General features: G+C 46.3%; 2 protein-coding genes and 1 pseudogene across 12 annotated transcripts in view; 2 read left to right on the plus strand and 1 right to left on the minus strand.

Annotated features, from left to right (window-relative positions):
* The first annotated feature begins 18,503 nt into the window (after positions 1-18,503).
* Positions 18,504-21,957, plus strand: LOC141373277 (CBY1-interacting BAR domain-containing protein 1 pseudogene; annotated as a pseudogene).
* A 3,147-nt stretch (positions 21,958-25,104) lies between these two features.
* Positions 25,105-47,940, plus strand: DCAF4 (DDB1 and CUL4 associated factor 4). Of its 4 annotated transcripts, none has more exons than XM_073895473.1 (14): positions 25,105-30,318; positions 30,556-30,652; positions 32,786-32,889; positions 33,302-33,459; positions 34,158-34,240; positions 35,435-35,537; positions 37,435-37,578; positions 38,498-38,547; positions 42,230-42,309; positions 43,532-43,630; positions 43,740-43,837; positions 44,702-44,932; positions 45,316-45,430; positions 46,861-47,940. In XM_073895473.1, the coding sequence occupies exons 2-14, from the start codon at positions 30,564-30,566 to the stop codon at positions 47,052-47,054; spliced, it is 1,548 nt and encodes a 515-aa protein (XP_073751574.1). In that variant the 5' UTR covers positions 25,105-30,318; positions 30,556-30,563; the 3' UTR covers positions 47,055-47,940. The 4 variants fall into 4 exon arrangements, with proteins under 4 accessions (XP_073751574.1, XP_073751576.1, XP_025725513.1 ...); XM_073895475.1 differs by having other exon boundaries at positions 25,106-30,318; positions 43,535-43,630; XM_025869728.2 differs by having other exon boundaries at positions 25,114-30,318; positions 44,702-44,875.
* A 5,338-nt stretch (positions 47,941-53,278) lies between these two features.
* Positions 53,279-55,646, minus strand: part of ZFYVE1 (zinc finger FYVE-type containing 1) — a 57,300-nt gene continuing 54,932 nt past the window's right edge. For all 8 annotated transcript variants that reach the window (XM_073895477.1, XM_025869722.2, XM_073895476.1 and 5 more), the window contains one exon: positions 53,279-54,889. In XM_073895477.1, coding sequence (XP_073751578.1) covers positions 54,657-54,889 — 233 coding nt within the window. In that variant the 3' untranslated portion in view covers positions 53,279-54,656. The remainder of the gene's footprint in view (positions 54,890-55,646) is intronic.

A 55,646-nucleotide genomic window follows, 5' to 3' on the forward strand; every position in this document is an offset into this window, starting at 1 on the left:
AAATTTTTTTAAAGTATTTCATCCTCTAGCTACTGAATTCGAATGCCTCCTTTGTGAATACTAATCTCTAATGTGCCAGTTCTGGATTCTCAGTGTTCCACTGCTCTAGCTAATGATTCCTAGACCAACACCAATGCCTATACTAATAAGTTCTGATAGCTGATATTCTTTTTTCCCATGGCATATCAGTTATTCTTTGTATAAAGTTGGAGATTATTTTATCTGGTTCAGAAAAAAACCTATGAGTATCCTAAGTGGAATTGCATTAAATGTATATATTATTTTGTGGAGAAATAACATTTTAAATTTTGTCTTCATGTCCAAGGATATGATAGACCTTTGCATTTATTCAGATCTTCATTTGTGTTTTTATCATAATATTTTGTAGCTTTCTTTATAAGTCCTCTGTCTTGTTAGATTTATATCTTAGTATTTCATTATTTTTGTTGTTGTTGTAAATGTAAAACTTTTTTCCATTTCCACTTTTTTTTAAAGATTTTATTTTTAAGTAATCTCTACACCCAATGTGGGACTTGAACTCATAACCCTGAGATCCAGAGTCACATAATCTACCTACTGAGCCAGCCAGGTGCCCTGATCTTTATAAGTATTTAAATTCCATTCCCATTACCAGATTACCTTATTAATTCTTGTACCTTTTTTTTTTTGACTAGAGTCTGTCACTTTTTTCTAGGTATGTAATCATATCAGGGAAAAAAAAGATAGTTTGTCTATTTTTTCCAATTTGCCAGTCAAATTATAATAATGATTTTAATGGAAATTATTTTCATGTTTCACCACGTAGGACATTATTTGCTTTTAGTTTTTGGTAAATAGCTTTTGTCATATTTGTTTCATTCTGTTAATATTTCCTTAGAGTTCTTATTAGGAATGACATGAATTTTATCAAACACCTTTTCAGCATCTATTATATGATCATATAGTTTTTCTTATTATGAATTTCATCAGAAAGTTTCCTGATATTGAATCATCTCAAGAAAGCCTTCCTGATCCTGGTATATCAGGCAGGGATGTTATTTTTTTTGTTTTGTTGTTTTGTTTATTTTGTGTGTGTGTGTGTGTGCACGTGTGTGCGCGTGCCCGCGCGCACGCATTTAATAAACAAGGCTCCTTTTGCTAGATTCAATTTACTGATATTTTGAGTTTCTGCAAATATATATTCATTAGTGAGATTGTTCTAGAAATCTCTTTTGTACTACCTTTATCCGGTTTGGGCTGTAAAATTATGCTGGCTTTGTAAAACAAGTTGGGGGGGTTAATTTTTTCCTGTAGCTTGGAATATATTAAATAACTTCAGAATCATCCATTCTTTAAAGATTAGATAAAACTCAGCTTTAAATCTACCTGGTCCCCATTTTTAATGGTAGATTTTGAAACATCTTTCTGATTTCTTCTCTGGTTAGTAATCTATTCTGCTTTTTCATTTATTTTTGGGTCAAATTTGGTAGTTTGTATTTTGATAAGATACAGCCCATTTTCTCTGGGACTTCAAATTTGCTGCCATAGAGTTGTATGTTGCAGTCTATCAAAATTCCTTTAGTCTTTTTCTATTTTGTACTATGATTATGTCTCCCTTCTCATTCCTAAACTAGTCTGTTTTTGCTTTTGCTTTTTCCTTTCAAGCCCCTCAAACCAAATGTATGTAAGAAACGGATGCATTATAAGCCATATTCAATACTGTATTTTCCTAAAGATAAATAAGTGCATATGATATGAAACTTAAAAGGTTAAAAAAAAAAAGACAGTGGAAAGTAATTATTTCTGCTCATGTCCTCCAGCCACTCAGCACCCTCCTGAGACACAGCCACTGCAGGGTGGCTCTTTTCTCACTTCTGGAGATGAATGCTTATCCCACTAATTGCCCGTCTTTCTTCATTTTTAGCATAGGTATTTAAGTATGAATTTTCCTATAAAAACTGCTTTAACTACATCCTAGGATTGTAATGTGTTGGGGTTTTTTCATTATTAATTCAATTTTTTAATCTCATGTCCACTATAATTTCTTCCTTGGGACGCCTGGGTGGCTCAGTCAGTTAAGCAAGCATCTGCCTTCGACTCAGGTCATGGTCCCACGGTCCTGGGATGGAGTCCCACATCAGGCTCCCTGCTCAGCAGGGAGCCTGCTTCTTCCTTTGCCTGCCACTCCCCTTGCTTGAGCTCTCTCTCTCGTTCTGACAAATAAATAAAAATCTTTAAAAAAAAAATCTTCCTCAACCCATGGGTTATTTAGAATTTCTTCATTTAAGTTATAGATATATTATTTTTCTCAATTATTTACTACTCCCTCCTCACCCGTAGTAGGATAATAAATGCCCGCTGAGTTTAGATTTGACCATGTGGCTTTCTTGGGCCAATGGACTACTGAGCAGATGGTACAGATGGTCCCTGACTTAGGATGGTTAGACTTACAATTTTTTTTACTTTACAATGGTGCAAAAGTCATACTCATTCAGTAGAAACTGTACTTTGAATTTTGAATTTTTATCTTTTCCCAGGTTAGTGATATATGTAGGATCCTCTCTCAGGGTGTGGGGCAATGGCTGCCAGCGCAGCTTCCAACCATGATCAGGAGGGTAAATAACCCATACACTGACAACCATTCTGCACCCATATGACCATTCTGTTTGTCACTTTCAGTACAGCATCCAGTAAATTACATGAGATATCCAACACTTAATTGTAAAGTTGGTTTTGCATTGGATGAGTTTGCCCAACTGTAAGCTAAGTAAGTGTTCTGAGCCCATTTAAGGTAGGCTATGCTGAGCTCTGATGTTTGGTAGGTTAGGTGTATTAAATGTTTTCAACTTAACAATGTTTTCAACTTACAATGAGTATGTCGGGACATAACCCCACCATAAGTCCAGGGAGATCTGTACGCTATATTACACAGAGTTTTAAGTTTGCTTCTGTGGCTTGGCTAGGGCTTTTGCACTCCAGTGACTTCTGCCAGGAGAAAGACATGTCCCACATGGAGGTTGCTCCTTCCTTCCTGGATCCTAGAATAAAAAGATACAGAAAAGAGACTTGAAGCTAGCCTATGGCTTGGAGCAGAGCTGCAATAGGGACATGAACATGAATGAGAAATGTGTTGTAAGTCAAGGAGAGACTGACGTTGTTTGCATGATAACCTAACTAAAGCTAACTAAAACAATTTGCAGGTGCAAGGGGATTTATTTTCTATTATCTTTTTGTTATTGATTTCTGGTATAATTGCATTGTGGTCACAAAACACACAACTTGTTATTCCAATCATTTGAAGTTTGTCAAGAATTCCTTGATAGCCAAATATATATCCAGGTTTTACAAATATTATCTGGCCTTAAAAAGAGTATGTATTCTGCAGTCATTGGATGTGGTTTTATCTACTAATATGTCCATTAAGTTTGCTCATCATGTTGTTCAAATCTTCCCTGTGCTTACCGTTTGTCCCCTTATCCTATCAGTTATTGAGACCCATATGCTAAAACAGCCAGTTACTAAGATTTTGCCCATTTCTCTTTGTAGTTCTGTCAATTTTTGTTTTATACATCGTAAGCCTTCATTATCAGGTGATTCAAAGGTAGATTCTTGAGGCGCCTGGGTGGCTCAGTTGGTTAAGCAGCCGGCTCTGGATATCGGCTCAGGTCATGATCTCAGGGTCGTGGTATCGAGTCCTGTGTCAGGCTCCGTGCTTAGCGGGAAGTCTGCTTGAGATTCTCTCTCTCCCTCTGCCCTTCCCCCTGCTCACACCCACACTCTCTCTCAAATAAATAAATAAAACCTTCTAAAAAAAAGAACAAAGGTAGATTCTTCACATCACTCCAGTAAATTGAACATGTAATCATTACAAAGTGACTAGTTTATTTCTAGTTATGGTTTTTGTCTTAAAATCCATGCTGTTTAATGCAAACACAGCCACGGGCGCCTGGGTAGCTCAATTGGTTAAGCGACTGCCTTCGGCTCAGGTCATGATCCTGGAGTCCCGGGATCGAGTCCCGCATCGGGCTCCCTGCTCAGCAGGGGGTCTGCTTCTCCCTCTGACCTTCTTCCCTCTCATGCTCTCTACCATTCTCTCTCTCTCTCAATAAATAAATAAAAATCTTTTTAAAAAAATGCAAACACAGCCACACAACTGTCTGTCCTAGCTCACATGAGGTTTTTACTCTCCTTTGACTCAAAATTTTTTGTATCTTTATGTTTTTGGATGTGTCTCTTATAAGTAACAGATAGTTAGGTTTTGTTTTGTTTTTTATCCAGTCTAATAATCACTGTCTTTAACTGAAGCACTTAGTTTAGATACAGTTAATGTAAATTCTGATATATTTGGATTAAAAAATATTATGTGCTTTGTTCTTTTTTTAACTCTAGTATAATTAACATATAGGGTTATATTAATTTTAGGTGTAAAATATAGTGATTTGACAATTCTATATATTAGTCAGTGCTCCTCACAATATGTGTACTCCCAATTCCTATCACCTATTTCACCCATTTCCCCACCCACCTCCCCTCTGGTAACCACCAGTTCTCTATAATTAAGAGTCTGTTTTTTGGTTTTTCTTTTTTTTCTTTGCTTATTTGTTTTGTTTCTTAAACTCCACATATGAGTGAAATCATATGGTTTTGTATTTCTCTAATTTATTTCACTTAGCATTATACTTCCTAGATCCCTCCATGGTGTTGCAAATGGCAAGATTTCATTTTTTATCATGGCTGAATAATATTCCATCATTTATATACACCACATCTTCTGTATCCATTCACCTATCCATGGACACTTGGGCACCTTCTATAATTTGGCTATTGTAAATAATGCTGCAATGAACATAGGGGTGGGAGCGCCTGGGTGGCTCAGTCAGTTAAGTGTCTGCCTTCAGCTCAGGTCATGATCCAGGAGTCCCGGGATGGAGCCCCCCATCAGGCCCCCTGCTCAGCAGGGAGCCTGCCTCTCCCTCTCCCTCTGCCCCTCTCCCCACTCATGCACTCTCTCACTCTCGCTCACTCTCTCAAATAAATAAAATATTTTTTTAAATAATAAATAAATAAATAAATAAACACAGGGGTGCATGTATCCCTTTCAATTAGTGTTTTTGTATATTTTTAGTAAATACCCAGTAGTACAATTCCTCGATTGTAGGTTAGTTCTATTTTTAATTTTTTTTTTAAGATTTTATTTATTTATTTGACAGAGAGAGACATAGCGAGAGAGGGAGCACAAGCAGGGGGAGAGGGAGAAGCAGGCTTCCCATGGAGCGGGGAGCCCGAAGCGGGGCTCGATCCCATCACCCAAGCGGAAGGCAGACGCTTACTAACTGAGCCACCCAGGTGCGCCCTATTTTTAGTTTTCTGAGGAACCTCTATATTGTTTTCCCACAGTGGCTGCGTCAGTTTGCATTTTCGCCAACAGTTATGTGCTTTACTCTTGTCCCTATGTTTTATGTTCCTTTTTCTCTCCTTTTTGCCTTCTTCTGGATTGACTGACCTTTTTTTATCATTTCATTTTATTTTTTTAATTGTATTTTTTTCCATGCAGAACGTGTCCTCTTTAATACCCATCACCAGAGTAACCCATCCCCCCACCCCCTCCCATTTTATTTTCTTACTTTCTTTGAAGTTATATTATCTTCTTCTTTTACTCTTAGCGTGCTGCACATTAAAAATTACAAAGATACGGGCGCCTGGGTGGCTCAGTTGGTTAAGCGACTGCCTTCGGCTCAGGTCATAGATCCTGGAGTCCCGGAATCGAGTCCCCACATCGGGCTCCCTGCTCAGCAGGGAGTCTGCTTCTCCCTCTGACCCTCTTCCCTCTCGTGCTTTCTATCTCTCATTCTCTCTCTGAAATAAATAAATAAAATCTTTAAAAAAAAATTACAAAGATGCGTTACAAAAATGCATCTTTGACTTATCAAAATCTAATTCAATCAGTACTACATTCTTCCCGGAAAATTCAATATATCCCCCTCCCAATTTACATGTCATTATTGACATGTATTTTATTTTAAAACTCTACAGTTTCTATTCTTCTAGATTACCGATTTATTTGCCCCTCTCTTTATTCCTTCCTTTATTTCTAACCTTCCACATGAGATCATTTTCATTTTGACTGGGGAAAAAAAATGTGCTTTAGAATTTCCTTTAGTGAGTCTACTGATAGAAAAACTCTCTCAGTTTTTGTCAAAAAAAAAAGATCTGTTTTAATTTTATCCCCATTTTTTGTGTAGATAATTTTGTAACTTAGAAATAACCATGAGAGGGCACCTGGGTGGCTCAGATGGTTAAGCGTCTGCCTTCGGCTTGGGTCATGATCCCAGGGTCGTGGGATCAAGGCCCACATCGGGCTCCCTGTTCGGTGGGGAGCCTGCTTCTCCCCCTCCCTCTGCTTCTCCCCCTGCTCATGCTCTCTCTCTCTCTCTCTCTGTAACTCTGTGTCTCGAATGAATAAATAAAACAAAAAACTACATTTAAAAAAAGAAAGAAATAACCATGAGAGACTATGGACTCTGAGAAACAAATAAGGTTTTAGAGGAGAGGGGGAGGGGGATGGGTTAACCCGGTGATGCATATTAAGGAGGGCACGTACTGCATGGAGCACTAGGTGTTATATGAAAACAATGGATTCTGGATCACCACATCAAAAACTAATGATGTATTGTATGGTGACTAACATAATAAAATTTTTAAATTTTTAAATAAATAAATAAATAAATAAAATTGGTAGAGAAGGAAAAAAGAAAAAAGAAATAATTGTAGGGGCACCTGGGTGGCTCAGTCGGTTAAGCTCTGACTTTGGCTCAGGTCATGTTTCAGGGTCCTGGGGTCAAGCCCCACAGCTAGCTCTACGCTCAGCAAGGAGTCTGCTTGTCCCTCTGCCTCTGCCCCTGCCCCTGCTCATGCTCTCTCTCTCAAATAAATAAATAAAATCTTTTTTAAAAAAGAAAGAAAGAATTGTGAACATAACCTCTTTTTTTCCTGAACCGTTTGGAAATAAGCAGCCAACGTAATGCCCCATCACATTTAAACACTTTAATGTATAATCCTTACCAACAGGACATTCTCCTATATAATCAAAATACAAACATCAAAATCAGAAAATTAACATTATACACGACTACTATCGAATCTAGAGACCCACTCAAGTTTTGCCAATTGTTCCAATAATATCCTCTGGAAAACTAGAAGATCCAAATCAGATGACATGTTGCATTCAATTGTCATGTCTCTTTACTCTTCTTCAATCTGGAATAGCTCCTCAGACTTTCCTTGTCTTTCATGACCCTAAAATTTTTTCAGATTACAGGATAGTTATTTTGGAGATATGGGTTTGCCTAATGTTCCCTCATGGTTAGATTCAGGTTCTGTGTTTTTGGCAAGAATATAACAAAAGTGATGCTGTGTTCTTTTCACTGCATCTATCAGATGGTATCCAATCAAGATATGTGCCATTACTCGTGATATTAACTTGGTCACTTGATCAAGATGGTATCTGCCAGACTTCTCCACTGTGTAATTACTCTTTCCCTCCTTGTCATTAATAAGCATTTTTAGGAGCTCTTTTGAAATTTTGTCTATGTCCTTAACTCATCAAACACTTGCCCCCTAGTTTCATCATCCATTGGCGTTTCTTTGCTGAATTAATTATGATGATGATGGTTGCCAAATCATGATTTTCTAACTCTGTCATCTCTATTCATTGGCATTCTGCTGGAAGAAAAACTTTTCTTCTCTCTTCATTTGTTTATTCATTTAGTTTGTTATATCAGTATGGACACAAAGACTCCTACTTATTCAGTGGGCTAGAATCCATTAATTCCATCATTCATTTAGGTGCTCAGATAGTCCCAGATTGGGCCAACAGGAGTCCCTTCAAACTGGATATTCCAGATTCATCTTGGACTTTCTCTGCCCTAACCCTGAAGTCAGACACTTCTAAAAAAATTAAATTAAAAAAATGGTTCCTTTTACTAAAAAATAGTGTTTAGGGGCCAAGATCTGAACTTTAGGTATGCTTATTGTCATTACGGTGTTGCTGCTCCTGGACCCTCTCAGGGGCCAAAGGGAGGGAATCCGTGCATGTGGACACATGCACATTTATATCTGTATTTGTTTTCTTTCTATGGAAAATCATGATTCACTTTAGTACCTCAATTCCAATATAGCTTACTATCTTTCTGTATTGCTAGCTCCCTTCTTTGACAGTGAGAACCCTGTCTCCTATTAGTCTCAATATATTTATTTACTGGGTCATGTTACGGACTAATTTGTCTCCCCAGAATCCATATGTTAAAGCCCTAAGCTCTCCCCCCCCCGACCACTACCACCACCATAGCTCAGAATGTGGCTGTATTTGGAGACAGAGAGCCTTTAAAGAGGTGATTAAGTTAAAATGAGGCCATTAGAATGGGCTCCAATCCAATCTGACTGGGGTCCCTATAAGAAGAGGAAATTTGGACACATGGAGAAACCCCAGGAATGCGCACACAGAGGAAAGACCATGTGAGCACACAGTGAGCCAGCAGCCATCTGCAAGCTAAGGAGAGAGGCCTCAGGAGAAACTAACCCTGCCAACACTTGATCTTGGACTTACAGACCCTGAAACTGTGAGAAATAAATTTCTATCGTTTATTTTTTTTTTAAGATTTTATTTCTTTATTTGGCAGAAGAGAGAGACACCGAGAGAGGGAACACAAGTAGGGGGAGTGGGAGAGGGAGAAGCAGGCTTCCCGCGGAGCAGGGAGCCCGATGCGGGGCTCGATCCCAGGACCCTGGGATCATGACCTGAGCTGAAGGCAGACACTTAACAACTGAGCCACCCAGGTGCCCCAAAATTTCTATTGTTTAAAGCCCTCCCTGTCTGTATCATTTTGTTATGGCAGCCGTAGTAAACTAATACAAATCAACCTCCCTTCCTCCCTCCCTCCCCCACCCAATATGTAACCAGTCTCTTATCATGGTCCCTCACATCCTCCCAACCCACCCCTCAGCTGAGTGGGTACCCTCCTTACCCCATTCAGGCTCCAACACCCTGTACTGGGCTGACCCTGCTGCTACTAACATCATTAACATCACTCCCCCATGTATTTGCCCACCTCACCCAACCTAGGCTCTGATTCCCCATAATGGACCACCACAGCCCCTGATGCACTCCCTCCCCTGTACCAGCAACCCCCCTTGCCCCACTCAGGCCTTGACACCTTGCGCCACACCACAGACGTCATCACGTGGATGTTTACCTTGCTTATTAGCCTTACTCACTGACTTTTGGTCTAAACCCCACCTTCATTCGTCCAAGATACTCTCACCTTTTCCAGGCCAGCTTTCTCTGGGCATCAGTGCCAACTAGAAAACCGATGAGGCTGCAGGGATGTGTCCAATCTATTACACACATTGCTTAGACCTGAATCAGCAGGACTGACCTGCAGAAATCAAAAGGTTCTCAAGCACACAGACCTGGTTTGATATTTATATAATGTAAAAGCCTCTCTTCCTTCTGTTCTGTCTCCTGACTCAACCCAGGTTCCTACCTGGTAATCACTCAGGGTGGTCTGACAGTGCTGGTCCCCTCCACTGTGGTGTTAGTAGAATCGGGGGACCTGGATGTTTCCTCTCTCTGAGGTGCTGGTGATGCCAACTGGAGATCTGAATCTTTTTTCATTTTCCTTAAACTCTGGGATTTACTTGTTTTGGGCAGAGGTCTCCTTTCCTTAGATTTTTTTTAATTATATCTACTCATTTCTAAAACATTATTATACCTTTTCTATTTTATTTTACAGCTCATCAGAGTGGGCACGAGGCTGCAGAGATTTGTGTCAAGAACAACCAGGTTGCAGGGGTGCCTGGGTAGCTCAGTGGATTGGGTGACCATCTCTTGACTTCGGCTGGGGTCATCTCGGGGTCATGGGATCAAGCCAGGCATTGGGCTCCACGCTCAGCAGGGAGTCTGCTTGAGATTCTCTCTCTCTCTTCCTTTCCCTCTGGCCCTCCTGGCCCCCACGCGCTCTCTCCCTCTCTCTCTCTTTCTCGATAAGATAAATATATCAATCTTGGGAGGGGGGAGAACAAGAACCATCAGATTAGAGTGAGTAGCAGAGCTAAAAGATGACGTAGCTCTCAGGGGGCAGAGAAAAAAATCACCTGGGTTCCTGACATTCCAGTTTCTAATTCCAGTGCTTCCTTATAGATAGGACATACCTGCAGAATCCTTCCACTAATTCTCCTTTGGCTTGTGCTAGCCTGATTGGGATTCTGGAGCTTTGCACAGAGAGGTGTGTCTTAGACATTCATTGATCTGCAAATCTCAGTCCATCCAGCCAAAAATATCATCTAAAACCAGAGCCTACAAATGCTTCATGCTGGATGGTCCAGCCTGCCTTCAGTGAATTCTAAGAAGCACCTATTTCTGTAGCGATCTCTCGTTCGTATAAGTTCAGTATTCACTGCCAACCAACTAGCCATGCGCAATCTCAGTGTTTGTAGAGCCTGGTTTAGTGAAGGAACCGATGGATTTTGTCACAACATATATTCTGTGTATATTGCACTGCGATAGACCCTATTCATTCTGAAGATCTCCCCAACGGCTCAGCCAATCCACAGCACCTACGATGCATATTTACTGAGCACTGGAGAGTGCAATCTCTAACAAGGAAACCAACTCAGAGCTTGTACATTAATAGGGCATTGCTCAGATTGCTACCCCTTTAGGCAGTGTGCTTTCATTTGCACTACCATATTACCTTAACTGACTCAAAATCTCGGAAACCTGAAAAATGACTCTAAATCACAGACCCCAGTTCCCTTATCTCACTCATTTTTATTCCTCTTGGAATTTATGTCCTGACTTCACAAGTCCAAGAATGATTGCTCCGGCTGTCTGCACCGCACGACCTGCTGGGGGCTGGAAGCCCCAGCTGTGCTTTCCCTGCCTCCGACACCTCCCCTGGCAATAAACAGAACTCTATTAGGGCTTCCCTAATGGCTCCTGAAGCAATGGGCAACATTGCAGCTTATTAACAGTGGCACTATCACAGTGGGGCTGGAGGGAACAAATGTTTATTTGGTTCCAGAAAATGAGCCCACCCCATTAGACAATGCCCACAGAGGTGAGGTGGGAAGAAGCCATTTATAGAAAGAGAAGCTTATTTTGCTGAAACCTCCACTGCAAGATGAAGTTGTTAGTTAAAGCCGTTGCAGCAAAATCCCACTGTGGCTGATGCTGAGCCTTGTAGGAAGGAGTGGCCTCTCCAGGGGGAGGTAGGAAATCACACCCATGCCTCAGATTGGGCAGACAGGTGCCTGGAAAACCTCCCTCTGCAATTCTCCCTTGCCTTCCCACCTCTTCTTCAAGGAGGTCCAGCGAAGTGGCTAGGACTCCCGCTATGGAGAAGAAGGGTTTGTTTTTCGGTTTGGGGGTGAGGTGGGGGGAAGGTTTGCCTTCAGTTTCCCTGAGTTCTCAGGCGCTCACTGTGGGTCAGGCACTGTTCTAAGTGCTTTGTGGGAACCAAACGCGTTTAACCCTCACACTGAAGTAGATATCCTTGGTAGCCTCATTTTTCAGTCGGGGAAACTGAGGCTCAGAGAGGCCAATTAACATGCCCAGGGGCCCACAGCTAAACTGTAAAGGAACAGGAATGTGGACATAGGCCAGCTGGTTCCAGAGCACATAGTCTTAACTCTAGGCTGTATATCAAATGATGACCAACAATATTAGGCAACACAATGTTGTATGTCTTCCTTCCAATACACAAAACACCTTCAAATATGTCGTCACACTTATCCATAGTGAAATACTTTTCTAATCTGGAAAGGTGGGGTCTAGGTAATCAAATCTGGGACAGAACAAGGAAGAAAATAATTTTGTGAAAGCATCTGGCTTTCAGTATGGATTCATCTGAGAAATGGGGGCTAAAGAGGTCCCTTAATTTAGCCTTCTTGAGTTATCTGATTTTCTACATATGTGATCCCACAAAACAAAAGAAAAGCTTAATTCAGTCCCTATGTCCTCTCCTGAGGTCAGGAACAACATGCCCATCTGATTTTCTAAAAGCCTCCCCAGGCACGTGCTTGCACAGGTTTCTTGATAAAGCAGGTTCTGCTTCAAGTCTGTCGCTGTCTCCTAAGGCTAAGCTGAAGCCAATTCTCCCTGCTACCTCCCTCATGTCCCCTAAAGACAATCCCCTCCACCATCAGTGTTAAATACAAATCCAAACGCAGAAGAAATCAGGGATGCAGTAAGATTTGGAACAATTACAGGCCTCAATTTTTTTTCCTGCTCTTAATCTGCAGGAAGTTTTTCTCTTTCTCTCAATCTATACCTTCTTATGTCTATAAAGCTGTTGTCACTGATAAAGCCCGTCATGGGAAACAGGGCACAGCCTTTTAACATTCTTCTAGCTTGCCAAGAAAATGAGTGATGCTAATTGAAGCTATGGCAAAGTACTCATCCTGCAGGCCCCTTCTCATTCTCAAATCCAGGCCACCCTGGGAAGACCCCAGGCTTGCAAATGCTCAGTATTTGCAGAGGAGGAGAAAAGTTTTAGAAATTATTTGAAGAATCCCCCAAATGGAAGCACAATTCTCAGCACCAAGTAGACAGGGTAACATAAGAAGGTGGAAAAAATAGGCTCCTGCAGTGGCCTGTGTTTCCAAGAAAGGCTTCCATTGACTCCTGAGGACCAAGATCCCTCCTTAGGGGGCAGAGACTGGAGAAATGCACAGCTGAGGATGAAGCCTGATGAAGGAATTACAGTCTGTAGCATAAAGAAGCCCAAAATGGAATTATTTGGATAAACTGGATGTCTGCGGTGGGGGGAGGGGGGTCACAACAGCATGCGTTCCTCCCCCAATAAAGCACAGCGTAAGCCACTTAGCCCTCAGGTCAGGGGCAGGACGAGAAGGCAGTCCATTCTGCACTCAATTCCAGAAATACAAACCCGGCTAATGTTTTCCTTTTTTAACTAATCACACTGAGTTTTTGAAAATCATATTGTATAAGAATATATATTGACCTGAAAAAAACATGGTTCACAAAAATTGTTTAAACAAAAAGAGTCATTTCCTCAAAGAGCCCTTTCCTGAAATAAAATCCAGCTCAGATGGTTCAAGAGACTTTAATGATGGAACTATTAACAAAGGTGGAAGCAGGGTAAAGAGAAACAAGATCGTTGGGACACCCATATGCTAGCGACAGTGGGAAGCTATTACTACCAGGAGGCTTGAAGGGACAAGGGGAGGAAATGGCATTTCTGGAGCCTATGAGAGCTGGAGCCCAAGAAATGCCCACTGCATTCCCAAAGCAGGAAGAGATTTCTCTCTCCTCTCACCCACCTGTCTCCTACTGGTTGAATTCAATCAGAAAGTAGGCAGCAGAGGACCTAAAGTAATGCATTGTGTGGGTATGCATGGAACAGGGCAAAGAAGGATGGAGAGCGGGGCATGACATCAATTCACATCACCAATTCACAGGAGTATCTCAGTTCCTTCTTATCACATTATCCAGTTTTTCCACTGCACTAGTCATTACCTGATGTTTTATTTTTGTCTCTCTGTTCCCCCTCTCCCATCATTAGAATGTAAGCTCCTTGAAAGCAAGGATTTTTGTCCCTCCAAAACTGTATCCCCACATGGAGTGTTAGAACCCAAGAATGAAGAAGGCATCCTCTTTGGAGGGGGGTGGAGAGTATGGCCCAGCACACATTCTCAGAGCATGTACAGGGTTAGGAGGGCATCAGCACTGGGAAAGGAATGGTGGCAGAGACTCCTATATGTATGGCTACATCTAGAAGGATTGATCAAATAAGTAAATACATTAAAGATAATTCACTGTTGGGGTGCCTGGGTGACTTAATCAGTTAGGCGGCTGACTTTGGCTCAGGTCATGAACTCAGGGTCCTGGGATTGAGCCCCATGTCGGGCTCCCTGCTCAGTGGTGAGTCTGCTTCTCCCTCTCCCTCTGCTCCTCCCCCTGCTTGTGCTGTCTCTCTCTCAAATAAATTAATAAAATCTTTAAAAAAAAAGATAATTCACTGTTAGAGAAGATACAAATATGGAAAGGGAGAAAACTTGAATGAGCCTTATGGTGATGGATTGGAATTAGAGGTATTGGTGTGAATTCATGGTTTTCTTTTTTTTTTTAAAGACTTTATTTGACAGAGAGAGACAGAACGAGAGAGGGAACACAAGCAGGGGGAGTGGGAGAGGGAGAAGCAGGCTTCCCGCAGAGCAGGGAGCCCGACGTGGGGCTCGATCCCAGGACCCTGGGATCATGACCTGAGCCGAAGGCAGACGCTTAATGACTGAGCCACCCAGGCGCCCCGAATTCATGGTTTTCAAGATAGTTAATTACTTCTCGGCCTTTTGACTAAGATCAAGTGAAGATATGAAAGAAAGATAGATAGATAGATAAATGTACAAGTAAATATCGATGTAAATGTGTGTATGTGTTAGTGTGTACATTCTGTGTGGAAGTATGTGGGTGTATCTTCCCAACTGTGACCCTGAGTGGGCCTTGCAAGAGGGACGCCCTAATAGCAATGAGTATGCTTAGCACTCAGATCTTGGCTTCTATTTTTTTAGATTTCTTTTTTTAATTTATTTATTTGACAGGGAGAGACACAGCAAGAGAGGGAACACAAGCAGGGGGAGTGGGAGAGGGAAAAGCAGGTTTCCAGCTGAGCAAGGAACCCCATGCGGGGCTCGATCCCAGGACCCTGGGATCATGACCTGAGCTGAAGGCAGACGCTTAACAACTGAGCCACCCAGGCGCCCCTAGATCTTGGCTTCTAAATACCACTGTCCCACTAAATGATACTAGGCCTCAGGCCTGGGGCAGGGGCAGTACAAGATGAGCCGACAACATCTTTTGCCAGAAAAGAATGACCAAAGAATAATAAGGACATGTCAAAAGGACACAGAAGTCAGTTTGAAGAGCTTCTTCTAGCCAAACTGGGACTATTTTAGCATAAAAATAAATAACGATGAGACTGGATTTAACCCACCAAATAACGTAGGAAACTCTGAGCACGTTAATCAATTGATTAATTGAATGCTTGGTAAAGAATAGGATATTTACACAGACTCACAAATACTTACCAAGTTACCAAAAAAAAGTAATGTTGCACTATGGTTATGTAAGATGCTACCATGGGGGAAATTATATGAAGGATACAGGGACTTCTTTTTCTTTTTCTTTTAAGATTTTATTTATTTTTTGACAGAGAGAGAGAGACAGAGAGAGAAGGAACACAAGCAGGAAGATCAGAAGAGGGAGAAGCAGGCTTCCCTCGGAGCAGGGAGCCCAATGCGGGGCTTGATCCCAGGACCCTGGGATCATGACCTGAGCTGAAGGCAGACGCTTAAGCCACCCAGGTGCCCCGTACAGGGACTTCTTTATATCATTTTTGCAACTTCCTATGAGTCTGTAATTTTTTCATAATTTAAAATAAATTTCAATTTTAGGGGCACCTGGGTGGCTCAGTCGGTTAAGCGGCTGCCTTTGGCTCAGGTCATGATCCTGGGGATCTGGGATCAAGTCCCACGCCCGGCTCCCTGCTCAGCAGAGAGCCTGCTTCTCCCTCTCCCTCTGCCTGCCACTCTGCCTCCTTGTGCTCTCTATCTCTCTGTCAAATAAATAAATAAAAATCTTTTTAAATAAATAAATAAAATAAAATAAATTTTAATTTTAAAAAAAGAGTAACTTTACATTAGAGAAGCCTGTCTGACCATGACCTTAATCAAGAAATGAAAGTTAACATCATCTGTAATGGGACAAACCAAAATTATGTGCAGCCTGATAGGATGCAAGGAGAAGAATGCAGTATCACCTCTGTGATTTCCCTGTTGGAAGACACGGTCCGAATCTAATCCTGGAAAACAGCAGGCAAACCTAAGATGAGGGCCCAAATTGAGGGACATTCTACAAATTAACTGGCTTGTAATCTTCAAAAGTGTCAAGGTCATGAAAATTAAAGATTGAGGAACTGTGCTATACTGAAGGAGATTTGAGACATAACTAAATACAGCAAGTGATTCTGATCCTTTTGCCATAAAGAAAATTATTGGGACGATGGGTGATTCTTGAGTGGGGCCAAGAATTGGATTGTAGAAAAATGCTGATTTCCTGATTTTGATGGTTATATTGCGGATATATACAGTGGTTATACTGTGAAAAATACAAACTAAGAGTATTCCAGTGTGAAATTCCTCTGTATTACAGCCGGAATTTTCTATTAGTTTGTGATTGTTTCAAAAAGAAGTTTTTAAATATTAAAAAAAAAAATACAACTAATCCCCAGCACCTAGAACAGGCATGGCATTCCAAGTGCTCAATAAATATTTGAATGAATTAATGGACTATATAAACAAGTACAACAAACACATGCTTAGAAATAAAGACATCCAAATAGTAACAGTGGTTTATTTCAACGAATGGATTTATCATAGGTAATTTGGGTATTTTTTTTTTTTTTACTTCGTGCTTTTCTGTTTCGTAAATTTTTGCATCAAACCTGTATTACTATTGTTAAATTGGCCAAGGAGCCTGATGCGGGACTCAATCCCAGGACCCTGGGATCATGACCTGAGCCAAAGGCAGCTGCTTAACGGACTGAGCCACCCAAGGGTCACCCTATTTTTACTTTTGATGGTAATATGCACCATCCAGATATCCAGCCTTCCTCATAATGGAGGGTCTCAATCCATGGGCATGCAGACCAAGCAGTGAGGTGCTCTATAGTCATCACATCTACTCCTCACAATAACTCTCTTCAGTACATATCATCATCCTTCTTTTATCTATGAGGAAACTGGGGTTCACAGACACCAAATGACTCTCATCTGAGAGCTCCCTTTGTGCCTTGATTTGCAAATATTCTTTAATCTTTCTTCTCTGGTGTGCCTACTGCACATCACCAAGGCAAAACCTGCGTCTGAGCCCTGTGCCTGGCTAGCAGCCATTCACTCAGCATGCCCCAAGCCAACTCCTTCCTGACTTCCTCCAGTGACCCTAGCTCTTCAGCTTGCAATCCCCTTTGACTCCTCCCACAGGGTTCATCAAACCTTGCAGATCCTCCCTCCTCTTAAGTGTGTCCCCCATCTGCCCTCCCTTCCATCCCAGCAACCACCACTCTGCTTCAGCCCTCACTGCCTCTCACAGGGACTGTGGTTGCACTAAGCTCCTAAGGAGGCTCCCAGCCTCCACAATCTGTCGTCTCCTGTCTCTCCCACTGTGCCACCTGGGTGATCTCTCCAAAGCTCAGCTCTAGTCCCGCACTCCCCAACTTTCAAACCTTCCGAGGTCCCCTCTGCCTGCTCCTTTCCCTGATATTTGACCCAACCTACCCCACCAGTTTTGCTTCCAAGACTCCCCTCCCATAAAGCCAAAATGAATGCCTCACTATTCCTTGAACAGACTTCCAGTGAGGTTGTTTGTTCAGCTTAGAATTTCTGTCTGCCTTCTCTTCTGGGCCATTCAAGCTTCACAAAGCTGTGCTTTATTCTGACTATACTCACTTCTCATTCTGCTCACCACCTCTCCCCGCTCCACACCCTGCATTTGTTTGTAAACTCCTTGAGAGCCGAAATTCTACCTTCTTCATTATTGATTGAAATGTTTTCACACTGAGATACAACTGATAAACCACACGACCTATTTTCTAATTGGTCCAGCCACTCACAGGAACCCTGGATTAATAAGGCACATGGTGTGCCAGGTCTGCTAGTGGCAACAACCAAGCTTGGCCTATTTGTTTAATTCCCCCCCCCCAAGCCTGGCCTATTTGAACCCAGATCTTCTCACAAAACTGTCACTTCCGGCCAAGTGCCCATCACAGGCTTCTAGAAGTTCTGATAGCTGCTGGCTGATATCTGGAACAGTCACAGCACACAGAGAACATTCTGGAAATATTAGTCGTACGAACAGACTTTGCGCTGAAGAGAACATCAGACCATCAGACCAACTTCATTGTTCAACAACAGAAGAAATGAAGCCACAAAAAAAGAGAAGAGACTTGACCTAAGTCACACAACAAAGCGGGAAAACACAACTAGACCTAAAAGCGACCCTCCATGACGGCCCTTTAGGCCACGCTCCTCTGCACCTTGGAGCCATACAGACCTAGAGTCACCCGACTCGGCCACCTGAGGTCACTGCCCAAGACGTCACCACCTGTTTTCTCTCCCTCATCTCAGAGACTCCTTTGTCCTTCCCACAGTAAAATCTTTCCTCCCCCCAAGTCTCAGGTTTAAAGATAGTAGCCCAGGCTGGCGAGAGGACGACTCTGGGCTGGATCAGTTGGCTGCGGACAGAGAAGGTACCCGTTCCTGGGTCAGGAACCCAACCTCTTCAGAAGAAGCCGCCTCCTCCGAGCTTCGGGGATCAGAACTCAGCCTCCTACCCTGCCCGGCCCCGCCCCCAACGCGCCCGGCCCCGCCCCCAACGTACTTGGCCCCGCCCCAGACCCGCAGGCCGACACGCGGCCTCCTCGCCTGGCCTGGGCGGAGCCGAGCTCCAATCTCCGCCCTCCCCCTAAGATCCATCCTATTGGCGTAGACAGTCAGAAGCCACGTCCAATGAGAAGGAATGGGCGGCCGCCTGGACCTATCCGCTGCGACAACACAAAAAACGGACGCAACTAACTGGCAGACGCTACACCGTGGTCTTTCCGGGTCCTTCCCCGCTTAGACCGTACTCCTGCGGGTCCCGGCCCTGAGGGCGAGCCGGAAAGGACCGTCTAGTAAGTAAGTGTCTGCCTCGGCGGTGGCCGTTGGCGTCAGTCCGGTAATCGTAATTATCCTGTTGGATTTTTAGGATGTTCTCACTTTTAAATATTATAGTTCTCCTGCGGCTGCTCTCCGTCAGAGCTCGGGGTGGGATGGGCCGTGGGGGAAGGCCTGAGAAAGGGGCGGGGAGCAGCGGAGCACGTGGAACGCCGGCCTGAGTGTGGCGTGGATGGGGGGCTGGGCCGGCGAGCTCCGGGTGCGCCGGCTCGGTGGGCGTGTACAGCCCGGCCCGTCCTGTCGGGTCGGTTCTGCAGCCCTAAGCGGTGGAACGTGGGGGGACCCCGAGTGTCGCTGCTCTGTGTCGGACCCGAAAGAGCGTTTTATTAAGCCCTGTTGCTGAAGGTAGCACCCAACACCTGCCTCTGGCTGGAGCGCGGACCCTTGGTGGCCGTTTCCCTGAAAGTTTGTGTTGTGCGAACCGCTAACGCACCTGGAGCGCGTACTGACTGCTCCGCGCTGTGCTAACTGCTTTACGAGCCTTAACTAAGTTTCCCCCGCCACCCCACCAGCCCTGTGAGGTAGGTAGGTGTACCTTTGTCAGACGCCGGAAGAGGCCTAGTGAGGTTTCGCTTGTCCGGGGTAACTCCTGAACTAGTCAGTAGCAGAGCCCCGGTTTGAACCCAGGCGTTCCGAGTTAACCTCCACACCGGGTCGTGTGTGAGCGAGAAAGCCACCTTTTCGTACTCGTGCCTTCGGGGTCCTGGACGCCTCATCGCGCCCCGGCCCCGCTGACCTCAGAAACCGTGATACCACCCCCTCCCCCCCGCCCACCATGGGCGTGGGGTAGTCTACAGTCCTTGTCTTCTGACTGAAACAGCAAGGAGGAAAGAAAACTGTGATAACTTCCTGGAGGAAACAGACGAAATTCCGAACCCCCAAAGTCTGGTATTAAATAACAATGGAAATTACAGTTGTGGTCGGTGGGTTGGGTGGGTAACCAACCCCCGGGGGCCTGACCAGCAGGGGTGGGATTCGTTTTTCTCCACTCTTTGTGTCCTGCTGAGTAAGATACTTAGTCCTGGAAGCCTCAGTTTCCTCATTTGTAAAAATAGTTAGAAAAACCAACTCAAGGTGGCCATGGCGAGCTCCTTGTAGAGGCCATTTTGTATTTGGCTTTACAAACCGTTCAGCATTAGCATTTTCCGTATTACAATCCAGTAGTCTCCATAATCGTAATTACCCCGTTGGATTTTTAGGATGTTCTCACTTTTAAGTATTATAGTTCTTCTGTAGTAAATCTTTTTTGTTTTTGAGTTGTAATTCACATACCCTAAAATCCACCATTTTAAAGGGTACAGTTGAGTGGGTGTTGTAATATATTCACAAGGTTGTGTGACTATCACCACGATCTTATTCCAGAACATTTTCATCACCCCAAAAAGAAACCCTGTGGCCCCAGCGTGGCCCAGGCAACTCAGAGGAGCTTTGTTGGACTCCAGGCCAGATGTTAAGGCGCAGCTGCCAGGGCCTCCCAACCTGAGATCTTGGGTGGGGGAGATGGAGCCTCTTCCCACCCTGAATTTCAGCCCTGGGCTCCCAGCACACCTGCTGAGCAGAGGCCCAGGTAGAGACTGCCCCACAGCCCCCTGGCATGAGGAGGCGTCTTGGGGGAGGGGGAGAGCCAGTTATCCAAGAAACTGTGGGATGTTCTAACCACAAGCCTTTGGGAGAGCTGTGCCAAATCTTGGACGTTCCTGTGGGGAGAACTGCCCGACTTCCAGGTCAAGCCAACTTCCAGTGAGATCCCACAACTGGGCCTCAACAGAGACTGTATATTTGAAGCAGGGCCTGAAAAACTCAGGAATTTGCCAAACCTCAGGATTATCGACAAGCGGAGGTTCAGACTTGGAGCCAAAGGAGGTGAACCTTTGAAAGCTCTTACAACCAAGGTAAAAATGAAATGGAATGACTTCATAGCAACACAACAGCAAAGAATGGAGAAGCTAAACTGAATTAGAAAGGACAAGACTGCAAACCCATCTGAAGGGCATGTTATTTCACGGGCGGAACCCAATTACAGGCAGCTACAGTGGATGCTATCCAAACAGCTTTCGTCCGGAGAAAGCTATTGGCAGTTCTGAAAAGCAAAGAGTAAAGGATACCAATACTGTATTTCAATTTTATCACTATTGAAAAGCACTGAAGCAAAGCGTTAGAGGTATACACTGCTGCCTACCAAAATGCACCAAAGGTTGATGAGGGAGATTTATAGGTTTTTCAGAAGCTCTAGGTATCCACCAGATCATCAACCTCATTTAGATAACGTAAGAATGTTACCCAGTGATCTGGCTCAGCCAGTAACTCCGGAAACCAAAAGGAAAGTTTTTGTGCACTGTGAGGCCAAGTGCTCCATCCCCAGGAATACCGAGGGAGCTGGACAAATCAAAAGCACAGCTCCTGGCTAGGTTTGCCAACGCTGTTGCCGAACAAACTCGGATAAACTCATCGCAAAAGAAGCCAGTAACTCAAGAGACCAGGGTTTGGAAAAGAGAAAGAGAAATTTATTTCAGGTGCCAGCAGCCAGAGGAGGTGGCAGACTCAAGCCTTAACTGACCTCTCAGCCCACAAGTTGGATACCTAGAGTTTTATAGGGAGAGGTTCAGAGGGGTACGTGCCAAAGAACAGACAGAGAGTGTGTGATCACAGGTTGGGGGTTTGGTATGTGTGTATCACGTGATCGTGGGCAGGGAGGGGATGTGGGGGATGTGGTCTTTCTAGGCATTCTGTTGCTGTTGGGGCTTTTCTGGCCTGGCGGTTACAATGTTCTGGTCATTGCAAAACCTCTTCATCAATGCCTCAAGAAAGTATGATTAGAAATTAGAGCAATAGGTTTCAGTTAGAGCTTGAGTTAGGCATCCTGCTATTTCTGGTTTTAACTGTTGGGATCTGTAGTTAAGCAAGAGGGCTCACTGACAACAAATTCAAATTCAGAGTTTCCAGAGATCAGTGTCAGCTAAGTGTGTATCTGCAACAGGAAAGGTATCCACTTGTTGACTAAGAAAGGGTCAACAGGCAGATGATTGAGATGTTACGGAAGAAAATTAATTTTCTTACACTTGTTTCCATTTTCATCTTAAAATGACTCAGAATCCAGGATTACAGTGGTACCCCTTATCCAGGGGAACACATTCCAAAACCCCCTGTGGATGCCTGAAACCATGGATAGTACCGAAACCTGTATATTCTGTTTTTTTCCTATACAGACATACCTGTGATAAAGTTTAATTCATAAATTAGGCAGTAAGAGATGAACAACAATAACTGATAATCAAAAAGAACAATTACAACAATATACTGTGATAAAAGGTTTGTGAACATGATCTGTCTCAAAATCTTATCGTTCTGTACTCACTCTTTTTGTGATAATGTGAGATGATAAAATGCCTGTGCGATGAGACGACTTGTAGACATTGTGACACAGCATTAGACTGTTATTGATCTCCCGAGGATACATCCGGAGGAGGATCATCTGCTTCTGGATCTGATGGAGGCTAACTGAACCCCAGGGAAAGTGAAACTGGGTCAGGGGGTCTGCTAGACTGAATTGTAAAACTTTATACTGGCTTGCTATGTTAAACCTCAAAAAGAAATGCTACTGAAAATAGGGGAAAAAAATAAAGGAAGTTTGTGCTGACCTAAAATGAAGGTTTCAAAAAATATTACATACCCAGTCATTTTAACCTCTTACCTTGTGACGTGTATCAGTGTTTTATGAACACGCAGGCATGAATCTTAAAGTCACATTCAACCTGATTCTGGTTCTAAAACAAAACTGTCATAGTGAAGTATTATATATGTGACTATTGCTTTTGGTACCAAAGCTAAAAATTTGGTGGCATGAAAACATAAACAGGTACACATGGAACATTATAAATCACTTAAAGTTCTATAAAAATTTTACTAAGCTACCACCTAGATAATGAAAGGATATAACAGTGACTCTTATTCCTAAAAATATAAAACAATTTAATCAGAGCCTTTATAAAGTAATTTGGGGTGACTGGGAAAAGCACTTACTCATAACAGAAAAACAGACGCCCAACAAGCTTCTTTCAAAAGGAATATTTGGGAGTGGAGGGATCTTTGTGCCAGTTAGTCATTCCCCATTCTCTGCCTTCTCTTCCCCTACCTCCAGCCCCTTGGAAACCACTTCTTCCCCCCCTCGTTCCTCCCCGCCCTCTCTGTATCTGGATTTGCCTACTCTGGAGGTTTCATGTACATTGATTCATACAACATGTGGCCTTTTGTGCCATCCTTTTGTGTCTGGCTTCTTTCACTTAGCTTAACGCTTTCAAGGTTTGTCCACATTGTAGCACGCATCAGTACTTCACTCTTCCTGATTGAACTCTTTTGTGCGGTTCTGGCACGTTTTGTTTATCCATTCATCAGTTGATGGAAATTTAGGTTGTTTCTACTTTGGGGCAATTATGAATAATGCTGCTATGAATGGTACTGTCCAAATGTTTATATAGCCTTATGTTTTCATTTCTGCTGGATTTTGCTAGGTCATGTGGTAATTGTTGAACCTTTTGAGGAACTGCCAAACTGTTTTCCAAAGTGGCTGCTGCATTTTCCCTTCCACCAGCAATGTATGAGGTCTCTCCACATCCTCACCAATATTGTCATTACCTGCTTTTTTTTTATTGCAGCCACCCTAGTAGGTATGAAGTGGTATCTTACCGTGGTTTTGATTCGCATCTAATTAGTGACTAACGATGTGGAGCATCTTCTCACATTCTAAGTGGACATTTGTATGTCTCGGAAAAAAAATGTGTTCAAATTTTATTACTATTTAATTGGGTTATTTTCCCTGTTGTTTATATGTTCTGGATATTAGACCCTTATCAAATATATGATGTAAAAATAATTTTCCTGGGATGCCAGGGTGGCTCAGTGGGTTAAGCGCCTGACTCCTGATTTCGGCTCAGGTCATGATCTTGGGATCGTGAGATCGAGCCCTTTGTTGGGCTCTGCACTCAGAAGTGAGTCTGCTTGAGATTCTTTTTCTCCCTTTCTCCCTCTCCTCTCCCCCACTTGCGCACATGCTGTCTCTCTCCCTCTCTCTCTCAAATAAATAAATCTTTTAAAAATATAAAAATAATTTTCTCCCATTTTGTGAGTTGTCTTTTCACTTTTTTTTTTTTGCCTTTACCTTTTTTAATAGTGCCCTTTGATGCACACAAGTTTTTAATTTTGATGAAGTCCAATTTATTTTTTCCTTGTGCTTCAGGTGTTCTAAGGAACCATTACTTAATCCATGATCATGATGATTTATATCTATTTTCTTCTAAGAGTTTTATAGTTTTAGGGGCACCTGGGTGGTGCAGTCAGTTAAGCATCCAATTCTTGGTTTCAGCTCAGGTCATGATCTCAGGGTTGTGGGATCAAGCCCTGTGTGGAGCTCTGCACTTAGTATGGAGTCTACTTGGGATTCCTCTCCCTCTCCCTCTGCCCCTCCTGCTCATGCTCACACTCTCTCTCTTTCTCTAAAAAAATCTTTTTTTTTTTTAAGTTTTATAGTTTTAGATATTGGATCCATTAGAGTTAATTTTTATATATGATGTGAAGTAGGGATTCAAATTCATTCTTTTGCAGGTGGATATCCAGTTGTCCTAGCGGTTGAAAATATTATTCTTTCGCCCACTGAGTAGTCTTGGCACCTTTTTCAGAAACCAATTGGGGGAGCACCTGTCTGGCTCAATTAGTAGAGCATGTGACTCTTAATCTCAGGGTCGTGAGTTCAAGCCCCACATTGGGTGTAGAGCCCACTTTTAAAATTTTTTTAAAAATCAATTGGCCAGAGATATTGTGGGTTTATTTCTGGACTCTCAGTTCTACTCCAGTGATCTACATTTTTGTCTTTGTGCCACTACCACATTGCCTTAATTACTATAACTCTGTAGTAAGTTGAAATTGGGAAGTGTGAGTCCTCCAACTTTGCTCTTTTTCGAGACTTTTTTTTTTTTTTTTTTTAACTATTCTGGGCCCCTTGCCATTTCCATGTGAATTTTAGGATCAACTTGTCCATTCCTCAAAAAATAGCAATTGGAATTTTGATAGGGATTGCATTAAATCTCTAGATCAGTTTGGAGGCCATCTTAAGTCTTCCAATTCCTGACATGGATGTTTTTCCATTTATTTAGGTCCTCTTTAATTTCTTTCATAGTGTTTTATAGTTTCTTTTGTAGTTTCAATATACAAGTTACCCATTTACCTTATTATATGTATTCCTAAGTAATTTATTATTTTTGATGTTACTGTAAATGGAATTGTTTTCTTAAATTTCATTTTCAGATTGTATCCTGAAACTTTAACTGATGTATCTATCACTTCTAATAGTTTTACTGTGGATTCTTTAGGATTTTCTATATATAAGATCATGCCATCTACAAATAGAAGTAGTTTTACTTTTTCTTTTCCTGTTTGAGTGTCTTTTATCTATTTTTCTTGACTAATGGCCCCTGGCTAGAACTTCCAGTATAGTGTTGAACAGAAGTGGTTAGAACAGACATCCTCCTCTCGTTCCTGACTTGGGGGTGGGGGGGTGGAGCTTGTACTTTTTCACCATAAAGTATGTTAGCTTTGAGTTTCTTGTAGATGCCCTTTATCAAGTTGAGGAAGTTACCTTCTATTCCTAGTTTTTAATCATGAGAGGCCATTGGATTTTACCCAGTGCTTTTTCTGCATCTTTTGAGATAATCACATGGGGTTTTCCCCTACATTTATTCTATTAGTATGCTGTATTACAGTGATTGATCTCCTATGTTGAATCAACCTTGTATTCCTGGGATAAATCCTGCTTGCTGCTCGTGCATAATCCTTTTCATATGCTTTTGGATAGGGTTTGCTAGTATTTTGTGTGTCTGTGTCCTAGATATATTGATATATAGTTTTCTTTCTTTTTTTTTTAAGATTTTATTTATTTAATTGACAGAGAGAGACACAGCGAGAGAGGGAACACAAGCAGCGGGAGTGGGAGAGGGAGAAGCAGGCTTCCCGCGGAGCAGTGAGCCTGATGGCGGGGCTCGCTCCCAGGACGCTGGGATCATGAGCTGAGCTGAAGGCAGACACTCAACGACTGAGCCACCCAGGCACCCCAATATATAGTTTTCTTGTGATGTCTTTGGTTTTGGTAACAGGGTAATACTAGCCCCATAAAGTGATTGGAAAGTTGTAGTAATTTTTATAATCTTTTGGATTATTTTTTTAGGATCGATTCCCAAAAGAAGGCTTGTACATTTTTAAATTACTTGATAAGTATTGCCTGGTCATTTTCCAAAAAGTTAAATCATGTTTATTTGTTTGAGATTAACATTGTCTTTCCAGAATAATGGTCTCTCAGAAATTATTTTTGTTTACTCCTTCAAGTACTTAAAAGATTCTCTGAAAGGCAAAGCTAGGTCCAGCCTTTCACAACACATCTTAATACCTGCCTGGCAGAGCAGCTCCAAAGGAGCCGGGATTCAGCATTTGATCCAGCAAATTGTTAGCACTTCTAGTAAGAATAGAGTTTCTCCACCTGAGCACTATTGCTGGATTAACGCGCAGTGTATTGTGAGATGGTAAGCATCAATGGCTTTTTCTCACTAAATGGCAATAGCAGCCACCACCAGCCTCACCTCCTCCCCACCCCCAAGTTGTGACAAACAAAAATGTCTCCCATCGTTGTCACATGTCTCCTGGTGGATAAAATTGTCCTCATTAAGACACACTGATCTAAAAACTGATACGTGCTGGATTTCCTATTACTATCCAATAAAACTATCTCTAATTTTGAAATCAAAGGCTCACTATATATTTGGCTTTGGATCTACATTTGTCTCAGTCTTTGTCACCATGTGTTGATGACTTTCAAATCTATATCCTTAGCCTTGTTTCCTCTCTGGATTCCCAGAGCTTGTTTACAGTTGCCTGCCTTGGTGTTCTACAGGCATCTTGAGATTGGTTTGTTCAAAATGAGACTGATTCCCTTCTCTCCCCCAAACTGCTCTTTGTCCTTAATCTTGGTCTCCCAGGTCAGGACCCTACCAGTCAGTCACTTACTGGTTCTTCACTTCTCTGTCTCCACTTCTCCCATGAAATTCACCTCCTGAGTGTTTCTAAATTCAGGATCCTCTGTCCCAAGTGTCACTTCCATAGTGGGAAGGTTCATCTCCCCTAGCTTGCTGCAGCAGTCCTTAACTTCCAGCTTATTCTCTCTGCTGCCTGTAAAGTGCCCTTTCCAATGTGTGTGTCTAATCCTGTCAGAGCCCTCATGGGCTGGCCCTGCCTCCCTTTCCAGCTTCAATCCCCCAACCCCTTGTACTTTAGGCTCTGGCCATACCAAACTGCTTGCAGGCCCCTTTCCTCACCCCCTTGCCTGACACTCATTCTTCCAGCTGCAGTTCAGACTCTGTCTCTCCTCCAGCCCTTCCACTCAAAGAATGACTCTCCTCCTTTGCTACACCTGGAGAGACCTGGGTCTTCACTTACGAGGCACTGCAGGAATCGGTTCATTCACGACTGTGTCCCTGGTGATCAGTAAGTGTCTTGATAATGGGAACCACAGTTTATTTATCTCTGCCTGCTCCCCAGGGCCCAGTGGGCCCTCTGTAAATCTGTGTTGAATAGCAAATGAAAATGCCTAGAGCAGAAAGGGGCTACCTGGGATTTTAAAGTAGCTGTGGGGTTGTTTGGGTTTTTTTGTTTAGTTCAGTGAACATTTACTGAGAACCAACTAGGTCATGGGTATTAGGAACAGAAGGAACAAGGCAAGATCTTTGCTTAGAGAATTTACATTACACCTAATATGAGATGGGAGTACAGAGTTTAGTACAGAGTGATAAGGGCAAGCATAATGCATAAAGTGGATACTGAGAGTGAACTATGTCTGCATTAGGGGGAGACACTCTCCCCACCCCTGAAATAGGCTTAAAAGTACGAAAAGGTATCATTTCATCCCACTCTAACCCTTTCTGTGTTCAGTCAACTTCTGTTTATCGTGACTTTTTTAAATGACTTTGGCTTGATCATGCTTATTAAATCAGTTAATGTCGTCAGCCTCTCCTTGTGTTGCAGTACCTGATCCTGTGCTTGTGTGAGTTTGTGGTTTAGAAATGTTCCAAAATCAGCAGTCACTAGTTATTTCATTATTTACTATGTCCTTGATTTTGCGCCCCTCTTTTTGAGGATAATGGTGCAGGCGTACCATGCTCCTGCCTCCTGATCTGAAGCCTTTGACTTACCATTATATGTGTTCTTCACTGTAGTCCTGCATTATTTCATAATTAAAGCAAACTGGAGTCCTGTGTACAGAATGTGCAATCTAGAGAAATTTTTATCTTTTTATAGAGTTGCTAATAATAATCTTTAGGTCAATATGGCTTCTTTTTCTTACCAGTTTTCTTAACACTGGCCCTATTTCCCTTCCTCTGCATAGTGCCTCTTAGCTTGTAACTTAACTAGTTAGTAAATACAACTTTATTCGTAAATAAAGATTAAGGTAATTGATCCTTAGGGAGACCCGTGCATGTGGTGTCCAGGAGCCATGAAATGGGTTGCTTAGGAAAGTGAATAAAGTTATTATACTATTGGACAGGGGTGAGGGCAGCAGTGGTATTTACAGAGAAGGGAAATATGGATAGGTACAAGAGCACACAGGGAACTAGGGAGAGATTCTGGGCTCTGAACCTGCTGAGTCTGCTGTCGCTGTGGAAGGAGGAGTGGCGGTAGAAGACGTTGATGCCCTGCCCAGGACGGACGCTAGGCGTTGGAGATGAACCTGTGTCGGCAGGTGAGATGGTATATGTATGAAAGAAGAGGATCTAGGACAGAACAGTAGAAAACAGATAACAGGGCAGGTGACCCAAGAGAAAGCTATTCCAGAAGCCAAAGGAAGAGGGAAGCTTTGTGGCATCACATGTTTTAGGAATGAGGGCTAGATAAAGAGAGATCACTAACTTTGGCAGGTAGGGGGATCATTAGTTAAACCCCTCACAAGAGCATTTGAGCAGAAAGGCGACGGAGGAGCCCTGACTGCAGTGGGTTGAGGAGTGACTGGGAAACAAGCAGTGGGATGTGTGCACATAGACCACATGCTCAGGGTATCCTCTTCTGTTTGGGTCAGAGATGAAGCACATACAAATGAAAACCCTGAGCGTGTCCATAGGTGAGGTAAGGACAGGGGAAGTTGGTTAAACATACGGGAAAGATATCTGTAGGGCCTGAGAAGGAATGAGAGCAATGACCAGGTGGGACGGGTTTGCCAGGAAAAGGCACAAGGACACCCGTTTCTCCAAGATAAGCGGGAAGAGCACTGGAAATATTAAAGGCAGGTATTTGCAGAAGGGAAGCGAGGGAAGTTGGGAGTATTCATACCTGGCAACATCTCTCTTCTCTGTGAGGTAGGGAGCTCTGCCAGCAGGGAAGGAGGACTGGAAGAAAGCGGAAAGGGGTATGTTGGGACAGGGTTAACACCCTGAGCTGTCAGGAGTGACGCAGACTAGGAATAACTAAAGTCATTTAATTCATCAGGGGATGAAAATAAGACATTTCTCATAGCTCCACCTCAGCACAGCTACATGCTTTTCTTCAGTGGTGCTTATTAATTCTGGCACAGGACTGGAGAGTGTCTGGTGCAAGTAGTCCAGGTTGTGGAAGTGCCCCGTGGGGGAGGCAGACTAACTGTCTGAAGCAAGCAAACTGAGGACTTGGTTACAGAATTCGCAAAATGTTGGGGTAAGTACTGGACCGGGAGTCCAGACTTCTGGTGCTCTGATGCCAACAGGCATTCCCCACTCAGAAGGAGAAGTTGGGAAATAAAGGCAAATAGTTTTCTCATCTATTCTTGGGTTTCATTCAGCCCTAGAAATGTTTCTCTAATTTTGTTATGGCATTTGAATGTAGTTTTAAAGTATATTCAGTAAAAAATAAAAGCACATTCAGTAAGATGTCATCACTGTCTCCTGTGAGTGGGGGAAAAAAATCAGTCATTGGGAAGGCATGGAACTCACAGCAGCTGGTCCATGTACCATTTTGGTCTGTTTAAGAACTCTTAATGTGATTCCCAATGTTGAAACTGGCAGTTAAGTGATAGATTCAGGCTATACAAGATAAGACTTGAAAAAGCCACCTGAAATATTATGGCAATATCAGTAAGAAGTGTTTTTTTCTCATTCCTTACTTAAGAAAAAAAAAAAATGCATGTGCACATCTGTCCCTTTAACAGCTTGCTTCGGGAAGCTAAAACCTTTATAAAGCACGTTGAGAAGTCCTACACACGGGCCCTTGTTTAACTGTGTTCACAGTTTTCCCTGCTCAGTGCTGGAATTGTGTAGGAGAAAGTGCTCACTGTCAACTATTCTCTATGAATAGGGATGTGTGTGGATTGAAAGAAAAATTATATGCTCTGGTATTATCTGGTAAAGAAAAGAAAGAAGAATAACCTGAGAGTTCTCATTGCCAGCTTCAGCTGTCTTCTAAAGTACTTGTGAGACTCTGTCATCACCTCACACAGTGACCCAAGGAAGCAGAGGTCGGCAGATTGGCAGGCCAGGTGTCAACTGTGAGGTAAGAACTGCAGCTGGAGAAGTGGCTCCAGAAGCCTGGGGTCTCATCGCTGTCTCCACCTGGAGGCAGCCCTTACAGGTGAGGCATGGTGTGGTGGCTCTGGTGAGAACCCAGGTCGGGCCATCCCCTTGCCTAGCTCTGAGCATGAGGGAGCTGTCAAGCAGACAGAAAAGCACGTGCATGCGCGTGCGCCCACACACACATTTGCATGTGAACTTGCTTTTTTTTCTCTTTTAGGAGAAGAAATGCACAAAAACAGCTGGCAGAATAGAAGACATGGGAGAAGGAGCAACCAGCAGAACCCTCGGTTCAGACAACAGGGTTCTGATGAGAGGCAAGTGCTGCTACCCAGGACCACTCGAGCCCTGTGGTGGCCCTTCAGGTGCGCGGTGGCCTCAGGTGCGCGAGTCACCAGGGCTGTCACCGCAACGCAGGGTCTGAGGGGGGCGGCTGCTGCTGCAAGTCAGCCCGCCTGCCGCACTTGGAGTAGTGAGGAGATATGGCCACGCTCTTTCTCTTCAGAGTGACCATGACCTCTGGCCAGAGCATTAGCCAGAGGCTTAGAAGTAGACAGTGTCAGATAGAACTGGAAAGCTATTTTTCTAGTTTGTACACTTTTTCTGTCTCTCTCCCCCTTTTTTCCCAGCCAATGAAAATAGCTTCCTGGAGACCTAATTTCATTAATTCAACCTAAATCCTTAGAAAGAATAAATATATCATATTGTATTTAATAAACACAAAAGTGTATACAGAATAATACAGTGAACATCATGTACCCACTGCCTTGCTTAGAAAGTAAAACCTAGTCTATACTGAGTCGAAGTCCCCAGAGCAAACATTTTCCACTTTCAACTTACTGTTCTTATGGCCAGAAGTCCTATTGGCCCTGGACTGTGAGGAAGTGTCCTCTCCTGGTGTGCGCAGGGTACCTTGTGCTGAGACTAGATTGTATTTCCTTCATGCAAAAGTCTTTGCACCAGAAGAGGCCCACATGCCAATTTCAAAACTCTTCCACGCTTCAGACCTCCTCCTAAAATGGACAGATTTCTAGGTACAGGGTCAGAAGATGACAAATACCAAGATGCTTCTCTAGAACAGGTGAACCTAAACAGTAACAAAAACCAGCCAAATGTTGTGGAAAGAATGGGGCTTCAGAATTAGGAGGTCCAGATTTGACATTCTGCCTTCTCCTATATGAATTTGGGCAAGTTAATCACTGTGAGTCACTCTTATACAAAAGAGAGCTAATACTTACGAGGTTTGCAATACTGCATGGAGAGCCTCTGATGGGCTGCTTGGCTCTGAGTAGGCCCTTCATACATGGTGGGCCTCATTAGGGGCAGAATAAAATCTGTTACTCTAAGCCAGAGTCGCAGATTTGACCCATATTGTAGAACGATCAGGACAGTGCCCAATGTTTGTGTGTTTTGTAAGGAGAACCATGGATATTTTTTGGGCCCCAGGCCTTCCCACAAGAGTACAATGTGTAGCAAAATGTGATCTGTGCAAGAAGAGAGTCTCAACTCTGCTTTGGCAGAGTCATGTGGAAACACGCTGGGCAGCCACCTTCTGGGCTCTGTGTGGAAAGAATGGAGCAGCAGTCCTTGGACTAGAAATGTAGACATTTGTTGTGACACTTAATCCTTCCTCCTCTTGCTGCTGATTACACATGAGCTGCCTCAGAAAGCTCTAGGCCATAAAAAGGGAGAATAAATAATTTTCTCTGAAACTGTACGGTTAGTATTTACAGACAAAAGAGAAAGTTCTTTCATTCCTTCAGCATACTTATTCAATTTGTATTCCTTTGGGGGGATGGGGAGGAAGTTCTTGATTTTAAAGCACATTTTGTCAGGATTCTAAAATTAGGTGTTTTGCTCTGTCATTATATCCTTCAGCCTGTAATTGCCACAGAAGCTGCTTGTAGCTTTGCAAATCAAGTGTTTAAACCATGGCTCTATCCCAGTATTAACTGAGCAAATCACCTCTGTGCCCTGAACCCCAGTTTCTCCATCTGTAAGGTGGTATGCCCAAGTAAAATTTAAACCCTTTGTATTGCTAAATCCAGTAAAGAATAAAATGCGCCTGACCTTGTAACTGTTGTTGAACTGACAAATGAGCCCAGCTGGTAATATTCTTACTGGCAAAGATTATTCCTCTTTTCATCTGGAAATTTCAAAAAGACCTTACAAAATGCTCAAGTGAGGAGATAAGGAAAGGGACTCACTGTGACACACATCCTGTTAAGGATGAGGAACCAAAACCTTGTCCTAACTTTTGTATATTTGAAGTAGGTAAACCGCCTTCAAGGAGAAGGGAGAGGTCAGGGCTCCCCAGGTAGCCAGAAGGGTCAGAGGGCTGGGGTGAAGGCCATGGAACTGCCTGAACTGACCCCTGTAGGGCCCTACGGTCACAGAATGACTAGGACTCCAGCCGTTCACTGTGAGTTACTATGACTGTGTGTCAACAGGGGTAACTCAGTGACACGGCAAAGCTCACGAGATTCTGGCCAAGTCGGCGATGACGAGGCCCCATCGACCTCATCCGGCACAGCGGGGAGTTCTTCCGTGCCAGGTGAGGCCGTCTGTTGGACAGTAGACCTCCTGTGGCCCTGCCTGTGGGGAAAGATGAAACCTCGTCCCGTCTCATCATCTGGTTACATCTGCTTGGGCTGCCCTTCTTAGCCCTGTGTGTCTTCGCTTGCGTGTGGGTACACTCCATGTGGGTCACGAGCCCTTTCCTGGCTTGGAGGAAATTCTGGAGCAAATTGAAACACTAAACACCCTGGCTGTGTCAGGAATGGGGATCCTGAGGCATACGGCTCCCCCCATGGACACAGGATGGTGACTAACAACGTTAGCCCACTTCCTGCCCCTCAGAACAGACAGACATCTGTGGGGTGGGGTGGACAGGCCCCTGGGATCCTTCAGAGGTGGGTCCGTGCAGTGTTCTAAGTTGAAATGGATTTCATTTCTTTTGACTAAAGATCTGCCAGGGTATTACTTTGACCCTGAAAAGAAACGATACTTCCGCTTGCTCCCTGGACATAACAACTGCAACCCCCTCACAAAGGAGGGCATCCGGCAGAAGGAGATGGAAAGCAAAAGGCTGCAGCTGCTGGAGGAAGAAGACAAGCAGAAAAAGGTGGGCTCCGCACTCCTGGTGGCCACCCTGTCCCCTCCGCTGGTGATGGGAGGTGCCGATTAGATGCCCCTTAGCATGGTGCACTTGAGGGAATGTGGCATCGAGCTCCCCGCATAGGGATCTGATGAAGAGATTCTGATGAGAACAGGCAAGAAATCTCCCACCGCCCCTTTTCTTACCTTCGAAGTTTCATCAGTGATTCTTACATCTTGTCCTTCCCCAGAGGAATCTTGGGAATTGGTATGATAGAGTTTCAGTAACTGTATATCTTAAATAGAAAACCAAGGTGTGTGGATATGAGGATTTCCTGCATCCCTTCTGGGGATTAAATGCCAGGACCTTTCAGTGGTTTATGGGGGCTCTGGGGTCACCCCAAGGCGAACAGAAAGCATGGTGAAGACCCGAGTGACCAGTGCGGTTCTTGTGCTCACTAGTGGGGTGGCTTCATCTCTTCACCTGGCTCCCCAGGTAAATTGATGGGGCGCTTAGACATGGGCACCAGGCCAACTTTCCAGCTCACATGTGCTTTCTTGTGACGGACTTTTCCTCTTGCCAAGGAGAGGAGACCGTCAGATCTCTATACATATAATTTCTGCCAACTTAGTACACCTGCTTCTTTATTAGATCCTATGAAACTAGAAACATTCTCCATTATCTCATAACCTAAAACTTCACTGAATCTTTTTGGTTTTATTTAGAAAATAGCCAGAATGGGCTTTAATGCATCTTCATTGCTACAGAAAAGCAAGCTCGGTTTTCTCAATGTCACCAGTTACTGCCGGTAAGACAAAGCCTCGTTAAGCTTTTTCATGAATGTTCTTTTCCTGTTTCTTATTTCCATGGTCCAAGAAGCCAGTCAGGATAGAGCACATAACCACTCTGAGGAGTCCTCACAGTTGCGGGTGGGGGTGGGGGGAGAAGCATAGCCTCCCTTCTGCTAAAACCAGCCCTGAGAAAATCATTTCCCTTTAGAGCAAGGGAAAAGTCTCCTGCAGGAGGCCACAGACGGAGAAGGGATCTAGGCAAAGAAACTCAGCAGAAATTTCTCAAGACATTTTCTCAGTATTACTCGAAATCATTGTCATTGTAATGAAGGTCCTACAACTTCATTCCCATGAGATTTCTACCTCCTCCCCTTCCAATCAGTTGTCACCCAAAAGAAAGCATTAAAGGGATGTATGTGTACTAAACTTCATATACTTGTGATGACTGATATTCTAACTAAAACCCTGGGAGCTAGGTTGGTACTTCCCCCAGTTTTCAGAAGAGACTGAGGCTCAGAATGGAGCGATTGGCTCAGGGTAAAGCTAGAAAGGGCGGGATCCGTCTGACTCCAGTGCCTGAGCTCCTGAGCCCTGAGTTCTGCTGCCTCCTGCTGTGCATGGGCTGGTGAAGAAACATCATAGGGGGCACAGCACTTATCTTAGAGCAGGGCCCCCTTCAGGGAAGGCCAGCCATGCAAGGGTTACCCGCCAGAGTAGGTAGGGCAGGTCTCTCCTGTTATTCCCCTCTTCAGAAGGAAAGGAGTTAAGGTCTAGTTAGATCTCTTTTCACCTTAAAACCTGCTTTGTTCTTAGTGGGGTGGTGGCCGTGATATGGAGAGGGAAGGGTCTCCATACCTGGTTCTTACTAACTGGGCTCTCCTTCGGCATTGCTGTTTCGTTTCTCAGGCACATTCTTTTCATCTCAAGAAAGAGTTGTACTAGATGATCCAAAAACAAATTTGTCTAGTTCTAACTTTCTTTGACCCTGTGGATGGGTCCCCCATTTCTTGGCCTTAGTTTTCCTAAGAGGTCTATAATTGAGATGATTTGGGATCCTGCTCAGCTCCCTTGCTGAGAATTACTTGGGAGGAGAGTCGGCTGACTAGGGGAGGTGGTCTCCAGGGTGTGGGCCAGGGCAGAGCCTCGGAGTCTGCTTCATGGGTGTCTAGGCACAGTGTCCATGCCCTCCCTGCCCCTCTTTCCCTCTGCAGTTTAGCTCATGAGCTGCGAGTGAGCTGCATGCAGAGGAAAAAGGTCCAGATTCAGAGCTCGGATCCCTCCGCTTTGGCAAGCGACCGATTTAACCTCATACTGGTGAGTGGGAGGGAGCTCCCTGTGGGTGCCAGAGGTATAGCTTTTATCCCCTGACACTGTGTGGCTTAACCTTGGCTTTCATTAAGGCTAATTATGTGGCAGCCAGTGCCATGAAAGCAGGCAGTATCCCCGTGGTTTTACGGTTCTAATGTGTGCCTGCTGGCTACCCGCAAGCAGGTGCTGAGCTGGCAGGGTAGGCCGTGTGCTGACCATGCTCACCCCCACTACAGCTCTGTCATTCGATCTGAGAGCCTGGGCCCACCACACATTGACTGAGAACTATCACAAAGTAATTTTCCCTTGGGTGTGTTGGGTACAGACTAAAAGATATGCAGTGGACTAGGGGCTTCTAATCCTTCCTATACTGGAGCATTATCTGGTGGCCACACCTGAAGCTCCAGTGTCCTTCAGAAGCAACCATGTGTTTCTCCCTTGCTCGCTGGCTCTGACCTGAGCAGCAGGGGCCCACAGGCCTGGACTTCTGGGCCTGCACATCTGGCACACCTTTATCATATCATTTACAGGGAGCAGAGAGTCTTCTCTTCATTAGGTTAGACCTGGGCTGGAAGCCAAGGCCAAAGCCAGAGCCAACTGCTTGAACCCAGGGTTCAGAGAAATGTTGGCAGAGGACCCCATAGTCCACCAAGTTAGACTAGAAGCTCGAGGTTACAGGAGATCGTGGCCTGCCCTGCAAGCCCTGTCCTTCCTGGAGGCTGGGGGAAGGCTAAGGAGAATGAGAGAAGGATCCAGACTGGATCCTGCTGGACAGGACTAGAATCCGAAGCCACAGAGCTGACCCTTGAGGTCTTGCCCCAGGAGACCTCAACCGGAGAACCCTTAACATAAGGGGTATTCCAGGACTCACATTCTCTCCCGTGGCTTTACTCCCCCAAGGGCCTGGGGGTACGATTTGACCTGAAGCAGAATATTTTCTTGCAGTTCATTCTCCTCAGGAGCCCCTTCCCTGGGGTTCCTCGGTAAAACTGGGTAGGGATGCACATGCTGCTCAGTATGGCCCGAGCCCCCAGTCTTCGTGCTTCACCTCACACAGGCCTTGAGCTGGCTCGGAGACCTTCCTAGTCACCCGGAGTTAAGAGTCGAGCTGATTGGCTAGCTTTGTGGACTGGAGTTTTGGGAAGGGTGCTTTGCCACCCAGAGATCTGTTTTTCCAGTCTGATTCTAGTCACTGTAATGATTCTTCAGGAAACGTGCTTTCTGAGTAAACTTGCAAAGTGAATACATTTTCACCAGCATCCAAACCCATGTATGTGTATATAAATATATATAAAACACATACAGGGTTTTTGTTTTGAAGTAACTAGTAATCACATTTTTTAAGTGAGGAAAAAAAACCCGACATCCCAATGCAGTCTCTTCTGTTGTAATTTTTTTTTCAGTGCAGTGAGCTTGCTTTTTTTTTTTTTTACTTGGTGGGGAGAAAAGTGCCTGTGTAATGGGAATCCAATCTTGTCTCCTCCTTTCACCCCTTCACAGGGGTACAACTAGCATTTTCCACATTGTGTATGGCTTTCGTGATGGCTACATGTCACCATGTGGCCCATCTAAACAGTTCACCTGGGTGGACACTGGGACTCTTCCAAACCCAATTCTGAGTGGAGTCGCTGTACAGACCTCAGACTTCCTGACAGCGCTCCCTCACTGCCCTTAGCCCTGCTCCTGCTTATGAGACCACATAGCTGTCAGCCTTGCTGGGTGACAGCTGGGCTGAGTAGGGGCAAGTTAGGTGACCTCCATGCTCTATCCTCCCTCGTGGGTGGGCGCACTCACATGAAAATGCACAGAGCATGGGATCCTAGAGAGATGGGCAGATGGTCTTGGGCAGCTCAGCTCGCCTGGCTCAGCCAGGGAGGTGACCTGTAGTCTCTTTTCCCTCCAGGCAGATACCAACAGTGATCGGCTCTTCACAGTGAATGATGTCAAAGTCGGAGGCTCCAAGTATGGCGTCATCAGCCTGCGAGGTCTGAAGGCCCCCTCACTCAAGGTGCATATGCACGAAAACCTCTACTTCACCAACCGGAAGGTACATTGCCTTTCCCATTAATTAGCCTTGCAGCCCCCTTTGCACTTTGGATCCAAGGGCCCTGCTGTAGTTGGCCCAATTCAGAGGAGAGGAGAGAACTTCGTGAAGAAGGGGGGCTGGAGTACCTATTTTCCCCAGGGAAAATGGGGTCGTAGCTCTTGAGAACCCGTAGGGGAAGAAAAGGGCCTCAGGAGTTTCTTTTCTTGGAAGAGAAATAACTGTCAATAGTTGGGAGAAGGCGTGAAACTTCTTAAGGCTTGAAAGGCTTCTTTAACCGGTGGGACAGACCTTCTTTCCAGGAGGATTGAAGTGACCCAAAGGAGCCCTTGCCAAGCACAGGGTTCCTGGGCTGGGGGCTGAGGTAGCTTGAGCGGGGAGTCCTCTGGTGCATCAGTCACTCAGCCAGTCTGTGACCTACACAGAGGTTAAATAAATATAACACAGCACAGCTTGCTGTCTAGGGAGCAACCTTTAAATTCCACGGGGGTGATGACTGCATGTGTAAGAAGCAGTGACATTCTGTTCATTTGGGACCTGAGCCACAAGATGGATACAGGTTGAAAATGGTTTCGGTTGAAGTGAGAGTACAGTATGCCTTTCAGAGTTAGGTTTGTCCCCTGCTATTGCAGAGACTCCATCCCCAAACCAGAGAGTATACCAGAGGTCTCACTGCGAGGTCCATGCTAATGACAGAGGACCAAAGTCTGGAGGTTTCTTCCTCCCTGTTCCTCTCAAGGCCCTCCATGGTGGAGCAGGGGAGACTTGCCTGTTCTGGAGCCTGTTCCAGCCCCTTTAAAAGGAGTGAGAGCTGAAGAAAGAAGTCCGTGTCTGTATCCCCATTAGTTATTCCATAGGAAAGCATTTGTCTGTTTCTCTCCGCAAGTGGGTAAACCATTCTTGCTGTGTGCTTCCTCACCAGGTAAACTCTGTGTGCTGGGCCTCGCTGAATCACCTGGATTCCCACATTCTGTATCTTTTGGCAGATGAAGAGGTTTGGTGGGCAGGCCATGCCCTGGTGTGGAGCTGGGCATCTGTGCGGTTTGTGAGGTGGCATCTTAGTGGCCAGAGGTCTGCCCCATTTTGTATGCACATCTCACCCTTTAGGAAAGAATAGTGCAGCTCGGTAGAGGATGAGGATTGCCATGGAGCAATAGCGGAGTTCCCAGAGTGACATTGATGTCACTGTGTGCTGGATACTGTTAGGACCGGTAAAGCCTTAGGCAGGAACCCCACATCCTCCCGAGGTGAAGGAGGAGGAGCTCAGAGCTACAGTGGTTTGAGGGTGGGCCAGGCCTCTTGTGGGGGGAGGCTGAGGGCGGGCTTCAGTAAAGGGGAGAGGGGAATCCTTTGGTGTTGGACATGAGTGTGTGGGCTCTGTGCCTAGGGTCCCTGTCAGAGACAGCCTCTTTCTTTCTTTCTTTCTTTTTTTTTTAATTTTATGTATTTATTAGAGAGGAGAGGGCATGAGCGGGGGTTGGGGGGACAGAGGCAGAAGGAGAAGCAGACTCCCGGCTGAGCAGGGAGCCCGATGTGGGGCTCGATCCCAGGACCCCAGGATCATGACCTGAGTCGAAGGCAGACGCTTAACCGACTGAGCCCCCCAGGCGCCCCCAGAGACAGCCTTCTTTAGAGCTCTCTTCATTCTAGTCTCTGCCCTCTCAGAGAACAATCAGGGCTCTTTTACTAAAAGCACAGAAGTACAGTGTCAGCTGTCTGGACCCTTCCTCTGGAATCCCTGGAGGCTTTTGATGGACAAGACAGCGGTCTGTCCTGTGCTTCTGGGAGTAATACGGTTTGAGCCAAAGCCACATGTGCATGACTCTGGTCCATGGTTTGAGTTCTTAAAACTCTGACCACTCACTGTACCTAGTACCTACTTCGGGAGTTGTCCCGGGGCTAACATTATTTAACATCTGTGAATGCACCTTGAGCACAGTGCTTGGCACATCACGGGTCCTCCGCACGTGATGGCTGAATCGGAACCAGTTGGGGTTTTTTTAATTTGTTCCACGGCACTCTATTTTTAAAAGCCTAAAGTACATTAGAGATCTGGTTATAAATTTTATGTAAGACAAACACAAAACTGTGTGGCCTGTAAATTGAAAGGCTTTCATTTGATGGGATTCTGGGGGGGGGGTAGGACCACCTGTTACTGGGATCGTACCAGAGGACAGAAGAGACCAGATCTTAAAGGAGAGAAAACAAGAACCTTGCTTTCATTTCTGATCTTAAAACAGGATGACATTTTCCCAGCTTTCTCTCCTTACGCTAAAGAGAGAATAAAAATCCGTATAATTGGGTTTAAAGAGTGTGGTCTGTGGTAGCTTCTTCAGCCACTTGCCCTCTGGTGGTCACTTCGGTAATCTTCAGGCTTCTGTGCACCCCCTGCTTCTGCTGAAGGTCATGGAACTTTCTCCCTTTACCAGAATGGCGCCTTGTTGAGCCCGGTACTCTGCATTTCCCCCCACAGAATGGGGAGAGGTTAGGCCGAGGCTGCCCCTCCTGGGCCCTTCAACCCCTGTGGCCTCTGAAAGGACCAACTGATACTGGTCCCATTAGCATCACACGAAGCGTAAGGGTAGTTTGGATCTTAGTCCTAGTAACTAAAAGTGCACCTGGGTAGGGACTCCCTCCCCACATCCTCACCTTCCAAACCCAGAAGCAAAAGGGGTTTCTTTAGGAAGGACTTGGGTTGCCCAGCTGCAGAGTTATCGTTTATAGCTTTGGCAGTCTCTCTAACTAGAGACACTTAACACGGGGCCTGCCATCCAAGGCATCGTGACACATGCACACGTCACACGTTCAGACGACCAGGAATGTTGCCTGATTGCTTTGCAGATGTTTACAGTTTTCAGTGAGGGCTGTGTGTGTCCGTTCCACCAAAGGCCGCCGAGCAGATGCATCCCTATGTGAGTGCTAGAGAGGGCAGCGCAGCAGGTGCTCAGTCTCTGCCGTGATGTCCGAGGGGCACTTGGATGCTAGCGGGATGGAGGGACCGGGGTGGCCTTCCTGGCAGTGACTCCTCCATGGGAAGAAGGGGACGGAGCTCCCAGAGGAAGGAAGTGGCAGGAGGGAGCTTGGCACCTGGGGCAGCGGTAAGTGGTCTAGTAGTATCCGTGAGGTCTCTGGCAAGGTGGGGCACCTGGTGCTGGGATGTTCTGGAGGACTGTGGCCCCGGAGGAGTATCTTATGAGAAGCTGGCAAGGGTGAGACCTCAGATGGGGGGGGGGGGGGCGGCGGGGGCAGCTGCTGCAAGACTGGCGGCAGGGGAGAGGGTGTGGTGGGTGAGCCAGGGGTAGAGGAGAGGCACGAGTCGGAAGAGGCTCAGGATCTAGGCCAGGCGGTGTAGGTGATGGAAGGTCCGGGGGGGGGCCTCCCAGAGGAGGTTCTGGAGGCCACCACCGAGCGTGTTGTTGGAAACAGTGCTGCGTGGCCACAGTCAAGACTGGAAAGTGTCGATCAGCGTGAACAACAGAGTCCCTTAGAGACCTCGGGGAGGATATTTAACTGGGAGATGACTGGGTTTCAGTGGGCTGAAGAGTGAAAGGAAGACAAGGGAGTGGGAGAAACACAGACTCCTCTGAGAAAAGTTTGGCTATGAAGAGAGAGGACACAGATCACTTGTAAGACAGCCCAGTAGACATGTGGGTAAGGCCCAGAGAGAGGCGGTTCAAAGAAAAGGAAACCCAAGTAACTGTGATCCGATGCATCAGCACACCCGGTTGTAGTCGGGAAACTGAAGTTAAAATGATGATGTGTCAGTTTATACCTGTTCAGATGAGCACAGATCAGGCTGTTTCCAGACTGCACGGCGTGACCTCCCTCTGTGGGCCGTTACGTCCATTTGTGAACGACATTGTTTTAATGAAGTCGACTAGAAAATAATGAGGCCCATATTTAGTAAGAGCAAATATTTTATGAAACTTTTGTTTCAGTTCTTTGTGTGTATGTAGTGCTTGGTAGCAAAATGAAACTCGCACCGTGGGTTCAAGAAAACACTGCCTTAAAGCAGCCTCCCACACATGGCGTATGAGACAGGGAAACAGGAGGGGATGCTCATCCCAGCAGCAGAGCAAAAAAACCCCAAAACCACGCAAGTGCCCATCAGCGGGAGACGAGACAGATGAGTTGTATATTCATACAAAGGCATGCTCCACTGTGAAAGTGAAGAGATTGGAGCTACAAAATCACCCCAGATGAATCTAGAAGACAGTGGAGATGGAAGAGTTGTAGAAGATGCTCTGTGGAAAGAATAGAGCACGGCACAGAACTCAGAGCAGTGTTAGAATGTGATTCGGGGGGCGCCTGGGTGGCTCAGTCATTAGGCGTCTGCCTTCGGCTCAGGTCATGGTCCCAGGGTCCTGGGATCGAGCCCCGCATCGGGCTCCCTGCTCCACGGGAAGCCTGCTTCTCCCTCTCCCACTTCCCACTCCCTCTGCTTGTCCATTTGTGAGCGGCGTTCCCTCTCTCGCTGTGTCTCTCTCTGTCAAATAAATAAATAAAATCTTTTAAAAAATAAAAATTAAAAATCTGAAACTAAATATGGAATATGGGAACGTGTTAAATCTGGCTCGTGGTGTTACAGTTTCTTGAAGGGTACTGATGCCCAGAGGAGACCCTTGTACTTGACTATCCTTAACAGCTTTTGCAGGCTCTGCCTCATGGGCATCGCAGAGACTCCGGGCTGTGCCACCCTGCTCCCAGCATCGCTGTTCGTCAGTAGTCATCCAGGTACCAGGTCCTTTCCCTTCGGAGGAGGAGGTGCTCTGAGGGCGGTCTCGGTCCCTGCCTCCAGAAGCTGCAGCCCACGACAGTGTAAACTCCATGGCCAAGGCTTGGACAGGAGGGGTGGGAAGCACGGGCTGTGCGAGCCCAAGTCAGCCTGCAGAAGCACTTGTCGGAGAATTCCTGCAACCTAACCCAGGATTCGGACTGCAAGTGCGCACGTCCACATACCCTTCCTTTGGGGTCATTTCAGCAGCCAGAACAGTTAAAAGTACAAGAGATTAAAATATTTATTTGGGCTGCCCGTACAGATGGTGCAGAAAAGCCTGGCACCTGCTGCTGGCATTGCTTGCGATCTGTGTGCCTGAAGGCAGCCGGACTTCTCCTTCCAGGCGGCACTCTGAGTATTAAGTTTTCAGTCTTTCAGAGACTTAGGGACCCATTAGACAAGGGTCAAGGCTCTAAGAGTGCAGGCCTTCAGGCAGACCTGGCACGAATCCCGGCTCTGCCCCTTACCAACGTGAACAGGTTGCTTACCTTCTGTGAAGAGCACACCCACCCCGTCGGGTTACAGGGAGGATTAAATGAGGTGGTGCACACTCAACCTGGTGCCTGACATTTCATCATGAGGCAGGTCTGTGTGGCAGGAGTGTGTGTTACCGCCGTTTTTACAGATGAGGAAGCTGAGGCAAAGAGGTTCAGAGCCCGCCTTACAAAACCGACCAGGGCAGTGGTTCCCTGAGTGGGAAGGTCGTAGCAGGAAGGGGTATCAGGGTTCTGGAATGTTTTGCTGCTTAACCTGAGTGGTGGTCATGTGGTTACATTTACTTTGTGATCACTCGTTGCACTATTTGGGGTGTGTGCCCTTTATGGATTATTAAAAGGCTTATTTTAAAAGTGTTTTGCTTGAGATCACCCATCAAATAGTGTGATGTGGGATTGGAACCCTCTTGTAAAGATGCCACCCTGCCTTCCTGATGGCAGTTAGTCCTAACACTACTGCGAAGTCAGGAAAGATTCATGTGCTCCTTCTCAGAATGGCCCCTTTTGAGCCAGGTACCCCAGCTGAGTGTCTTTTTTGTTCCCATAAAAGCCAGAATGGAGCCAAGGTATAGATCTCTGAACAACCATTCCTGGAGGTTTCCCAGATCGGGCGGTCACTGGCCTGGCAGCACAGAGGGAAGGTCCCTCAAGGGCAGCCACCTTTTATATTCACTGTTGCCCTCAGCAGGAGACCGGCCTGGCATGCTCTGCAGTTTCCGGATCCCTGGGGCCTGGTCCTGTGCATGGTCCCTCAACATTCAGGCGAATAACTGCTTCAGCACAGGTGAGCCGCAGCTGCCCCCACGGGTCCCCAGAGGGACCGTTCATAGGCTTCAAACCCCTGTCCAGACTGTGAGTGATGCTTGTTTCTCTGCCCCCTTTGTCTCTGTCAGGCTTATCTCGGCGGGTCCTAGTGACCAACGTGGTGACAGGACACCGGCAGTCCTTTGGGACCAGCAGTGATGTCTTGGCCCAGCAGTTTGCTCTCATGGTTGGTTGGATTGGGGGAGGAGAGCAAGTAAAGTTTCCCAGGGGTGGAAATTTTGCTGGATTGAAACGATCCCTCTGTGTGGCATCTGGTCGTCTTGCTTTTTCAGGGGAAAAGGCATCAGAAAGGATTAGCGGGTTACTTGGTGATTATATTTGCACTGGATGAAAGTTGGCTGATTCACAATAGCCTGGCTAAATTGGCTTTAAACAGCTTCCTATTTAAATGAATTGTTAGCAATTCTTGAGTACTTGGATTAACCAGCAGGACAAGTAATTTTTTTAATGTATAAATTAAGTCCCAATTCATCATACTTAATAGGTTCATACAGTTTTCAAGTTATGTATTTTATAAATTTAAAAAATCCTACTTCTAGACAATACTACATTTCAAAGACTTGCTCACTGAAAATGCCATCTTTCTTTAAATGTGGAGGAGAGAGTGTGCTGACCTGCTTTCTGCAGCAAGCACAGAGCATGTTATTCAGGCTTCTTCAGCTGTCTGCCCTCTGTTTGGGACTGCAAGCCTTACCTGGATCTCTAATCTCTCTTACCCCATATTCCTCCCCCTGGCTTCTCATAGAGGATCTTGGTGGAGATGAGGCACCATCACTTGAGCTTCACAGAGTGAGGCCTAAGGGGCCAATGCAGCCAGTGGGGAGGACACTGGAAGACACCTGGGGTCCAGTTCTTTTACCCTTTCATAAGGAACCCTTCCAGCTGTACTGAGGCTCAAACCCTGACCACACCATCGCCCACACCGCTAACCCAGGGGCTGGGAGAGGGGAGGCGAGGCAGGAGTTGTATTCTGGAGGGCGCACGCCTCTCAGCCTTAGAGGAGGTGGTACCAACCATTCTCTTTCCATAGGCTCCTTTGCTGTTTAATGGCTGTCGTTCTGGGGAGATCTTTGCCATAGATCTGCGTTGTCGAAATCAGGGCAAGGGCTGGAAGGCCACCCGCCTTTTCCACGACTCAGCAGTGACCTCTGTGCAAATCCTCCAAGAAGAGCAAAACCTGATGGCGTCCGACATGGCGGGAACGGTAGGGGTAGCACTGATGACTCGGGCCACTGGAGCCGCTGGTCTAGAGCTTTGCCAGGTGAAGGGCTCTTCAGCAAAGACCCTCGTGGTGGGGCACGTGGCTGGCTTATTCAGACGAGTGTGTGACTCTTGACCTCAGGGTCATGAGTTTGAGCCCCATGTTGCGTGTAGAGATTACTTTAAAATCAAATCTTTTGAGAGAGCGAGCCTGTGCCAGACAGCGGGGGAAGGGCAGCTGGAGACGAGTTGTGGGCTATGTGTAGGGCAGTTGCTTTCTCCATCTGGGAGCCCAGCCTGGTGTAGACTGACATGAAACTGGTTTTGATGCTTTTGAAATTTAGACTTTCCTCACCCTAAGAGGTTTGGAGACCACCTTGCCCTGCCTGGGTTCACTAGTGTACCTGCCGGACCCTCTCTAATGGCCCCTTGTGCTTTCCACAGATCAAGCTGTGGGACCTGAGGACCACCAAGTGTATAAGGCAGTATGAAGGTCATGTGAATGAGTACGCCTACCTGCCCCTGCACGTGCACGAGGGAGAAGGAATTGTGGTGGCAGGTACCTGGGGAAGGGGGCTCCTTCTGTCCCATCAAATAAAATGGCAGAGGGAGAAGTTACTCCAGATCAGAACCTCGTATGTGGGACTGGGGGCTGCTGGTCAGAGACACTAGATGGGACATAGAACAGCACATTAGTAAGGAGCAGTCAAATGGCCGCCAGTTGGGACGGCCCTTTGTCCTCACGTTAGTGGGAGACCATCACCTCAGTAACAGGCAAATTACATGCAGTAAAACATTGAGAGACTTGGGTGTCCACCCGGTCAGCATTCAGTGTGACCTTTATCCCATCCTGTTTAAAAGCTTAGGCTCCCTGCACTTCGTGCTCACTTTCCAGCCTTGGATGTTAAGAAAAGAAATTAAGGTAAATGTAATGGAACTGGTTCCTGGTCCCCTTAACACCATCCCTGGGGATCCCTACCTGCAGGATAGGAGCAGAGGGGTTGAGCCACTAAACTCCCTTGAAAAGGGCTACAAGTTGATTGCAGATTTTGCTGTTTCTGGGGCAACAGAATATTCTGATAGCATGGAAGTTCAGTGGTTTGACACATGAAATAGCCCTTGACATCAAGGAATATGTTCTTGGTCTTGACATGTCCTCAGATTTGCAGCTGTGCCTCCAGAATGTGCTTGTTCTCTGTGAATCTTCTTTTGTGCCAAAGAAGCATCACTGTAAGAACTTTCTCAAGCTGTTTAGCTTCCTGTTTAAGCCTAGTTTCCACCTCAGAAGAGCTGCTGTGCTCTAGGTAACAGGAAAGAAAGGAGCCCGTTGAGAGGCAGACATGGTGGTGGGCTAGTGCAGTCCTCGATGTGCTGGACAGCCTGAGCCATCACAGCTGAGGGAGTGAAGCGAAGTCCGAGAGACCCTGAGATCTACCCTCCTTTCCTCTGAAGACTCCAGTAGCCTATCTGGGCTGCTGCAGCCGGTGCTTGTTCGGTGCCACATTCCTCACAGCTATGAGCCCCAGAGAGTTACCTGGTCTTAGAAACTGAGCCATTAAACCAGAAACAGCTCTGGTGAGAGTTGTCACCTGGTGTGTCCCCAGGATATACTGAAGGGAAGAGATCTTCCTGGTTACTCTTTCACAAAAAGGAAATCAGTTGCATGTCATCTAGACCAGGGGGCTGGGCTCTCCCTTGAGCAGCCCTTGGCATAAGAGAAGCAGAGTGGCCACCTGTTCGCCAGGATGCCTGGGGACACCAGCCAGTGCATCTTGTCACTTGGAGTACCTGCGACTAGTTGTGATTCTGGAGCACCAGGGAGACCTGTGACTTTGATTTTCAAGTACATATTATCAGCAGAAATAACTTCCATTTGAGTTTGTGTTCTGGCTCCAGTGGAGTCCCTTAGGAATCATGAGAAGCCGTGTCCACATGTATACAAGTGCTCCTGTGTGTTCTAATGTGCCATGTGTCTTCCCTCTTTCTTAGTGGGCCAGGACTGCTACACGAGAATCTGGAGCTTCCATGACGCCTGCCTGCTCAGAACCATACCCTCCCCACACCCCACCTCCAAGGCTGACATCCCCAGTGTGGCCTTCTCTTCTCGGCTTGGGGGTTTCCGGGGAGCCCCAGGGCTGCTCATGGCTGTCCAGCAGGACCTTTACTGTTTCTCCTACACCTAATTCCACAGGGTACAGCCTGGAGGGATGTGGATTTGACGTAAGGGAGTAAGGAGCAGCCAGACTTCTGCCACAACTGCTGTTTCCACTGAGGGCATTTTAAATGGACGCTCTGTGTATACAGATCCCATCCATCCAGCTGCCGGGAAGTAGGTGCTGTGTGGAGCACAGTGGAGACACTTCAGTAAAGTTCTTTCAGTTAAGTTGTGAGCTCAGAGAGCTCAAAAGTCCTTTTCATAAAAGGTACTTATTTCCTTGTTAAATTCCTTAGAATAGTCTGTGGCCTCCCCCCCCCCTTTTTTTTTTTGAAACAAGAAATACTTTTCTAAGGGCTGAGGATTGGCAGTAACTAAATTAAAGCTGGTGCTTTCACCAAAAGCCCTTTTAAGAAGCTTAATGAGATTGGGTGAGGCTGTTAGTGCAGTCAGTGCCTGGGTCCCAGAAAGCTGTGCCCGTGGGCTGGAGAAAGCCAGCTGGGGAGACAGGGAAGGCACAGGGGGAGGGGGGGTCGTTTCTCTGAGTCTCTAGAGATAAAGATTGAAGGCTGGATTTTGGAGTCATTAAAAAGCCTTCTCAGGCTTATTCAGCATCCATAGCAGACCTTGCTTTCTCCTTTTACCACCATTCATAGGCATTGAAAGGAAAGACGGATCTTTCTAGATGCTAGAGGTTTTAAACAGGTCCTAGCAGGCCTTTGTTGAGGTGCCTTCCAGAATGTTAGGTATAACAGCTCCTGTTTCTATTATGGTGACTTGAATGTCAGATTTAAGGGCCCCATCTCAAAGAAAATTGGCTTTGACTTTTTGCAATCTAGAAGCACTTTGTGAGATGTTTATACAGCGTTCAAGAACCTGTCTTTCTACCAAACAATAAACTAGAAAGAACCATGCATGTTTTGTCGCTTCTGTTAACGATTTAGAAGATCATGATTGATGGCTTGTCCGCTATAGCAACGAACCAGCTGCAGTAACGTCTACTCAGATCGTGGGTACGGGGTATAGACAGACCGGCTTTAATGGCTTCGCTAGAGAGCTTTCACCTGGCCCTCCAGACCCGCCGTGCCCTTTCCCGCCTGCTCTGTGCATGCCCCAAGAAGCTGACTGTAGGGACTACAACGGTGAGCTCCCTGGTCCCCCCTCTGGCTGGGCTGTGGGGGGCTGTGGCTGTGTCCCTCCACCCAAGGCCGCAGCCCCTGTTGGAATAGCGCACTCTCTGGGTTCCAGCAGCTTCTCCATTCGTCCCTGCAGATTTCCTCGTAACTGCACCTCACTGTTGTTAGCCCAGGAACTTTGCCAGTTAAACTCTTTAGTTACTCCCTTGAGTGGTAGTTAATTCTGTTTCCTGCCAGAACCCTAGTACAAGAACCAAATCCAAAAACAAAAATAATGAGACCATCAGATTGGTCATCTGATAGATGAGCTACATGTTATAGCAAATATTTTTAGTGCCTCACATTTTATAAAGAACTTTCCCCCATCTTACTTGATCCTTCTAACAACCCATAAAGGTGGCACAGCTGGAATAATGTAAAAATTATTAGCATCCCTTTACAGGTGGGGAAATCTGGGCACAGAGACACTGACTTGCTCAGATCTCAGGCCTGTTCAGCGGAGAAACTTGAGACCACATTCCCTGCTGCTCAGGCTCCTCCAGTCGCTGATGACACTCATGTTATCACGGCAAGTGCTGTGGAGAAATCAGGAAGTGGCCTGGTGCCAGTGCACGTGTGTAGCGCTAACAGCCCATGATCTTGAAATCACCAGGTAAATGCACTTTTCTGGTCCTCAGCAATGGTAAGATTCGTAGGTGTTTAGTCATTTAGATTTGGCCCCTGTATATCTGCAACCCTGGCATACTGACCTGCACAGAGGTCTCAGGAAACACCTACATAACTGAAGGGTCCAGGTGGCCACTGTCACTGCAGAGTCTTGGATCAACTTTGGTGGTGTGTCCCTGCCCCACACACAAGCAGAACTGCTGAGCCATGAACACTCACTTTTGTCCCCACAAGTTCTAGGTTATCACAATATATAAGTTCATTACAGGACCTGCAATTTAAAATTGCTGGTACTGGCCATCTAACGCAGTTTCCCCCACAGTTCTGTATTGTTCCTATGGAGCTGAGAGCCCATGGGTGGCTACCCTGTCCAACTTTGATCCCTCCCCAAGCAGTGGAGACAACAGGACTACTCAGGAGAATAGTGGTGAGTTCTGACATGATGGCCCTGTCCCCATATTCCTTCTAAACAACACCTGTGTCCTGGCCCAAGTTCCTTGTTAGGCAGACACAGTTGTCAAAGAATCGTTTTCGATTTCCCCTAGGCTTTTTAAAAAGAAGGGAGGGAGTGGTTCTTTAAAAATTCTACACTTAGCAAATCTGTTCTCGATCTCTGGTTAGCAATCACTTCTAACATCTGGTATAGGTTGTATGAAAAGTCAAACTTAGCTAAGAAATTAAACATTATGGTCTGTTTGCTTGTTAACATAATGTCCCACAGTCTGGATGAAGTATTTTTTTTCTCTTCACCTGCACATCTATTAGGGCATTTTGCCCTGTTCCCCGGTGACAAGAGGTGGAGATGACCAGGCGATGGGATGCAGCCCCACGCTGTGATGATACATGGTGCTTGCTGGTGTGTCGCCCTGTAAGCGGCCGAGAGGACGGCGGCTCTGCTTAGCGGTGGGGATCATAAATGCCCACAAGATAAACACTTGCTTCACACCATCCTGCTGTGTAGCCACCTTAGAATTCAGCCAGCCTGATGTGCTCGGGAGGGCGGACAGCCTCCTTGGTGTCCCCCAGTGGGTCCCCAGAAGTGTCCTTTAGACCAAGTTAGCCCCACTTACCTGTTAGCCCTAGATCTGTCCTGGCCGAAATTTTCCACAACCATCTCTGAAAACAACTGCAGGCCAAACTCGGTCTCCCCTTCATTCTGTGCATGCTGCTGCGTCTGGGCCCTTTCCTGTCTGCCTCTCCAAGCTACCCACTGCGTGGCCCCTGCCACGGGAGTGATCTTCCTGGGTCCCTGCGTTCAGTGGCTTCTTGTGCCTCAGAATGTGTGGCCTCAAGATTGGGTCATGTGCACCTTGCCCCTTTTGCCCCATCTCCACCTCCTGCCTGGTCTCAGGACACAAATGTTTCAAGATTCTCCCTCACCTGGGCCTCTGAGCAAGCCAGACTCCCCTCCTTTCCATCTGTCAAAGTCCCACTGTTAAGTCTCAGAAAGCTTAGCTTTGCCAGCATCATCGCCTTTTCATTACAATCCTTTGAAGTAGGTGACAGTCACTCCAATATACTGAAGAAAAAAAAGCGACTGGCCCAGGTCTTCTAATAAGTGGAAGAGCCAGAAGCGTCTCCCGCTCAACTCTGAGATCTCTTCGGCCCCTTGGGCTTGACAGAATGGGACTTTTTATTTAACCCTGGAAGTTTAAGGTCTGGGTTCAGTTCAACCTAATTCTCCCTTCTGTCCTCCTTCCTCAAGACCAGCCATCTCTGTCCCCCCCCCAATGACCCCTTGGCCGGGTTGCCTGTCTCTTGTTCCATCTCTTGTTTTTTCCCTCCCCCCCCCCCCCCGCTTGCACTCTTGGCTTCATCTGAATTAAGAGCAGCTATAGCAAAAAGGACTTTCTCTGCAGAAGCCACAATCCGAGCAAAGGCACCCAGATATAAATGCTGCCAATAGCCCAGGGCTGCCTAAACTGAGGTGACATGGTGTCTGGGAAATGGAAGCGAGATGTCTAGGGCTGGAGGAGCCAGAGCCTCGAGAGTGATTCAGGCTGGAGTTAAGGATAAGGTGGCAGCTGAAACCACAGCAGTGGATGAAGTCACCCAGTATTGGCATTATGGGCTGGTGGACTCTGCCAAATTCCACCAGACCCAGAAAGACATGCTGTGGTCTATAAGTGGCAGTTTCAAAGATGGCGTCGGTCATACGAGCATATCCCTAAATTACCTTCTCTAACTCCATATACCCCGTACCATCTGTGCTTCAGTGCTCACAAGTCTGAGTGTCCCAAGTACACAAAAAAGGAAAAAGTTGCACCAGGTGTAATTTAACAGAAGGCAGAACTCAAGATTCTAAAACGAACCCCATCGGTGGTAAGAGTTACGGGCTGCCATTATGGGTTCAGTTTTCTCCCCCTGGTTGATGGAAATTCTGAAACTGAAAACGCAAATATAGTGGGGAAAATTACCATTTTTTTTACAACCAGAAGCTGAGCTCCAATAGTACAAGCCAGATCAACTTGCTTAATCTGTAAGCCAGTTTCTGTGTGATGTTTTATGAAAGGGAAGTAGTGCTCTCCTTTACCATGACGAGCAGATGTAAAGCTAAGTCCTCCTGATACAATATAGCAGGTACCTTTTTCTCTTATCTGAAAATGCAGAATTCACAACCCAAGGAGGAAGAAGGAAATTTAAGCTCTCCCTGGGCAGGGGACACAGGGCGGCGGAGCGCCGAAGGCACTGAGGCTTTTCAGGCCCGCCTGGAATCAAACCCCCAGCTTCAAGTCTCACTGGCCAAGCGACGCTGGGCTTCCAAACCTCTTTGAGCCAGTGTCTTCAGCTATAAAACACGAACACCACTCCCTCCCTTCCAGTGTGGTTGTTAGAATATCAACCATATTTAGTCCCAGCACAGTCCCTGGCGTTAACTGGCACCCGTGTATTGGGAAGTCAAACCAGCAGAGCGAAACCCAATGGATGTGGAAGGGTACCCCTGGGTCCCGTTGCTCAGGACACCGCGTGGTTCTCAGCCACAGCTGAAGCCTTCCATCCCAGCTCTCCAAGGGCTTCACCAGTGATCCCCACCTCAGAGCAAGTCTTTCAAACTGGAAATTTGTTTTAAGTAATCTATGCCCAACATGGGGCTCAAACTCGTGACCCTGAGATCAAGAGTTGCACACTCTTCCGAATGAGCCAGCCAGGCGCCCCAAACTAGAAATTTATTAAAGCCTTTATGCAGCCACCCTCTAAAGGGTGGGGGAACTAATCTGCACTATTAGATGTCAGGATAGTGGGCTCTCTGGGTGGGGGCTGGCGGGTGGGCAGTTTCTGGGGTTACAGTTATGTCCTATTTATCTGGACGTTGGTTCATTGTATGTTCAGGTTCAGAAGATTTATCAAGTGGAAATTTGTATTATGATAGTTTAATAGTTTCAGCCATTTTCATCCTGAGTTTAGCTGGTTTTCACCCCTTCGGCTGAGGCTGGGATTGGAGGTAGAGAACAAGAAAAGCGAACCTTCTATTACTTCAACACTGGGTCGGTTCTCTTCCTTTACTCTCTTGGTCTGACCAGCGTAAGGAAGGGCGTGCAGAAGAGTGTTCTGCATCACTCCTGTGTGGCCTGGCAGACGCGTGCTCAGGGCCACCCCCGCACGACAACAGGACAAAGGGCCACCACCATACACCCCTCTGCTCCACTCACCCAAAAAGCAGGGGTAAGGATGAAAGGGATGGCAGCAGAACAGGTAAAGTCAAGGGTAAGGGTAAGGACAAAGACAAGAGTGTCCGTGCCCACGAGGAGGAGGAGGAGACCGTGAAGGACGGACACGGGAGGTGAACAGAGAAGGCAGGGCAAGGGAATGAAGAGGGAAGCGACAGATAAAAAGGTAGAAAAGTTTTCTCCAGCCTTTCCCTAGGTCAGTAGCATCACCTAGACTCTTCCGTGAGAGAGGACTCCCCGTGGACTGAGGCCCCACAGCTACCCGCGCGAAGCCGAGCACACAAGTCACCAGGCAGTGGCCCCCGCTGCGTCTGACACAGGCGGCCCTACTTGGGGCCGGGCTGACGTGGCTCCCCCACCCCACGGCCAGTGGCCGCCCGCTGGGGAAAGCTCTGATGAACAGCCCAAGTGCAGGACCGTGGCAGGGCCAGGGAGCACGCGTGGAGCCCTCACCACCAGGAAGTTTTGTGAGCGTCCGTTAGTACCCTCTCTAAAGGAATAGCCACCAAGTTCCCTGTTAGCAAACAGCTGGAGGCGGCGATCTGCCTAAAAGCTGAGGGAAAACAGCCCATCGTGAGATGAAAACCCCTATCACAGTTTTGTGATATTTAGCTCTGCTTTTTTCTAAGTTCTTATTAGAGTAATAGGTATTAAAGGTCAAATATTACCCCAGAGGCGTGCCTCTCACTTGGCTTATCCTCTGAAAGCCACCAGCTGCTTTCCTATCGACTAGAAAGAGGCCCGGTCTATTGAGGAGGTTAAAGGAAAGAGCACAGTCCGTGTTCAGCAGGAAGATTCGTTTATCATGGCGAATTGGAGAATACACAGTCCGAGAGCAGGGTCTGAGTCACTGGGCCACGGAAGGCCACAGGACGCAGGTCTGACGAGGACCAGCACGTGCCAGGGCTCCCGTCACACTGACTCATGCCGGGAGTGCCTGCCACGTCCCTCCCTGAAGCTCGGCCCACCCACCAGCTCTGTCAAGAACTAGGTCGCACTTCATTCTTCGTGTTTGGCCACTGAAGATAAAATCCGTCCCGATGACAGGGTTTCAGCACAACAGTCTCTTTCCAGTCACGAGAGATGGATGTCCTGGCTCTTGGTGAGAAACAAAAGTTCACTTGACTTCTCTTGCAAGAACCAGAGAGAGAATTTTTTTCTTAATGATCCGTTGAAATATTTATATATATTTAAAACAACTAACAGTCCATTCGGTGCACTGTTTCCCTGGAAGATTCTCGTATCACCCCTCCAATAGCCAGAGGGGGCATGTATCAGGGTACAAAGAATTAAGACACTTCAAAATAAGCAATAAAAATCCTAGTGCAACACTCAGAAGCAGATGGTGGGCTCGCAGGGGTGGAGGGGAAGGAAGCAGGTGCTCTATTTAGGAGCAGGGTGCAGCCTCTGGGAAAGCCAAGTGGACAAAGAAGCGTCACGAAGTAGGAAACCCCGCTGGGGAAGGCCCATTTCCTCCCGTGCTCTCCCCAGTACTCAGGGCCAAGGACCCTACCCCTTACCCTCCACCCACGCCGGTGACCTGCACACTAAGTTGGGTAGTCTCTGATGACTGACATCGGCTGAGGCCTAGAGTAGGGATCCAACCCCAGGGGGCCCCCGGAGATTCCTTTCAGGCCATTCGAAGCAAGAGGTACCTGGGAAAAGGCAAGGAAAGGAGAGGCTTCAAAGGCTCACAGAGAAGAAGCAAAAGGTGACTAGCGACACAGTGGCTCTGTACCTGACTCTGTTCTGTGGGGAAGATCTGCGGCCGTGGCCACCTTGTCCCCGTGCTGGGGACAGACTTATAAGTCTTCAGAGCCAGCAGCAGCCTGAATATGCTCCACGTTCCCTTCAGATGTATCTACATGTATATTTATATCTTTATTATTTTTAACTGAAATAAACGCAACGGATTCAGGTTCATTCCCCTTTGCGGGAAGCTGCCTGGACCCCTGCGCTGAGGGGTTCACACCTTCGGGCCGGCCGCCAGGCTCGCCCCGGCTGGCCACCTGCAACCCCCCCTCCCCCAGGAAAGTGGCCCTGGGAGTAGAGGACACACACCGTGACAGGTGCCCGGGAGGAGGGCCGACCTCAATGAGACTTCTGTTTCTAACCCTGAGAACCTAAGGAATTGTGAAGGATGCGGAGAGGGAGCTGGGGTTAAAGGTCACCGGGCTTTTTATTGCAGTTAAAGCAGACTCGGACAGGATGGTCCCAGCCTCGCGAGGGGACAGCCCGGCGGTCATGGGAGCACTCGTCACAGAAGCCCTGTCCGCAGGCCCGGCAGTGGTGCTTGGAAAGCTTGATGCTGAACTCCTTCCGGCAGCTGTGGCAGTGCAGGATCTCGTGGTCAGGCACCCAGTACGCCGGCCTGGCCGCGTCCTTCACCAGCCCTGCGGCGAGACAACACCGAGGCCCCCGGGGCAAGAGGGCACCGTCAGGCTCTTCCCCAAGAGACTACCCAACTACAGCCCACGCGCCCGCCTACAGCGCCACGCCGGCACCCCTCACCTACAGAGCTTTTAAAACACACACAGCCCTGGCCTGCGCCCCGCACCGTGCAGGTCAGAAGATCTGGAGCTGCGGCCCAGGCCTTGAGATCTGCATTATCTACTGAGCTCAAAGGTGATCCTGAAGCGCAGCTGCATTAGGCACCACTGGGGCCGGCCACCTGGGTGGCTCAGTCATTAGGCATCTGCCTTCGGCTCACGTCATAATCCCGGGGTCTGGGATCCAGGCTCCCTGCTCTGCGGAAGGTCTGCTTCTCCCTCTCTCTCCCTCTGCCTCTCCCCTTGCTTGTGCTTGCGCTCTCTCTCTCTCTCACATAAATAAATAAAATCTTTAAAAAAAAAGAACCAGGGCGCCTGGGTGGCTCAGTTGGTTAGGCAACTGCCTCCGGCTCAGGTCATGATCCTGGAGTCCCAGGATCGAGTCCCACATCAGGCTCCCTGCTCGGCAGGGAGTCTGCTTCTCCCTCTGACCCTCCCCCCTCTCATGTGCTCTCTCTCATTCTCTCTCTCTTTCAAATAAATAAATAAAATCTTTAAAAAAAAAAAAAAAAAAAGAACCACTGGGCGCCTAGGTGGCTCAGTTGGTTAAGCGACTGCCTTCGGCTCAGGTCATGATCTCAAGGTCCTGGGAATGAGTCCG

Source organism: Callorhinus ursinus, unplaced genomic scaffold (assembly GCF_003265705.2).
Source record: "Callorhinus ursinus isolate GAN/ISIS: 27379988/994484 unplaced genomic scaffold, GSC_fseal_2.0 scaffold8, whole genome shotgun sequence".
Classification (NCBI taxonomy): Eukaryota; Metazoa; Chordata; class Mammalia; order Carnivora; family Otariidae; genus Callorhinus; species Callorhinus ursinus.

Coding starts and splice junctions, on each gene's coding strand:
- DCAF4 (XM_073895473.1), top strand. CDS start 30,564: ATGCACAAAAACAGCTGGCAGAATAGAAGACATGGGAGAAGGAGCAAC. Junction 37,579..38,497: donor TCTACTTCACCAACCGGAAG/GTACATTGCCTT, acceptor CTTCCTCACCAG/GTAAACTCTGTGTGCTGGGC. Junction 43,838..44,701: donor CCCAGCAGTTTGCTCTCATG/GTTGGTTGGATT, acceptor CTCTTTCCATAG/GCTCCTTTGCTGTTTAATGG.